This window comes from Cibotium barometz, chromosome 42 (genome assembly GCF_041138505.1).
Source record: "Cibotium barometz isolate CiBa-2024 chromosome 42, ASM4113850v1, whole genome shotgun sequence".
NCBI lineage: Eukaryota > Viridiplantae > Streptophyta > Polypodiopsida > Cyatheales > Cibotiaceae > Cibotium > Cibotium barometz.
The window spans coordinates 47,187,331-47,259,419 of NC_141087.1; the positions used below are offsets into that span (position 1 = coordinate 47,187,331).

Below are 72,089 nucleotides of genomic sequence, written 5' to 3' on the forward strand. Positions count from 1 at the left end.
TCACTTGGAGACACATGATTTAGAGGATAGTCCAACCACCAAGGACATCTCTTATATTCCCAATCAGAAACCCCTCTCTCAACCCATTCCTTTGGGTACATTGTTTCCGAGGAATTTGGATCTACCCATTCTTTGATTGCTTCCGTCTCTTCGTCCAACCATTAGACCTTGGCCAATGAGTAGTTGCACCCACCTACGTTTCCAAAATAAAACAAACAGCACTAGAATATTTTTTTTAATGCGTATATGTATTTTCTGCAAAAATAGAATGGCATTAGAAGATATATACTTGTAGACAACCCTCTTTGCGGCATTCTCCACCTCAGGTTGCTTTTGGCCTTCCTTCACTTTTCCAATCTTTGCCCACACCTATGGAAGGCCCATGGTATGTGTTTCGATCGCTCCTCTTGCACCCATTGCATAAATGGTGGGATGTAGATAACATCATCATATACCCAAAATAGAGTCCGCCTCCCCTATTAGCTCTTCCCAATACAACTCTTTCTTCATATACAGCAACGTCTTTTTGTTATCCCCAAACATCTTCGAAATTACCTTGTCCTTTGCCCTCCCGGTCAAATAATCATTTGAAGCAATTCTGTCTTCCTATTTCAGCATCATACCAAAGCCATAAGAGATTAGATGTTAAGGTTAGTTTATGTTAAGGGAGGTTTATTGACATGTGACATACCTTTGAGTTGAAATCCGAGATATGGCAACAATGTAGAGCTTTTCTTTGGTCAGAGCAACCAATCCCTTCTTAGACCAATCATAGTTATATACGAGTTGAAAGAATGCATCACCACATTAGATGGGTTTGCAATTATGAGCATCTTGTACGCTTTATCTCAAAATGTTTGCTCTACACCACGTCTGGCTTTCTCACATTTTGTCTTATATTCTTACAACCCCATGGCATGTCTATCAATGCATGATATAGCTTGCTTCACCGCATTTTCAAACGATGTCTATGTATAACAAAAAGGACTCATTATCACTCACTCGATTAAAAAACATTGATAATCCGTTTATTAATAAAAATTAGAAAATGCAAACACTACCTTCTACACAAGCTGTGCCAAGATTGTAGCTGGAGCATTGTACCATTGCTCTCCACTTCGTCGCTCCAAACTAAGCTCCATTAAAGCCCACCTCCTTACGTCTTCACCAAGGTAGTCCAATATGGATGATTTGTCCGCCATTCCAAATCGTTGAAACATGATCTCATGTGACAATGTGGACCGTGTAACACTAGTGTGCACCAATCTGTTGTAAAGAGTCACAATGAGCCAAGAACTTAACAATGACTTCACAATGTCTGTAATTAAGTAGAGAGAGATCACTTACTCATTTTGAGATCGCAAAGCCAATAGCAATTCTCCTTCTTGCTTCTTGTCCACAACCAAAAATTGACATTTGACCCGAACATGGCTTGAGGGGCTATGAGACCAAGCTAGAGAAAACAAAATAAAGATATTACAATATATTACTTTTAATGTTGCATAAAATCACTCTATGGCATTCAAAAGAACATACCTTCATGCACTTGAGACATCCATGCCTTCACATGATGATTGCCATCCCAAACAAGAAACTTCTTACCACTGAGATCCTCCCACTCAGTTCCTCTGATTTCATCCTCAAATCTGTCATGTTGTACCACCCAATTTGGTCCCCATTCTTGCAAGTCTATTTGTGTGACCGCAAAATACATAGAGCTTCTAGGACGTGTAAGTGAAAATAAAAAAGGAGGAGATGCTTCGACATAACCATGGCAGTCAAACAAATCATGAAACACCTCAAGTTGGCTAGAAACTGTACGGATGGCTTCATTTGGAATCAGCCTGCATAAAGGGACCAATGGGGTAGAGAAATTGCGTTGCACAAAAAACTTAGTGAATGCATCACCAAGCAATCCCAATTCAATAGATTTTCCAAGAAGCCTTCTATGGGTCTCCCCTTGACCAGTACTAGATTCAGGCATCTCCGTGTGAGTTGGAGGAGGTGAGCTCATTTCGTTCTCCAACACAAGCACTTCTTCCTCATCATGAACAAGAGAATTATGCGCTTCTGTTTCCTCTCTAACAGGAGATACATGTGAGGACACAGGTGTCCGTGATTGATCTTCCGCGCTAAGAGTCAAACAAACACGCCCAGATCTAAGTGAGTATCCCCTGTTGTCTGTAAGACCCACACACCAAGCCTAAGTAAGCATATCTAAAAACATTAAAACACAATCTCAGTAGAATCTTGGCTATTCACATCATATACCTTTCTTAGTCTTTGCCTGTTGTTTTCTTGCTTTTCTTGGAGCCATATCTCTCTCTTTTTCCCTGAATATGAGTAGCAAAAAGTTTGAGCTGAATGACAGATAGAGATGATCAACCTCACACATAAACCCTACTTCATGTCCATAGGAAAACATCAACCTCACACACAAACCTTACTACATGTCTAAGAAAACATTCAGGATGGTGAAAGCTCTAGAGGCTAGCACACAACTTCAAAGAGTAGATCAGTAAGCTCACAAAAGCCAGATACCAAAACCAAGATCGGGCTGTAACTATAGGCCCTATTCAAAGAAACCTCTAGGAAAGAAACATTCACCCATCATCAACTAATGGGCCCCACTGTGTTGGATCCACCATGCCCAAACCAGCCCCAATAGTGCCAGGCCCATCTAGTTTTTTTGGAAACCATAGAATTGGACTGGATGTAGGGAGTATTAGATTACTTGAATAAATGCATGACAAATGTCCCCAAATAAATGTCCAAACTACAAACAATCATAAGGAAAAAAGATGTGGCATGTTCTTAGAGCACAAAGTCACAGAAGAATTGAGGAGCTAGCAAGAACCACTATAGGAAGAACTGCACAATCTTGAGGAGAGCATAAGCCAATCAAGTGGAAAACCTACAAAGGCAGCTATAACAGAGATCCAAGAGGCCAATAAAGGGCTAGGACAAGAGGCCTCCTCCCCCGAGTCACCATCGCCTCATCTCCATCCTCCACCTATAGTAGCCGAGGGATACTACCAAGGGAAGAGTCAAATATGGGTACCAAGGAAGGGGGTGACATTCATTTTTAAAGGTATCCTTATAAGCTTAAATAGGGGCCTGTTAGTGAATCCCTCGGGATCTCATCAGATCAGTCTTGAGTGAAATTGTCCAAGAGTAGGATTGTTAAGCTGAATGGAATCACTGAGTTGAGTGGGATTGTCATGATTTGAGTTCACAGAGTGCTACGATCCTAGAAAATAGAATCTTTATAGAGCACATGATTTAAGAGGGTGCTCAACGCAAGTTGAAAAAGGCACGACACTTATAATGCATGGCTATGATTATTGGATATATCAGACACTTATAATGGCTATGATTATTGGATATATCAGACACTAATGCTGAATTAAAAAACAATACCTATCTCTGTACATGTGCCATAACAACAAACTTAAAATCATAATAGAACTGAGCATTGTGCAATACGCCCCTTTCAATATTTTGTTTGCAGTGCAAGACTATGCCCGAATAAGGTTGAAACATGTTTTACATACATTGACAAGAGGTTAAGCTTCAATGTTAAAATAAAAGCCACACAAATAAACAAAACATTTCAAGTATGTTCAGCTTATAGTAAGAGCACACATAATATCAACGTTGGCTTGCAGCATATTTGATCAAACTATCAACCACATTAACATTGAACAGCAGATGTAAATAGCCGTGAAGTGCTTGACCAGTTTTCCATGCAAATAGCAAAGGCATATATCTTATATGTCCACCTCTTTAATCTCAACCATCCTCTCCAAGCACCACTTCATTTCTTGAAATGGGAGAGCCTTTGGAAAAGTGAAAATTGAATAAAATTCATAAAATCCTCCAGCGCCACCGCCTTCCGCCGTGGGCGGCGGGCTCTCAAAGTGCCACCTCAATGCCTTTCTACCCCCGTTGCTCTAGCCTCTCCAAGCCCTCGATAGAGGCTGGAGCAACAAGGGCAAGGCATGCTCTACACCGGGGCCATCTTTAAAGCAGCAGAGGGGGCCTAGAGAGGCTGGAGCAACAAGGGCAAGGCATGCTCTACACCGGGGCCATCTTTAAAGCAGCAGATTGATTGCAAGGCAAACACTGCATCTTTCAAGCTTTGAAGCTCCCACATTGAATAAAATTCATAAAGTCCTCCAGTGCCACCGCCTTTTGCCTCCAGCTCTGCCGCCCCGCGGGCTCTCAAAGTGCCACCTCCATGCCTCCCTTGACCCCGTTGCTTCAGCCTCTCTAGGCCCCCGGCTGCCGGGGGCCTGGAGAGGCCGGAGCAACGGGGCCAAGGGAGGCATGGATGACCGGGGCCATCTTCTCCAATGCCGCCACCTCCAACACCTCCTCCATCTTCATAAGCACACTCCACCTCCAACACCTTCTCCAGCGCCACCTCCAACACCTCTGCCGCTCCGCCGCCACCTCCAACACCTCCTCCAGCGACACCCGACGGGCCATCTTCTCCACCACCGCCACCTCCAGCATAGCTGCCGCCGGCTCTAAATTTAACAAAAAAGAACAACAAAGAGAAATGAAATGAAAAAGAACATACCTCTTTTCACAGATGCGTTCACCTGCTGAGTTGAGAGTATCCACACCCTAACCTCTTTTCCTTCACAGCAAAATACAAAAATGAAATGAAATACATGTATCCTAAAATATGTGTACCATATATGTGTGTGTGTGGCCTAAACTATATATAGCCTAAAGATAGATACATACATACACACATATATATGGCTAAAAATGTATTAAGCTATATGTATTTTATTACACACACACACACACACACACACACACACACAATTTCAATAACATAAATAATAGAAAAGTTTTAAAAAAGTATGCCACACATATTGAACCATTGAAAAATGTGTGTGTGTGTGTGTAGCCTAATAGATATATAGTCTAATATATCTATATATCCTAAAATAGATAAAAGGCTAGTCTCTTTGTAAATACACACACACACACACTAAAATACATATATCCTAATAGATTCTTAGCCTAAAATATATACAATATAATATATAAATATAGACATGTGTGTGTGTGTGTATTTACAAAGAGACTAGCCTTTATATAAAAATAATACTTAGAACCAATAAATGTATATATTTGTATATTTTTATATATATTTGTAGATACATATATATTTGTATATTTTTTATTAAAAAAAATTTGTCGTCCATTCTCAAACGTGATTGCTCCACCTTGTTTTATCATTTCAACCGCCTTCATTCTCAATCATAATTGCTCCACCTTGTTTTATCATTTCAACCGCCTTCATTCTCAATCGTGATTGCTCCACCTGTTCCTTCGTTTTTATATTTTCATTTTACATTTTCGTCTCTCCTATCCTTTCTGCATCTTCGTATTGCCTTCCCTATGGAGCACATCGTCACCTTTGAGTGGGAGCTTGATGGCTACAACAAAAAATCTCAAACTTTAATACTTCTCCACCAGACCATGCTTGTCAGTCCATGGATATCTACAAGGGTTTTTGCCTTCATCACACGCCCTTTTGGAGTGAAAGCTACTAGGACCAATGGAAGCCTACAGGAAATCATCGCTCATTATGATATGGAGGGCAATACTACCTCGTAGATATTACTCAAAGTAAAACATATATGCTACAATGTAGCCCTCTCTGTGCTGCTGATAGTCTTGATTCTAGTGCTAATGACATTGCCCAAGATGTCCGACATTTGGAGTTTTCAGTGGAGAAAGAATTAGGAACACAAAACACCCATGTTCATATCTCGAGCTCCTCCTCTGAGAGTGACTTGAATGGCTCAGCAACTGTTTTGCAACCAGGTGAAGGCACAAGCAATCCAAAAGGTTCAAAGCACAATATCTCTAAAGATGAATGTATTGCTTCAGAGAGTATACTTTCAGTTCTTCGGAAGGAGCAACCTTCTCTTCTACGTTTAGTGTTGGAAAAAGTTACTCGAGTCATCCAAGTCCAGGAGGTGCCAAGACATTATGATGGTGATTCCATCCTAGAGTTTCCACCAACATATGGCAAAATAGGAAATATGGATGGAATGGAGCAAAAATATGATGGTCACCTATGGACACGTCCAGTAACATCAAACATGTCTGTAAGTTATACCGTGCATATTAGCTATTGTGTTGGTACTTTGGAGTGCCATAGGCTCAGCTGTCCTTTTTACTTGAACAATAAAAGGTATAACAGCACCTTCTTTCATGGACATCTAACAAAAAAGATTGCAGTTGGACTTCTGATGACAGAGGATGAGAAAACTAAAATAGTTTGTCACTTTTGTTGCAAAACTACACACTATGTGCAAGTGTGTAGATGTGTTGTGTATTACGTAATGCCTTGTGACATAACTATTATAAGAATGATGCTCCACACTGGGCTGCATGAACATCCAATTCAGCCTAGGAACTTCAAGGTCAATGTTGGAGCGCGTGAAAAGGTTTGTTTCTTTCTTAAGTGTTGAAAGCCCAGAGAAGTGCAGGTCCTCAAAAAATACAGATGGATATTGTGAACGATATGTTGTTTTCCTCCATGATGAATCAAAATGATGAGCTACCTATAAGTATTGGGGATCATGAGCTCTGCAATTTTTTGGAGGAGTTGAGTCCTCTTGTGGAAAACCAGAGGTGAGTATTCATTCTGTAACTTAATTATATTTGGATGTATTTTTCTACATTCGGTCCTCTCTTTATTGTGAAATTATGTTTTTTAGGTTTAGACGCATTGTATCCCAGGAGAAAAGAAAATTGATGCCGGCAGGAGAGGGCTTTGATAGCATCCTTCTTATACAGAGAATATCTCGCTATTCATTTATACAAGGTAGCCGTTTCCCATGACAAGGTGGCCCTGATGACAAATGTTATGTCTTTAAGTTGTCTTTGAGATGAGGACCAGCATCAGTGTGATAGTGGAGGTGACTTGTCAAAGTCCTGGGTTTCATTTGATCACCCTCATAGAGTTTTTGGTTGGTCAACAATGGCTTGTCATGTTTACGACCCAAGGTGAGACTACGTACTTCAATTTTTTCCTTTCTTTCATTTACCTTGAATGATAGGTTGATTGAAAAAAATTCTCTCCAAAATCCTATAGTGTTCAAGAGCTGTTGACAATTGCCACATGCGAAATGAAGGAGGAGGATACAAAAAGCCAAGTACTATTTTGGGAAATGCTAAATAGCACAATGGAGCAATGCGGTTATGCACCTGCACACTTCTATGGGTTTATGGCTGATGAAGCAGGGTCAAATTGGTGTGCAATTAGGACCATTTTCAGTGGGGGTCCGCACAACATTATGGAGGATAGGGAGCGAACGTGCTTATTCCATTGGAAACAAAGTTTAATGAAGCATGCTAAACAATGCATGAAGGCAAAAAGTCGACAACACCATATTGACTTGTGTGAAGAATGGATATTGGCAACCAATAAGGAGTCATCTTTCTTAAAAAGTAAAGAGATTCGTGAGTGGTGGAGAAATGGACATGTTCATGAGGGAAAACTATCAGTGAGTGATGGATACATGGATGAGTTGGTGGGAAGTACGAATAGCACATTGGGGCAACCTCATGTCAAGGGTGAGAAATTTTATGGAGAAATGATATGTTGTATGGATGTATTTGCATTAGAGTCAATTTTCTGAATTCATGTATGAAACCTCTTATGTGCAGGTGGTCTTAAACTCGGCGGATTTAGTACAAACCCCTCGAACAAACTTATCTGAAAGTGTACATGGGAGTTGGCTTGCTGGTGAAGGATACAAGGAAAAGCTTAGCTTGTATGATGCGTGCATTTCAGATATGGCAAACGCTTTACTACAAAGTGAAAAACAATATGCATATCACATGGAGAAGCACAAAGGTGAGGGACCAAGCTTGAGCAAGTTGCTGGACAGGGTGGCAACAAGGTCAAGACCGACACCACCACAAGTGGCTCTCATGGTCCATGAAACAGTAGCTAATACTCCTATGTATGAGGAATCAAGGCCTCTACATGGAGATAAGGAGACTATTCAACGGAAGAGGGTGAGGACAACGGAAGTAGACCAATGCTCACATCGTCCAGGTTATGTCATGCAGAGCAGACATCGCCAAAACCGGGGAACAGCAAGAAGAGTAAGTTTTGGAGATAGTTCAAGGGGAGGAACAAAAAGTCCAATGAGTGGAGGAAACAAAGATGTCGGACATGAAGAGCCTAAACGGATTACATAAGAATGAGGATATGGTAATGCATCAACCGATACTATCACCAAAGGAAGTGGGCAATATACTATCACGTCCTCGAAGCAAGGATGTTTGTGCCGATACTTAAGCTTTAATCAAGCCTCTCATGTTTGTGCCTACTTAAGCTTGTAAGGAAATGTGAAGTCAATCTTTTTGTAAGAAAATTTGAACCAATATTTTTGTCTTGCTTTGGGATGGAGTATACTGTCACATACTCTAAGTCTTATTGTAGTAGGTAGCTTGCGACGCTATGGTAAAGGAGTTGTACCAACCATATATCTTCTTGTAAGGAAATGTGAACTCAATCTTTTTGTAAGAAAATATGAGCTGGGTATACTTGTTTTTACTTGTGTTGAAATAAATATTGGAAGAAAGGTACATAGATAGGTATGTTTATGCCTATATTTAAGTTTCTTTGACATAAAATGTGTGTTTATATGTAGGAAGGTAGGTATGTAGGTATGTAGGTATGTAGGTATGTATGTATGCATGCATGTATATGTTTGGGAGTATGCATGCATGTATGTATGTATGTATTGTACAAATGTGTGTATATATGTATGCATATATGTAGGAAGGTAGGTAGGTAGGTAGGTAGGAAGGTAGGTAGGTAGGTAGGTAGGTAGGTGTGTTTGAGAATATACATGTATATATGTATGTATGTATGTGAATGTATTTATTTCTCTTTCATAAATACTTACTATATAAAAGCTCACCAAAATGTATCATTTTTCTTTTACAAGCTCACATAAAACTATCTTATCTCCAAAAAGCTCGCCAAATAAAGCTCGCAAAAAAATCAAACCCTCTATCCACTAGCTTTAGGACCTAAAGTAGGGGTATTTATTAATATACTTTAGGCTTGTCCCCCTAGTATCCCCAATCACATCACCTTTTTTATCTAGTAGCGCCACTAGTGTCACTTCACCTTTCTTGGGCCCCACCAAATCTGCTCGGTCAAAAAGTAACCCTAAAAATTGAAAATTTTTGTTTCCCTCCAAAAATGTGATTTTATCCCTTAAAAAGTGCTTCGATATTATTCTAGTGAAAAAAGGAATCTCCAAGCTTCGTAGCCCCTTTCTATGCTCTTAAACTAATTACACTTGTAAACCAGTAGTCCTAGAGCTCTCTAATTCCACTCTAATCTTTCCTACAATCTTCTAATCTCTTTCTAATCTTTGATGTAAGCTTGTAATCTCTCTCCAATTCTCTTGTGTGTCTTTAATCTGTCCTTAATCTTGCAGCAAGTTTCTAACCCTCTTGTAAGCTTGTAATATCTTTCCAATCCTCTTGTGTGTCTTTAATCTCTTTTCAATCTTGCAGCAAATTTCTAACCCTCTTACAAGCTTCCATATCTCTACTAATTTTGCTATAACCTCTCTAATCTTGCATGGAACCTTCTATTCTATTTCTAATCTTTGTTGTAAGCTTGTAATCTCTCTCCAATACTCTTGTGTGTCTTTAATATCTCCTTAATCTTGCAACACTTTTCTAACCCTCTTGTAAGCTTCCATATCTCTACTAATCTTTTTATAACCTCTTTAATCCCTCTCTAACTCTCTAAATCTTCCTGCAAGGTTTAATGGCTCTTGTCTAATCCTCTAATAGCCTTCTAACCTCCCTATTCTTCCTCTAATCCCACTTAAGTGACTTTATCCTCTTGTAAGCAAGTTCTTAGCCATGGAAACATCGAATAGGAGACCTAGTGATTCCAGCTCTTAGTATGTTCTTAAAACAACTCTAGGAATGAGAAAGGTATGTGGGTTGTTGGAGAGAGATGCAGGATTAATGATTGAGTTTACTTATAACCACTCTCAAGAGGGCCACACAAAGTCAAAGCTTGTGGTGTTTTGGAACATCATTGGAAGGGTTTCAAGAAAACTCAAAATCAAGGCATGGTGGCAGTGGTTCAACATGTCTACATGGATTTAGACATTCATCTTCCTCCTTAAATGGAAAAAACCAAGTTTCCTTGTAATTGTAAATATTTTGTTTCTAATGTGGTTCTATTCAAATAATTTTGTTATACCCTTTTTCTTTTGGTGGTTTTAAGTATGGAGACATATTCCCATTAAGTTACATAGAGGAACAACCATTGAAGAGCATAACAGGGACCTTCAATGCTTTCCATTCCACCATAGGTGAGCTTTTACTTCTTAACAAGAATCGTAGGACACTTCTTGGAAGTAGAATATTCTTTTTCACACACTCTTACATAGTTCCCTTTGGGCCTAAAGACTATAGAAGACTTGAAAAGCTTCCATTTTCTTCATTAGGCAATATTGAGTGGCCAATCCAAGACAAATGGAGTGTAGATGCCTTCAAACAAAAGATGATTATTAGTTTTATCCAATCCTCTTTAAAATTTACAAAGCCCTCTCAATCAATAGGTCTTAGTTGGTATGCTCCCATTTATCTTTTTGTGGACATGTTTTATAAGCTCTTGCCCCCCACAAGCCACTCCAGTAATGTTCATTTGTTGATTGCAAGAAATTGCAATCTGAGCAGATGAATGATTTATTTGGAAATGCATGGGATATAGTGGAAGGGGTGCTCAAAGGAGATGTATATTCTTACAAAGTTGTGATTTCAAGTATCACACTTCCATACTTGAAGAACGCTCAAATTTATACATCCTATTCTTTTACAAGCAATGGGGATGAAGAAAAAAGGGGGGTGAATACCATTGCAGTCATGTGAGGGTGTTGATTCACCCATAGAACTACCGGGCAAACTACCCAATGGCACCATTGACCTTGTCACAATGTTAGCAAATAATGGAGCTTAGCAGACATTTGAGAACACCTAATAATCATTGGATTTGAGGAAGTACAAGATGCAAGCTTCAAGATAGAACATTGAAAAATATTACCTTTTTTCTCATTAATTTTTGAGTTGATTTTTTTAACCATCCATGCGCTAATGATATTTGTTCATATGTGTTTGTGTAGATTGGGAGATGTATGGTGAAGTCTTTCATGGTTCGTGATTCTTGGAGGAACGAGGGTGTGGAATTGCAATTAGGAGTGTAATTGGGTAATGTCATTGTAAATTTTTTTCATTGTAAGCCAACTTTTCCCTTTTTGGTTGATATGTAATGAATGGCACGGACTATTTGGATCAATCTTGAATGATCAAAATAAGTTCAAATAAGTTTGTACAAAATTACTATTTGGATATGTTTGATTAAATATATTACTTGGATTAAAATGACTACGTTTAATAAAGTATTTTGGGCGGTCGGCCCTTTTTTTTATAAGTGTGAAACTAATGACTCCAAACCCTAATTTTTTCTATAAATAGGGAACCTCCCTCATTTCTGTCATTTGTATCACTAGCACTCACGTGCACTTGCTAGCATACATTTCCTACAGCTTGGCTTGCACTCTCATCGTGATCCTAAATGGAGCATTCCATGGTGTATGAGAATTTTCTTTCATTCCTAGAGAGGACTGAGTGGGCTGGCCAGTAAGAGCTATTTCACATTTTCTCTCTCACCATTGACTTCAAAGAAACTATCCTCTTCACGATGAATAGGACTACAAGGAGACCTTGGAGTACATGGAAACATACGTAAATCCCTTTGCTGTGATCATCCCTTACAGTAACACCCTATGGGTCCCTTGCGGGCTTCTATGCTACATCAACAAAACTGATGCAAACTATCCTAAGAGATTGCGTAGGTACCAACAAGCCATGCAAGAAGATGGGCACTTTAAGGTGCTCTCCACTCAGAAAATCACTGCCCTTGGTAAGGGAAACATCGACACCAATTTTTTGTCATGGATCTTAACATTCATTCTCATGTTGAATGAACAAGTGTCCGATGCTGAGGTTGAGGTTGGTAACATTGCCCTCACTGATTTAGTTAAGGGTAAGGAGGTAGATCCAAAGCTCGAGCTCCTTGATCAAGTGGCGGAGTAAGATCTAGCCTTGGTTCTTCTTCAAGAACACGAAGAGGCAGAAAATGTTGAAGGTAGAACCGCACGGGCCAATGGAGAAGGATCATTAGCAGAGGGAGGAATTTCGGCTGTGGATGCACCCGCACGGATGAGGCTGATGAGATAGGGGCAGCACCAGATATGCCCGAGTTAGGACTAAGTATGCTTAGCTCCATAGTGTTAGGTGGAGAGGAGTTTCTCTTCTTGCAAGACTTAGAAAAAATGTTTAAAGTAAAGCAAGATGAGTGCTTGTCTCTCCTTCCAATTGGGTTAGATTTTCCACTTGATAATAGATCCTCTCAATACATGACGGAGCAAATTGTACCAATTGATGGTACGGTATTAGAGAGTGTCCAATTTTTTCAAGGTAAAATACAAGAGGCAGAGCAGGATCAAGTGCCTAAGGAGGAATTTAAAGAAGTATAAGCTAGTTCAAGTCAACTTGGTGTATTCGCCTCCTCAACAATTAGAGGAGCACAAGTCCTCAATTAACATTGAGCAGCCAGATGTGAGAGCATCTAATGAACTACACTTGGTAAGTTAATAATCCCTAGTTTTTTACTGCTATTTATGGCATGATTGATTACTAAAATGTGGTTTGTATGTAGCATGTCATGGAGCTGAATGCCTGGGCACATCATAAGGGTAGCACAAGGGATTCCTTTAAAACTAATTCAGCACATTGGCCCATTACATGGGATGTATTCCAACTAAAGACATTGTGGTTGTCCACAATGCTTTTATCCCTACTATGGGAGGATTCTAACTTTTTTCTCTCAAGGCCTTATCTAAAGTGTTGTCCTTGTTTAGCGCCTCCAAGAATGCAGAGAAAATTATCCTCATCTCAGCAAGTCAGCCATTTTTGCAACCTTTCAAGGAGGCTACACTCCTAAGGTCCTTATGAATACAGCCATTGCCACCAAAGGGTAGGAGAGAGAGATGCCAAGTGTATTGTAGATTCCATCATGTCGGGCACTCTTCCCCTCAACAAGAGATTCAGGTGCAAGGCCTCAAAAGAAGCAATTAAAAGACTAAAAAAACTGGGATGTAAATTGTAATGCTTCTCATGTAATCCTTTTTTTTTGGTAAAAAAAAATACACTTGTTTTTAAGTCATCTACATCAGAGCCAATTTAAATTTTTGTAGTTGAATTTTACATGAAGTAAATTTTTTAACTGTGTAATTGATTATGAATTTGCAGTTAAATGGAGTGAGTTCAATTTTGTAGTTGAGTTTATACTAATTTACTAAATTTTTGTAATTATTTTTTAAATCAATTCCCAAAAAAACAATTTAAAACATTGTTTTCAAGTCTATCGAGGCCTTCCATGCCCTCCCCTAGGCCTCGGGGGGGGGGGGGGGGGGGGGGGGGAGGGGGGGGGGCTGGTTGGGGATGGGCCCAAAAGGCCCCCGTGTTGGGGCCGGCTTGGAAGGCCTACAGAGACTTAAAAAAATGTTTAGGATTCTTTGAAAAAACAAATTTCTCATTTTTTGGAGAGACTTAAAAAAATGTTTTGGATTCTTTGAAAGAAAAAATTTCTCATTTTTCTAAAAAACATTTGTTACAAATTTGAAATTCAATTGAACAAATTTTTTCTGTAAATATTTTTAAACTCTCTAAAAGAATTTTTACAAAAAAAATTATACTTACGTGTTTTATAACCTGTTGTGAGAAAATTGGTGCAGTCTAGTTTAATTTTGCACATGATACATTAATAAAATGTATTTCAACTTATATATTTCAAAATGTGTCCCAAAACAAAAATCCATGATTATACATACAAGGTTAAAATGAGACAACACAAAAAAACTTAGGCTTTCTATTGATATAAAGATAAATTCTTATATAGCACCACTACTGATTACAAGTCTTGCCGACACAAAAGTCTAGCTAATTTAAGAGCCTTCGTCATTATAGTAACCCTCTGTGCATAGATAGCACAAAGGTTTGCATCATTAAGAAAGGTCACCAAAAAAGCTTCCGTAGCTTCTTGTAAAGCTCCCAAGGCAAGGCTTTACACATGATAGTCTTGAGAGTAACTATGTAAGACTCCTCCCTCTAGCTTTTGCGGTGTAAAGGTGTAAGAACCTCCCCTTTTGTTCTTGTAATTATTCCCCTCTCTAAAATAGAAGAAAGATCTTGTTTTACCCTGTTTTGGACTAGAGAGAGAAAATGTCTAGAGAGAGAATCCAAAATTGAGATATCTTTGGATATAAAAATCCTCCTAATGTCTAAATTGGATTCCCTTGAAATAGAAGTTCAAAATGATCTTTCCAATGTGCATTAGGAATTAATTAAAAATGGTATAAGGGACCTTAGCCTAAGAGTCTACATTTTTAGAAATTTTTGGATTATGGTCCAATTAAGGTTCCAATGGGCCAATTGGATGAATCCAAGTGTTGGGATGAGATCAATCCAAAAGAATAAAAGAAAATACCCAAAAATGAGTAAATGCTCATGTAAGATGAAGAGTTGACTGAGTACAAGGTTTATTAGTTAAAAGTTATGAGATATTACTAAAAAAAATGAGATATTTTGGAATAATGATGCATTTTTGACACCTTGGTAAGGAAAGGGGGACTCTTAAGGTAGGTGCCTCTTTCACATGTATGGAAGGGTTTTTAATTCAAAAAAATTGTGATATTTTTATCTCTCCTCTCTCCTGGATCAAACCAAATAAAAAAGGGAGCCAAACTGGTCCAAATCTTGTCCAAATTGAGTCAAACTAAACCTAGAAAATTATAGAACCTAGTTGGACTTGTTTAATGGCCTCCCTCACCTATAAAAAGACCCTGAGTCATTTGTAATGGGATATGGGAGCTATGCAATGCCAGTATTATATTAAAATAATCATATTTTCTATTATCCTTTAAATTTTCCTCTCTCCTGGGAGCTTGGAGCTCTCTCTCTCTCTCTACAACAACTCTTGGAGTTGCTCTTATCCTATTGGTGGACCAATTGATTGGTCAGGGGCTTCATTGCAATTAGAGAATCAAGCCAAACTTGGAGGTAAAATCAATTTTTATGGTTTTTTTGAATTTTCTCAATAACTTTCTTCTTCTCAACCAATCTCAAGCTTGAGAATCTTTCTAAATGATTGTTTTAATTCAAATCAAGCTTTCCCTTAAAGTCTTAATGTTTAATTAAGAGAAAGTTAATCTTTATGCTTATTTGTAATGCTTTCTTTAAGTAAATCTCTCTCTCTAAAAGAATAGCCATCTTTATGGCTAAATCCCTTGAAAAAGGATGCTTCTCAATGATAGTCTCTTAATTCAAAGCTAAACTCTAGGCTTGATAAGCTAGAGATTAAGAAAATTATATTTTTCATGATTTTGTGCTATGAAAATAATGGTAAATTCTTTTAGATTGTTTATGAGTAGTTGAAAACTACTCTAATTCGTTCTAAATGAGAAATGGATTATCCTAACAATTTGGGAAAAGAGGAATGTTGAAATTAGCTTAATGTAGTGGGATAATCATAGTTATGTTTAATTTTATGGTTCAGATTATGATTTAAATTCATAGTTTGATTTTAAGAATAAAAGAGAAACTACCATCATATTTTCATTAGAAGCTTTTATTCTTTTAGAAAAAAATAAATTGAGAATTATCAATAATACAGCAAAGCCATGGTAAAATTTTTAAAAAATAATACCTATCTTATTTTTATGCATAATGCTAAAAGAGGACTTCCTACCATATTCTAGGATTAGGCATCCTATGCAAAAAGAATGATTTTCATCATATTCATGAGAAATAATTCTTGTAATTATATATAATTAATTGATTATGAGAAAAAGAGTAATTTTTGGTAAATTTATTTTTATGCAAAAAGAGGAATTCCCATGATAATTAAGATCCAAGTAATTAAATGGTAAAAGAAGAATTTTTGGTAAATTTGTTTTATGCAAAAAGAGGAATTCCCATGATAATTGGGATCCAAGTAATTAAATGGTAAAAGAGGAATTTTGGTAAATTTATTTTTATGCAAAAAGAGGAATTCCCATGATATTTAAGATCCAAATAATTAAATGGTAAAAGAGGATTTTTTGGCATAATTCAAATTATGAGTATTTATCAAAAGTTGAATTTTGAGTATTATTATTTTTATTGGAAAATAGGGGTAGAATTGATTTTTGTAAATTCCATGAATCTTTTACTCAAAAAGAAGAATATTGAATATATCTTACTTGAGAAATTTGAGAAAGAATATGAAAATATCCATCAAGAAAACTTGGATAATTCTTATTCAAAAAAACGGAATCTAGAATCCTTGGGAGGATCGAGGATCCAATGAGTAAATGGAAGTTTAGAATTAATTCTCATTAATGAAGCTTAAGGAATGAAAATACAATACTTAAATGCTCTTTCTGAGTTTTTACTATTCAATTCTGATAAGGTTTATTTTTCCTTTTTAAACCTTCAGCATCACTCTATTACGTAGATTCAATGGGATCGAGAAAAAATACCTTCAACTAGGCCAAGCAATTGGCAGAAACTTAGAAAAGTCCTATCGGTATTGAAAGTAGAAAACAGTACTAAAAGTAGATGTGATAAGATGTGAAGGTAATGTGAGGAGATGTGAGTGGATGTGATGAGATGTGAATGTGATGTAAATGGATGTGAATGTGAATGCGATGAGATGTGAATGAGATGTGATGATATGTGAAAGGATGTGATGTGATGTAAATGGATGAGAATGAGATGTAATGTGATAGATGTGCACGTAAATGAATGGATGGATGTGGATAGATGTGAATGTGAATGAATGGATGGATGTGGATAGATGTAATGTGATAGATGTGCATGTAAATGAATGGATGGATGTGGATATATGTGAATGTGAATGAATGAATAAATGTGGATGAATGTGATGAGCTATGAATGGATGTAGTGTGATATGGATAGATGTGGATGTGATGTGGATGGAATGGATGTGATGTGATGTGGATGGATGTGAACGAGATGTGATAAGATGATGATGGATGTGACGAGATGTGAATGAATGTGGGATGTGAATGGGTGTGATGGATGTGATGAGATGTGATGAGATGTAAATGGATATGAATGTATGTGATGAGATATGATGAGATGTAAATGGATGTGATGAGATGTGATGAGATGTAAAGGGATGTGAATGGGTGTGATGGATGTGATGAGATATAAATGGATGTGATGAGATGTAAAGGGATGTGAATGGGTGTGATGGATGTGATGAGATGTAAATGGATGTGAATGTGAATGTGATGAGATGTAAATGGATGTGAATGTGAATGTGATATGGATTTGCTTAGATATGAATGGATGACATATGATGTGGATAGATGAGATGTGATGCGATGTGGACATGGGCAGATGTGAATGGATGTGAATTGATGTAAATATATGTGAACGTAATGTGATGATATGTGGATGTGATGTGGATCTGAATGAATGTAGATGGATGTAATGTAATATGAATGGATGAGATGTGATGTGGATATGTTGTGATGTGATGTGATGAGGATAGATGTGGATAGATGTGATGAGATTAATATGATGTGATTAGATGAGAATGGATGAAGACGATGGGAATACATATAACTGGATGTGGAATAAACAATGTGAATTGATGTAGAAGAATGTGGAATAACGAAAAAGGTTGTGGAACAATGTGGAAAGATGAGAGTTCGTTATAGAAACTGTATTTATGAAACCTTTTTGTAAATGAATGTTTTATGTCAAGAATGCTGGGGAAGCATTTTGACCATCTTGTGAATGAGGTTGTGGGGACCTAAGTGATAAAGTTACAAACAGCTGACGGAGAGTCTATGGAGGACATCTCGCGTAGCAAGGTCCGCCGAGGTCTTGACCAGCCTCGGTTTTTTATTTTAAATGGAGAGCTTCCGGTATGGTGGATGAGGGACCAAGGAAGCGGCCTATGAGTGAAATGCTAGGTGACCTACGAAGAAGGAGCCTAGAGGGTGCTGACCATATGGTGCTCGGGCTCTGGGTTGTCAAAGATACCCACACGTGCATCGAGGAAGATAATGGAATAAGGAGTTAGAGTTGTTTTCTGAACTCGGGCATGGATCTTGTTGATTGGCCTTGCTGTTCCTCAATGGATGAGTCCATGGCTCTTTTATATGGATTTGTTGTTGGTTGATCTTGCTAATCTTCAATGGAGAGTCCATCTGGATTTTCTTATGTGATTATACTTCTGGGTACTATGAGCTAGGAACTATTGAAAAGGCCCCTGAGTGAACAGGTGGTGAGCATTCTGGTTTACCAATGATGCCATAGGTACACCGATGAAGGAATGTTTGGAAATTAGAATTCAAGCTAGATATTTTGGAGGATTATGATCAGTGATACTATGGTTTCATTAAAAGATTGTTTTAAAGATAACTAAATTTGTCAAACAGGCAATTTCATATCGGGTGTGTAAGTGGTGTGACTATCTTGAAGTTTGCTTTGAAGCACCGGCTAGGGGGCCTGGGAACTCTTTTCCCTGGTACCCAAGGCAAAACATAACCAAATTTCTAAATGGCTCCTATCACTATAGTGGTTGGGAGGTTGGCTAACCCATGGCTCTTTTCCCTAGTACCTAGGGCAAAACATAACCTAATTTCTAAATGGCTCTTTTTCCTGGTACCCACCTAGGGCAAAACATAACCAAATTTCTGAATGGCTCCTATCACTACAGTTGTTGGGAGGTTGGCTAACCCATGGGATTGGCTGGAGTGATGGATCCCTAAAATGAGACTCATGGGAAGTTGGCTAACCCATGGGATTGGATGGGGTTAGGCTGGAGTGATGGATCCCTAAAATGAGACTCAACACTCTTAAGTTATGATAGTTGAAGTAAATCCCGGATAACCCTTGTTCTATGGCTGTGCCTCTTGATGAGAAAAAAAGAGTTGGACTCTATGATCCAAGTGCAAGTCTGTTCCTTGATCTGACCACCTGAGACTTACCGGTTCAGTCGGATCAATTTGGCTAGTTAAGGCTCTTGACTACGTTAGAATAAATTTTCCAAGAGGAATCGCTCGTGCTTCCTAGGCGAGGGAAGTTTTTCCAGGTTCGGTTTTGAAAGAACCGAGGGATTAGTCTCCTGTCCGAATATCCGTGGGCGAGGCCCTGAGAGAGAGGCTCTACCCTACACAAGAAGTGCTACTTCCGCTCTGCTGCTAGCACCCCAGTTTTTGTTGCACGGAGGGGGAAGGGATCTTTCAAACTAGATACAATTTATCTTACAAGATGTGTGAAAGGTGCCTTGGGAGTAAGGAGATTCACAGATTTTTAAATTCTACGTATCTCTTGGAGTGCCTTGACTCCATATTTCCTCCTCCTTCTTGGTGCACATGGAGGCACATTTGGGTTCCTAGGTGTAATGATAAAAAGGGTGGTGAGGGTGAGGTTGGTGAGGGGGGTGGCATGGGAAAATGAATGGGAGGAGAAGAATTTTGGGAAGGGAAGAGTGATAGGGTGGATAGGGGGGGTGGGAATGGTGGTGGTTGGATGCTGGTACTTGGGGAAGAAGTACCAGCTAGTGGAGGGGGAGGTGGGGGAGATGAGGATTGTGGGGGTGGTGATGGGAGGTTGTTGTGGCCTTCGTTGCCACCATCTTGGTCTTCAAGGGTAGGAGCACCATCTATTGCATTAGCTAGGCCGTGGGATCGAAAAAAGGTTTCAACGGCTTTTGCTTCCTTGAAGGTGAATTCCATGGGGAAGTCGACATGGGAATCACCAAACTTATAGATTTTGGTGGTGGCCATGACCTCCATTTGCTCGTGACACCTCTGGTATAGGATGAGGAGGCCAACAATAGAGTAAGGCAGAAGGGCATCAGTGTTGACAGAGAGGTAAGATTCGTTCACCACATGCCATCCCCTACCATAGTGCAAAGCATCATCCGTCCTTTGGGAGGGGTAGGGGTATGTGCACATACCTCTCAGAATAGATAGGTCTATAACCTCAGCTGGGTCAAATGGGAAGCCAAAACAGAGACGGTGATCCAACTAATCAAGACAGCTTGTAGAGGGTGGGGAGGGAGCTCATAGAAGTCATGGGGGTGGTTGAAGGAGATAAGGCCCTAAAAATATAAGTGGGGGATGAGGATGATGCTAGCAATAGGAAGATTGGTGAGGAGATATGTGTAAGTCTGGTGGGAGAGGGGCTCATCCAAATAGATGTTATGTTGGAGGAGGTTGAGCCAGATTCTCCTGTAATGAAGGTCACTGAGTTGGAATGGGCTTTGTGGGGGGAGGGCAAGGATGGGTAGCTCCGTGGCTATTGCGTCAACCTTCCGATCCATGGTGCTAGAGGAGGGAGAAGAGGGAGTGGAGGGTGGTTGTGATGCTCTGGCTTTGGCTTGTCCTAGGTGCTCCTCCATTTGGTGGATCATATCTTTTGAGATCTCCCAATATCTCTGGCAAACCACCTTGGTTTTTGCAAGGGCCTCCTCCGTAGCTTTTGCTCAATCTTGGGATTCATGGGCGAGGGTCTCCATGACAAAAAGTTTGTGGTGTGCCCATTGAGAAGCTTCATAGGCATGTTGGAACTGCTGCTATTGGAGTTCGGTGATCCGGGCAAGGGCATGCCCGAGCTGCTGTGTATGTTCTCATCAAACTTGCCATGTAGCTGGAGGTTAGTAGAGAGCTTCAGATATCTATCTCTCATGTTCCATGGCCCTGGTAACATCTCTCGCTATACTGCGAAGTTGCAATGACCTCCTATTAACAGTAGTGACAATCTTTCATTTGTGTGATCAATTCTTTGGCCATGTGGGAAAATCCTAAGGCAAATTTGGGCACATCGCCATGGGCTGCATGCTCTTGGAATAGGCTTAGCTGGATCAAAAACTGCCTCACTGTGGGCCCAACAAAGAGTGTGTAATGTATTTTACTGCGATGCATCAGGGGAGGAGGGACCAGCCTCTATGAAATATGGGAAATATGTAAAGTGGTGTGGGAGTGGTGTCTCATAGAGGTTCTATTGGAAGAAATCTTGCTTTTGTTTATCCTCCTCCTCTATGGCCTTTCTTCTCATTTCCTCAACTGCCTGCCAACTCCTCCTGTGTAGGGCCTAGACTCGGTGGGGCGATACCAGCTCTTTGTCCTTGAGTTCCTGGGGTGGTGCCTCTTTTTTGGTGGGGAGTGGGGAGTGGGGAGAGGACTGATGGTGCCTCTTTTCTGGTGGGGAGTGGGGAGTGGGGAGAGGACTGGGGCGAGGGCAGAGATGTGATCATCGTGTCAGGGCCACTTTGCTGAATGGTGCGAGGTAACTCCTGCCACCCGGTTGCATGATAAAGCACTTTTGTGAGTAAGGTGGCTGCTGCTAGTTTTCCCTGTGGGGTAGAAAAAGACTACATTTGTAAAGATACTCTGCCCAGTTAACCATCTATCCTTGGTGCACACGGGCCAAGGAAGTCATGCTACACCTGCTGAATCTATCAGTCCAGCGTGTATTGAGTAGAAACTGGAGGACACGGTGATGTTTGCCCACTCTACCTTATCTTTGTTCGGTTTGCCTTTGTATAAGCCCCTGGTCAGCTTGGGGGCATTGGTCAGCCTACTGGTCCAGGTTGGGAAACTGTAAGGCATCACAGATAAGCTCCATACTGAGGTGTATTCTGTGTGGATGGCCGGGCCAATAGGATTAGGATTGGTCCAAGTGTTGGGATGAGATAAATCCAAAGAATAAAAGAAAATATCCAAAAAATAGTAAATGCTCACATAAGATGAAGAGTTGACTGAGTACAAGGTTTATTAGTTAAAAATTAAGAGATATTCCTTTAAAAAATGAGATATTTTAGAGAAATGATGAATTTTTGACACCTTGGTAATAAAGGAAAGGGAGACCTTTGAGGTACGCGCCTCCTTCACATGTGTGGGAGGGTTTTTTAATTCAAAAAAAATTGTGATATTTTTATCTCTCCTCTCTCCTAGATCAAAGTGGATCAAAAAGGGACCCAAACTGGTCCAAATCTTGTCCAAATTCAATCAAACTAAAGCTAGAAAGTTCTAGAACCTAGTTGGACTCAGTTAGTGGCTTCCCTCAACTAGAAATTTCTAGAACCTAGTTGGACTCAGTTAGTGGCCTCACTCAACTAGAAAGTTCTAGAACCCAGTTGGACTCAATTAGTGGTCTCCCTCACCTATAAAAAGACCCTCATTCTTTTGTATTCTCATTTGTGAACTATATCATGCCAGTATTACATTAAAATAATCATATTTTCTATTCTCTTAAAAATCCTCTACTTTTGGGGAGTTTGGAGCTTCTCTCTCTCTTCAACAACTCTTGTAGCTCTCTTCTCCGCTTGCTAAACCAATTGATTGGTTAGGGGCTTCACTTCTAGATAAAGAAGCAAGCTAATCCTTGAGGTAAGAATGAATTTTATGGTTTTTTTGTTAATATTCTCAAATGACTTCTCTTCTCAACCCCTCTCAAGCTTGAGAAGTTTCTAATTGTTTGTTTTAAATTCAAATCAAGTTTTCCCCAAGAATTTTAATGTGTAATCAAGAAAAATTAATCTTTATGCTTATTTGGAATGCTTTCTTATGTATATCTCTCTCTCCCAAAAAGAATAGTCATTCCTATGGCTAATTCTTTAGCAAAAGAAAGCTTCTCATTGATAAATTCTTATTTCAAAACCAAACTCTAAGCTTGTTAAGCTAGAGGATAAGAAAATGGTATTTTTATGCTTTTATGTTAACAAAATAATGGTCAATTCTTTTAGATTATTTATAAGTAGTTAAAAAACTACTTTAATTGATTCTAAATGGGAAAGAGATAATTCTATCAATTTGGAAAAAGAGAAAAAATGAAAATAGCTTAATCTAGTAGAATAATCATAATTAAGTTTACGATTAAGGTTAAAATTAAGATTCAAATTCATAGTTTAGATTTAAGTTTAAGAATAGATCTTCTATCATATTTGCATTACAATGTTTTATTCTTTTGAGAAAAAAATTAAAAATTATCACTAAAATGAAAAAAGAGGAATTCCCATGACATTTGGAATTCAATCATTTAAATAGAAAAAGAGGAATTCAATCATTTAAATAGAAAAAGAGAAATTTTTGATATATTTGAAATAATGGGTATTTTATTTAGTTTAAAAAAGAGAAATTTTAGATAAATTTTTTCTATGTATAAGAATTTTTAAATGATAAAATAAGATTTCCCATGATATTTGGAATTCAATCATTTCAATGCAAAAAGAAGAATTTTTAGCATATTCAAAAAAATGGATATTTGTATTCAATTTAAAAGAAGAATTTTTATGCTATTTTAAGTAGAGAAAGGTTTAAATTAAATTTTGGTGACAAAAGAGGAATTTTCACCATAATTCTACCTAGAAACTTAGGATTGATAATTAAATTGGTAGAAAAAATATTATTAGATATTTTAGGTGGATAAATCACCAAATTGATATTTAACCAAATCAGATTATTAGAAGAAGAGTATTTTTATAAAGATCCGATATTCTCATATAGAACCAATTATTGATCTATTATGGAATGAAATTCATAAAGTTGGAATTTTCCTTACAATTAGAAGTTCATTAGATTTTTATCTAAAGGAAATCCTTATTAGGAATCAAAGTTAGAAATAAACCGAATAATTTTGGTTAGACCACGACTGCGACGAGAGGGGTGGCCCAGTAAAATACTTGCCCATCTCTCAAATCTGAATCAAGCAAAAACCTTGTGAGACCAATTCCAATTCTTGACACAAAGAGTAGACTACCGTTGAATTAGCATAGTTTTCCCTTACCGAAATCATCAAGAATCTAGTTGAAAATTCAGTCAAATGATGGGTAGATTACCCTATTGAGAGATCAATGATTGTCATTTTAAGAAAAATTGGATTAAGGGAAAAGGGTTTTGTGAAACCAATCTCAAACCAAGAATTTTACTTGCGTAGAATCTCTGTTTTCTTTGAAGGACTGTTTTATGCCAGAACACCAGAATGCTATGGAGGAAGCATTTGGTATGTGTTTAACTAAGGGGAGACTTGTTGTGCAATAGCTTGCGGGGAGTCGAGGGACCTCGCTCGCGTAGCAAAGCCTGTTGAGGTCTTGACCAGCCTCAGTATGGTAAAAATGGTACACTTCCTATGTACGATGGGTGAAGACCGACAAAGCGGTCCTTGAGTGAAGTGCTAGAACATCTAAGTAGGATCGCAGTAGAGGATTCTGACTAGGTGATGCATGGGCTCGCGGTTGCTAGGACACCCATGCGTACGTCGAGGAAGATACGGATGAACCAAAATAATGACTTTTGTGAATGGAATTTTGATATTGGATCTCGTTGGTTGACCAACTGGTCTTCAACGGAGAGTTCAGATGATATATTTTATAAAACAATGGACTCAATATTTTGGAGGATTATGATCAGTAATACTATGATTTCATTAAAAGATTGTTTGAAAGACAGTTGAATCTGTTAAAATGGCAATTTCATATTGGGGTGTGTAAGTGGTATGACTACCTTGAATTTTGCTTGAAACATCGGCTAGGGGACCTGGGAACTCTTTTTCGTACCCGGGCAAAACATAACCAAAGTTTTATAAAGGAATCCCACTGATACAGTGCTTGGGCGATTGGCTAACCCATGGACCGATTGGGGCTGGATCAGGGGATTTCTGCGATACAAATAGTTACAATCAAGTTACATTAGTTAGAATAAGTCCTAGGAAGGCCCTTGTTCTGTGGGAGGGAATCATCGGTTGTGCCTCGCAAAGGAGGAAAAAAGCGGTGATTCTATGGACCTAGTGCAAGTCTCTTCCTTGATCTAGCCATGTGACTTTCGGGTTTGGTCAGATCAGTTTAGTTGGTTAAGACTTTGACTTGTTAGATCATTTCTCCTGTTAGATGATTTTCTTGGTGGAATCGCCCGTGCATTCCGGGTGAGGGAAGTTTTTTCGGGTTCGGTTTCGGAGGAACCGCCGAGCTAGTCTCTTGTCTGGATATCTGCAGCGCGGCGAACGAGGCCCCGAGTGTGGATCCCTACCCCGAGTTGTCGAGACGTGGGCGGTATCACTGGGCAAGTGCGAGACTTCTGGCTGTGAGAGTCGTTTCAAATCCCAACAAGGAAACAGAATATATATCTCTTCAAGGGACATAAGACATCTCCATTTTGGATGGCATGTACATGTACCAATTCACTTCAAGACATCCCCAAATTCAACTTGATGATTGCCCATAAGTTATGTGTCAAGAGCATGACCAGTTCCAAGCGTAGATCTTCTGACCCTTTATCCAAGTGCCTCATACATAACACATGTAGGCACAACACAATCTTCAAAAGATTTCCACATACATGTGACCATTCACATCACATATTTCATATATTGCCAACACCACCATTTCAAGATGACTCTTAATCTCATGAAAACCTGCTTTCAGATTCCAACAACTCACAAAAGCAAAAATAACATATGGCGTATATACATCATCATGTAATTTCCAAAGCTTCATGTTCACAAAACTAAAATCCAATCAAGCATTCTCTTACAAGGTTCCAGAATCAAAACCACCTTGAACTTTGGAACATTCAAACTCCAAAACTCTCAAATTCAAGAAAAACTCTCCAATCTCCAAGGCCATAAGCATTAAGGTTTTTACCAAGAGTTTTTATTTTTGAGGTAATTAAAGCCTTAAAACTAAAACCTTTACCACTCTAAGGAATTACGATTTTTGAAATCGAATTCATAAAAAGCTTATCTCTGTTTCATTTAAAAAAAAACGAATTTCATGTCATCTCCATGAGCTTCTACGTCGAATTCTCTCCTTGCATAAAATCGGGCAGCAGTTTGCTTCATATTTGAAAAATTTTAAAATGCATATCACTAAATAAAGCTTCTATTACTCTCCAATTCTAACCCCTACAAGGCTTGAACAGAAGCTATAATTCCAAAGCAAGATAATCTGCAAAAAGCGAGCTCTGGTTCTCTCCCCTCCCTTTTCTGCACACTTCTCCCCCTTCATCTCTCCGCCGTCTGGTTATTTCTAATTTTTTCCGCAAGGAATTCGGGCAGAATTCCCTTTTGCAGCCAAAAACTTGCGTTTCCCAAAATGAAAATACGCTACGCCCCCTTTTTTTTGCTTAAAATTTGGATATTCCTTTTTTTTTTAAAATGCCTTCGTATTTTCGCCATGCAAGACGCCACCTTCCCAACCTGCAGGCTATACTACAAACCAGCTACCTCTTAAGAGGTTCAATTAGTCCACTTCCTCCATCTTACTGTCCTCTGCATCAGCATCGTCTTCAAGAGGCGGCATGTCTGCATCAAAATCTGCCGAGGCAGAAGCATCATCATCTATACTCAAGCCCAGCTTTAACATCCTGTGAATCCTTCCTCCAAAGGTGTTGGGGTCCTGAGGGCTGAACCCAGAGGTAAGAAGCGCAGTTTCGTGCAGTAGTAGGACCAAATCTTTCACAGACTTATCATTCTTATCAGCTTCAGACTTCTTTCTAAGCTCTTCCATTATTGAATTATCAGGATTGATCTCCACATTGTCTTCTTGCTGGCCGGACATGCTACTATCGCGCAAGGCCTGTGCCTTCATAATTCGCTCCATGTTGGCTGTCCAACCGCATATTCATCAATTACATCAACCAAAAAGAGTACCTCATAGCCCTTTTTCTTCAGACACTCAAGGAAAGGAGAATTTTCCACAGCCTTCTTACTTTCACCAGTGATGTAATAGATGTCACTCTGCCCATCCTTCATACGTGTAACATAGTCTTTAATACTAGTCATATCGTCACCACTTTTAGTAGAATGATAACGTAGTAGGTCGGCAAGCTTTGCCCTGTTGGAACTATCCTCATGGATTCCAAGTTTAATGTTCTTTCCAAAAGACATAAAACTTGTCAAAATCCTCCTTGTTCTCTGCAATCTCTGTAAACAGCTCGAGGCACTTCTTAACAAGATTTTTCCTTATAACCTTAAGGATCTTGTTTTGCTGCAGCATCTCACGGGAGATGTTCAGGGACAAATTTCTGAATCAACCACACCTTTGACAAAGCCAAGGTACTCGGGAATCAACTCCTCACTCACTTCCCCCAGTAACTGCTCTTGCCATCTTTGCAGCTGTTGATGTTCTCAAAGCCTCTTTTTGAAGCTCTTCTTTTAAGCTCTTAATACTTAGAAGATCTGCCTCATACTCTGCAAGGACAAGCTCACAAGCCTTCAGCTCTACCTCAGCTGCCCTTAGTCCTTCTTCCTTCAGCAATGTAAATGTTTCCTCTGGTGATGTAACCTTGGCATTCTCTGCATTGCTAGCATCTTTTAAAGCTTCTACCATCATCCCAGAAGAAACGTTCATAATGCCATTTTGCATGGATGCATCTTCAACCATATTATCTACTTCCTCTCTAGAAGTGATCAGTTTGCTGGTCCTTTAGTCTTTCTTGTGCCTCCATCAAGATCAAAAACTGCAACTAATCCCTCTTTCTTGTCAGCCCCATAAGAAAGTGATGCTGCTTTTGGTTCATTGATAATTTGTGCTACCTCAAGGTTCACCATAAGCATAAAAACTTCATGATTCACACCACACTTATGTACAGAGGCTTCGAGACCTGGCTCAGCCTCAGCTCGTCTTATTGAACCTCATTTACAATATGAACATATGTACATAGGCATCATAAAATGACTCAAGTCATGGCACTTAATCCCATGCATCTAGATTTATATTTAATGGCCTCACATGCATGGTTTCACACCATAGACGTGCCATGGCACGACATCCGCCCCCTCTAAACCTACACATCCTCTGGTATATGCGAAATCATCATCAAGATCCACATATATCTGGATGTCGTCTTCATCTTCTACATTACCAGGAAGATCATCCTCTTCCTCTTCAACCATATCCATGCTATCACTATCAAGCCTTTCATCTTGAGTCTCCTGCAAATCAAAAGGATCCCTGTCATGCCTTCTTTTAAACATCTTGATCCTTTTGCCTGCTACAAGATTCTTTATCTCTGTTCCATCAAGCTCACACAGGGTATACGTGGCATTTCCATGCTTGACAATGTAAGGGCCAAACCATCTTTTTGCAAACTTCCTTTGCACAGTGAACTGGTCAAGACTACTATCATACATTAGGACCCAATCACCTTCTTCAATGGTTTTTGGACGGAGTCTGTGTCTTCTATCAAATCTTTCTTTATTTTTCAACCTTGCATCTTTCAAACGAGCTTTAGCAAGCTCTACATCTTCAGGTCTTCTCTCCAACTGCCTCATTCGCAATGCAAGGAGGTCTTCCCTGTTCAATTCTTCCACCCAGGGTAATAGATTCCAAGTTGGGACTCCTTCTTCAACTGGCATTACCGGCTTCTGACCATACATTAATTCTGCAGGCATGTATTCTGTCACTGAGCTATGAGTTGTACGGTCGGCCCATAAAGCATATGGTAGCAGCCTTGGCCACTCCCACATTCTTCCTCTGCATGCCTTAGCCAAAGCTTTAATGATTGGAGGATGTCCTCGCTCCCTTTTACCATTGCCCTCAGGGTTGTAAGCACATGTTAGGGCCAATCTGATGCCAATTCTAGAAAAGAATTCCCTTGCTTCTTCAGCATCTAGCTCACCCCTGTCAGCTGTTATTTTTCCAACACAACCATACCGACAAATCACATCTTCCAAGAGAAATTTGCATACTGTTTCCGTGCTCTTTGTTCTAAGAGCACGCTCTTCTACCTGATTTGTCAGGTCTTCTCTTGCAAGTACTACGTACCGCATCTGCCAGATTCCCAAGGGCATTGTAACTAGATCCACTACCCATTTGTAGTGCATGGCAGGTGGGTAGGTTGGTTTCAGGCCATCACGATGTCGCACATTCGAGTACATTTGACATACCATGCATGTTTCCACATATTGGGATACATCCTTGTACATTCCTTTCCACCAATATCTTTCCTATATTTTGGTAAAGGTGTGTTGAGAGGTAGCAATTGTGTTTGTGCAATGCTACATTGATATGGGTAATGGATGATGGGTGAGTTGTGGAACACCTCGATTAAGAGGGGGTGTTGAGAGATGTAATCGTGGTGTTGTGTGTATGTGGGAAAGCACCCTAGAGGTGCAAGATATTGTGGTGAGATAGGAATGCCACATGTAATATTGCATGGTGTGTGGAGAGTTGACCAAAAGAGTGGAAAAGGAGTTGCCACATGGATGATGATGTGTAAAGTGGGATAAGGCTAGAGAGTCTATATCATTGTATGGTTCATTGTGATATGCAATACAAGGGAATAGTGTTGAGTGTGCAATCTCTCTCTCTCATGGAGTTTTTAGTGTGGTTTAATCCACCTTAATCTTATGCTTAATCTATGTCCTTCACCATGATCAATCCCATTTCTAGATTGTTAACATGGTATCAGAGCCAAATGGGCTCTTGGTCATGGTGTTTATTATGTATATTAGCTTGGTTTATGAGTTTCTTTGATTAAGCATTATTTTTCAACTTATTATGAAAAAAAATTTGTGAGGATTTAAGAGGAGATTTGCAACAAGGAGGTTGCATAGAAGCTGCCCAAGAGAGTTGCAAATGGAGTTTTGCAACACGAAGAGCTTGCTCATCATCAAGGAAGCTGAAAATGGAGATTTCAGCATTATGAAGGCTATGGAGTCTTCATCATCATCAAGGAGAAGCTACCAAGAGAAGATATGCTGCTGATTATGCCTCAAGAAGGTTGGTTTTGTAAAGTTTTGCCTCAAAGTTTTGTGTTTGAGCATGGAAAAATGCTCAATGTATAAGGGTTGCTTCTTTGCTTCCAAGCAAAGAGTGGAGGAGGTGCATGCTTGTCAAGATGATGGAAAGTGAGATGGTGAACTCAATGGAGTTCACATGTGTGTGCATCAAGAAGAGGATGCACTTGTGAATAGTTGCTCAATGAAAGAGAGCAAAGAAGGGGATGGAAACCTTGGCAGTTTCCACATGGTTATGCACCTATGGTTTCATTTTAGAGACCATGTGAAGAAGCACCCTTACAGTTTGTATGCAAGGAAGTAGCATGCAAGTAGTGAAGCTTAGTCTAAAGCTTACAATGGCCATGTCAATGGCTGTTGGAACCTTGGAAAGAAAGGCTGGGCACATAGAGCTTCACCAAAACATGTAAAAGAAGCTCTTGAACATGAAGAAAAAGGAGCAGCAGCACCTTAGAGAAGATGGTGCTTTGGAAATGTAAAGATTAGCAATATGATGGCTGTAAGACGAATTGTGCAGCATTGCAGAAAGGCAACATCAATATGGCATGGTAGAGGAAGAATTCTTGTGAGCTAGTAGAGCAATGAAGTTCAAGGTCCCACACAACAGTCATGGGAGCTTAGATAAAGCAAGCAAAGGAGACAAGCATCGGCGGGGGGCTGGTCCGACGCACACCACAAAGTAGAGACGAAGGCATAACAGTGTTTTGCATAAGAGTACTAAGCAAAGCAACATAGCAGCAGTTTGAAAGACAGCAAGACCGGTAGCATTACCGAGTTGTAGAAAAAAACAAGCAGTAGGCGGTGCAAAGAAAAATGTCAGTATTGACGAGGCTGAGAGCAATAGATCATCAAGGTGTAACAGGCGATAGCACTAAAGATAGCCAGTCACACAAGTGGCATTCTGATAGCCATGTCCATTGTGCAGGGAACTCCGTCAGCATCGTTGTGGCACACAAAGCCAGAGAGAGTAGGGCACAGCATTGAAGCTACTGCAGCTACTGAAGACAGCGGAAGGAGACCACCATAGCTACTGTGCAGAAGCAGAACAGAGGCTGACGATGGAGCAGGTAAGGTATTTAGAGAGCAGCCTTGAGGCAGAGAACAAGTTGGAGCCGGAGAGGAAGGCAAGAAAGCCGACCTTGTGTGTGTCAGGGAATCTGACACACACTGTTAGGGAATCTGACGCGTGCAGCCGAATCGACTCCACAGCCTGCATTCAACGTAGAGAGGAGGAGATAGCCAAAATGATAGTTTTTTTTGTGGCTATTTAAAAAAAACCCTATGGATATTAGGGTAAGTATTGGCTTTCCAAAAGCCATGGTGTTTTTTTTAAAACCATAGCGGATGGGTGTCCTGCCCTTGCCTTGATGCATAAAAAGGATTGTATTCTCTCACATAGATTTTATGAGGGTCCATTACGTGGATTTGGTCAAAGGCATTGTATTTTTCACCCATGTATGAAAAGGGTAACTGTACCTAAGCTTGAAGCTCAAAACGAGATATGTATTCACCCATGGTATGAGGGTAACCATGCCCGAGCTCACCGAGAAGCTCAAAATGGTTGTTGTGATGTGTGCAAGAGCGATGCACGTGTGAGGTGCATGCGCATGGGTTGGTTCCCACCCGAACTTCCATGTTCAAATCGGACTTAGTGATTCCGCTGTGAGCGAGTTGGCTCAAAATGGACTAGGTGTCTAAGATGATAGACACGGGCACACATGCTTGGTTGATGGACACTCCAATGTATCATTGAGGGGGAGTGTTGATAGGTAGCGATTGTGTTTGTGCAATGCTACATTGATATGGGTGATGGATGATGGGTGAGTTGTGGAACACCTCGATTAAGAGGGGGTGTTGAGAGATGTAATCGCGGTGTTGTGTGTATGTGGGAAAGCACCCTAGAGGTGCAAGATATTGTGGTGAGAAAGGAATGCCACATGTAATATTGCATGGTGTGTGAGAGTTGACCAAAAGAGTGGAAAAGGAGTTGCCACATGGATGATGATGTGTAAAGTGGGATAAGGCTAGAGAGTCTATATCATTGTATGGTTCATTGTGATATGCAATACAAGGGAATAGTGTTGAGTGTGCAATCTCTCTCTCTCTCATGGAGTTTTTAGTCTGGTTTAATCCACCTTAATCTTATGCTTAATCTATGTCCTTCACCATGATCAATCCCATTTCTAGATTGTTAACAAGGTGGCCCACACACTTCGATGTCCAGCCCAGAGACTCATGGAATTCTTTCATGAGCTTCCCTTGAGTCTCTTTATCACATATAACTCTCTGTGGCATAGCATTTCTCTGCTTAGGATGCTTCCACAGGTATCCATTCTTTAGAAAATACCCATATGCCTTTCTGCGGATCCTCCTGAATTCTAAGTCAGACCAATTTTCCTGCCTTGTCAAGGTACTCAAGTATTGGCCAATAAGCAACCAATCTCCTTCATACATTTCCTCAGTAAAAGACTCAAGTGCATTTGATAAGCAAGCATGGTCCCCTTTTGCATGTGCAGTAGTATAGAACTTTGTGCCTACATCATCAATGTTGTTAATCATCCCTTCTTCATCTTCATACCTGGCTCTTGATAGCATATCTGCAATTGGGTTATCCTTTCCTGCAATATGCTCAAACTCGGGATTTAGTGACTTGATATAGGCAATCCACCTGAGCATAGCAATATTTGGAGTGGTGCAGCTTGCAATCATCCCAAGGAGTGGCAAGTAGTCAATTTCCACAAGCACGGATGCCCCAATGAGATATTCTTTTTCACTTTTTAAGGCAGTGACTACTCCCCATAACTCCCTCTTGATCTGCGGATAATTTCATTGGCGAATGCTTAGTACCTTTGCTGATTATATACCTATGATCATCCTCATCATCTTGCCCTACTGCCCATCCTATCCCAGTAGGACTAGTATCAACTGTTACAATCATAGGCCTGCCACACTCATAATCTACCTTCCTTAGAGTAGGTGATGTTTGGAGCAGACATTTCAGCTTTCGCATAGCTTTAATATGTGTAGCATTCCATAAAAATCTCTGATTTTTCCTCAAAAGTTGGTAGAGAGGATCTGCTACATGTGCATAATGTGGGATCCATATAACATTAAAGACACATGCACCAAGAAATCTCCTCACCTCTGTAACATTAATGCATATCTCTTTCATTCTTTGTATTGCATCTATCTTGGCTGGACAAGGTCGGCGTCCATTAGTATTACAAAGATGCCCCACGATTAGTACTTCACCAACTCCAAACACTGATTTCATTCCAGAGAAAGTAAGATTCACCTCTTCAAGCCTGGATAGGATTTTGTCACAATCTTTTATATGATTTGCCACAAATTTGCGGCACCCCCTCAAATCCAAATCCCCATCTTTATCTTTCTCATCACAGCCTTTTATGGGCACATCATCCAAAAAAGGCATAGTTATTTGTGTAATGAAGTCTTGCAAGACTTTATTCATACCATTCATCATATGTGCCATTGAGTTGGTGGCTCCCTATGGTAAGGTGCACATCCTTACCAAACCCAAAGGAGTTTTCATTGTGGTCAAGTCCCTGCTTTGTATATCCAGCTGGAACTGATCATATCCCGAATACAGATCACCCATAGAGTATATAGCTTTCCCTGCAAATGCTTCTGCAAACTCATCCACAATCGGACCTGCTCCCACATTTCTGATTGTGACCTTGTTTACAGGTTGCATGTCTTGAATGAAGCGCAATGCTCCATTTTTCTTTGGCACGGTAAACCATCTGTTGGAGTATGGAGCGCATGATGGCTCCAAAATTCCCATCCTGATGTTTTCTTTTAGTAATTCCATCAGCTTTGGCAAGAGAATTTTTGGTACTGGAATCGGCCCCGCAGGTTCCAGGGCACATGTGGAACAGTGAAGATCACCATTGGCACTATTACGCTTGGATCAACACAGCCTATCTCATGCGACTGAAAAGCAAAGGCCTTCCCATGTTTTACAAGCATCTCCTCAAAGCATTCCTTTTCAACTGGTAACAGGAAATCCTTGTCACCGATCTTCAGCTCTTTTAGGGTTTCCTGTGTAAACTTATGCCCAATTTTCTTCGGATCTCTGAGATTCAGTTGCATAGAGGCTTCATCTATCTTCTCCTTGCTTTCTAGTGGTAGGGGCAAGGCAACTGGTTTCACCTTCTTTGCAACCGTTTTATACTTTGTATCAACACGAGCATCTATCTCACAATACTTGTTTTTACATTCCATTCCCTCAAATTCCCGGATTATATCATACATCCCCACAGATGACACTTTTACCATCTCATTCCCACCCTGTAAGCATGAGCTTTCCATGGCAAAAAGCTCACCCATAGTATCCACAAATGACACCTTGTCAAGCACACCTAAAATAAACTCATTTTTCTCCAAAAGACCACACTGCTCAAGACTTTTTTGTACATTTTGTACATATCGATGCATACTACGCTTCAAATCCTTGGTTTTTACAAAGACTATTGACCCATAGCTAGAGAATCTCTGAAAGTTTGCTGAAAAGTTATTTACATTGATTGAGTCCTGCGAGAACTCATTGCCCCTTGTACCATTGCAATCCCGCTTTACAATGGCACCTGGCCAAAATCCCTCATCTCCTTGTAGTTCATGAATTCTCTGTTTATCTTTGGGAGTGATTGTTCTCGAAGAGACTCGCGGTTCCTTTCATGGTTGATGCAAATTGTCAAGAACTGAACAGCTTTCTTGCCATCTTTGCTCCTTATTCTTGCATACGCCGAGCCATCGTCCAAGACTTTTGTCTCCATCCTCACAGCAGCTGTAATATAGGGTTGCCCAAGGATGAGGGGATATGATGACATCTCCTGGACGAAGAAGTTCTGATCATCTTTCACATCCCCTATAGTTATCCTTACATTTGGATAGGCTGCATAGAGCTCTCCAGATGAGTTGTTAGCCACCTTAATCATCCACCCGTGATCTACATCCATTGGCCACTTACATTTGTTGTAGAGGTTTTTAGCCATAAGATTTATTTCAGACCCATGGTCGATTAGAGCGACATACGGCTCTTCCAAGTCTCCTATCTTGACAAGGGTCTCAGTAGTGGCCCTTGCCCAATGGTTCCTGGAGTAATGACTTTTTGCAAGAACTTCTTTTTCATCACCCTCATCCACAAAGCGCACTTGTCGTGCTCCTCCAGTAGAGTGACTCCATTCCACCACATTCTCTCTCTCTTCCTTTTGCTATACCTGTACTCCATGAGTCTTGGAAGTGCTTGTCTCCCCCTATGATGGAATAGATTCAATTATGGACTACCTTTTCCTTCGTATAATATCAATTATCTCATCATGGAATTCTTTCTTTGCAATCCCCAAGACTTCCCCTAATGTAAATTCCACCCTACTATTTAGAATCCTTTCTTCTAGCACCTTTTTGAGATCCGTTGTGGCTTTAATATCAGATTGGAGCTTGTAGAGCGGACTTTTCCCTTTACCCTTCTCCTTCTCATGCTTCATCTTTGCTGGCGCTTCTTCCATTGATACTTCCTGTGGAGGCTGGTTATGTGGTGGAGGCACATGTGATGGCCCAGGGTCCTTCTTTCCACTACCATGAGTGACCCTTTTTGATGACCCTCCTTCCTCATTTTCCCTCTTATGCTTTTCCTCTACCTGTGCCTCATTATTCTGGCATTTTGCAATGTAGGCATGAACAGATAAAGAATCCACAGGCTCTTCCCATCCAGTCTCAAGACGTATACAGTCTCCTTCCTCATGCAAAGCCTTCTTAGACACCTTCTTTGCGCAATTACCTCCATTGTTGATGGGCAAAAATCTTCACTCTCATAGTCTTCATCCTTCTCAGATTCCTACTTTGATAGTCTAGATTTTAACCCATAGGTTGCTGCCTCAACCATAGAGATGGCATGGCTAGCAGCCATATCCTCAACCAGCTTTTTCATCCCTCCTTTCCCAAAGTTTGTGCGCTTAACGGAAGACCAGTCTCTGTAAGGTGGATTTTTCCATCTTTGAAAAATACAAGTTGGTTTTTGAGAGCTTCCTTATAGCTGGCACAGTCTTTCTTCGCATGTTCTGGGTCATCACACTGTATACATCTGAATGTAAACCCTTCTTTGGTTTGAGGCTTTTGCATAGAAGCCTGCCCTAATGGTAGCCCTTTTTCCTCAATCTTGGACATCTTTAGTTTTAGGTCTCGCATACCCTTAATAAGCTCATCCATCGGCCCTTCTACCTTTGGGATTGCAGCAGCAGGTTTTGGTAGGTTCTCAAGGGTAACAGTTATAGGAGTTACCGAGCTCATCACCATTTTATCCCTCCTTCGCTGCCGCTTTGCTAGCATGGTGACTGCATCCTCGACATCATTCCAATCATTCTTTAACCCCTGCTCTGTATCCTTATCCTCAAGAAGAATTTCCAGTTTTTCTTGGAGAACTTTTCCAGCTGCTTGTAAGAAGAGCTCTGTTTTTTCCCTGTCTAAGGTTGTGCGCTCTATCCTTGACAGCTGGGCATAGCGCTTTTCAAACTCTCTTAGCAACTCTATGGTAGAAATTCCAATTTTGGGTTTTGTAACCCACTCCAAGAAAGTTCGCTTGGTCACCCGCTCAGAATCCTCCACGAAATAATCATCCTTCAAAGCAAGCTTGAACTCCTCCCAATTTCTGCTTGCCTGTAATCCTCTTATGCACTCTCTTATTTCAGGAACACATACCAGCTCAAAGCTTCGAACCATATCCTCCTCAGTCACCCTGTTTAGCTCCATTTCCTTTGTGTAATTGCGCAGGTACTTTGTAATGTCTTTACCATCAAATTGATCCACCTTCTTCACGATTGACTGCAGTGCTTTAGTCGTGGAAATTTGCCCCCTCTCAGCCGCTTGCTGCTGTTGCATATACATAATAAACATCTGAAACATTTGCATAACCCTGGGTTCAAAATGAACCCCCTGTCCCTCAGGATTCTCAGCCATAGCTTGCACTGTGTATTTCACCACTAACTCTCACCCCAGCAGTTTCACGTCGGGTTCACCAAAGCTGTCGTGACGTGGGCGGTATTGCTGGGCAAGTGTGAGACTTCTGGCTATGAGAGTCGTTTCAAATCCCAGCAAGGAAATAGAATATATATCTCTTCAAGGGGCATAAGACATCTCCATTTTGGATAACATGTACATGTACCAATTCACTTCAAAACATCCCCGAATTCAACTTGATGATTGCACATAAGTTATGTGTCAAGAGCATGACCAGTTCCAAGCATAGATCTCTTGACCCTTTATCCAAGTGCCTCATACATAACACATGTAGGCACAACACAATCTTCAAAAGATTTCCACATACATGTGACCATTCACATCACATATTTCATATATTGCCAACATCACCATTTCAAGATGACTCTTGATCTCATGAAAACCTGCTTTCAGATTCCAACAACTCACAAAAGCAAAAATAACATATGGCATATATACATCATCATGTAATTTCCAAAGCTTCATGTTCACAAAAATAAAATCCAATCAAGCATTCTCTTACAAGGTTCCAGAATCAAAACCACCTTGAACTTTGGAACATTCAAACTCCAAAACTCTCAAATTCAAGAAAAACTCTCCAATCTCTAAGGCCATAAGCATTAAGGCTTTTACCAAGAGTTTTTATTTTTGAGGTAATTAAAGCCTTAAAACTAAAACCTTTACCACTCTAAGGAATTACGATTTTTGAAATCGAATTCATAAAAAGCTTATCTCTGTTTCATTAAAAAACGAATTTCATGTCATCTCCATGAGCTTCTACGTCGAATTCTCTCCTTGCATAAAATCGGGCAGCAGTTCACTTCATATTTGAAAAATTTTGGAATGCATATCACTAAATAAAGCTTCTATTACTCTCCAATTCTAACCCCTACAAGGCTCGAATAGAAGCTATAATTCTAAAGCAAGATAATATGCAAAAAGCGAGCTCTGGTTCTCTCTCCTCCCTTTTCTACACACTTCTCCCCCTTCATCTCTGCGCCGTCTGGTTATTTCTGATTTTTTCCGCAAGGAATTCGGGCAGAATTCCCTTTTGCAGCCAAAAACTCGCGTTTCCCAAAATGAAAATACGCTACGCCCCCTTTTTTGCTTAAAATTCAAATATTCCTTTTTTTTAAATGCCTTCCTATTTTTGCCATGCAAGATGCCACCTTCCTGACCTGCGGGCTATACTGCAAACCAGCTACCTCTTAAGAGGTTCAATTAGTCCACTTCCTCCATCTTACTACCCTCTGCATCAGCATCGTCTTCAAGAGGCGGCATGTCTACATCAAAATCTGCCGAGGCAGAAGCATCATCATCTATACTCAAGCCCAGCTTTAACATCCTGTGAATCCTTCCTCCAAAGGTGTTGGGGTCCTCAGGGCTGAACCCAGAGGTAAGAAGCGCAATTTCATGCAGTAGTAGGACCAAATCTTTCACAGACTTATCATTCTTATCAGCTTCAGACTTCTTTCTAAGCTCTTCCATTATTGAATTATCAGGATTGATCTCCACATTGTCTTCTTGCTGGACATATAGCCGGACATGCTACTATTGCGCAAGGCCTGCGCCTTCATAATTCGCTCCATGTTGGCTGTCCAGTCACATATTCATCAATTGCATCAACCAAAAAGAGTACCTCATAGCCCTTTTTCTTCAGACGCTCAAGGAAAGGAGAATTTTCCAGAGCCTTCTTACTTTCGCCAGTGATGTAATAGATGTCACTCTGCCCATCCTTCATACATGTAACATAGTTCTTTAAAACTAGTCATATCGTCACCACTTTTAGTAGAATGATAACGTAGTAGGTCGCCAAGCTTTGCCCTGTTGGAACTATCCTCATGGATTCCAAGTTTAATGTTCTTTCCAAAAGACTCATAAAACTTGTCAAAATCCTCCTTGTTCTCTGCAATCTCTGTAAACAGCTCGAGGCACTTCTTAACAAGATTTTTCCTTATAACCTTCAGGATCTTGTTTTGCTGCAGCATCTCACGGGAGATGTTCAGGGGCAAATCTTCTGAATCAACCACACCTTTGACAAAGCCAAGGTACTCGGGAATCAACTCCTCACTCGCTTCCCCCAGTAACTGCTCTTGCTATCTTTGCAGCTGTTGATGTTCTCAAAGCCTCTTTTTGAACTCTTCTTTTAAGCTCTTAATACTTAGAAGATCTGCCTCATACTGTGCAAGGACGAGCTCACAAGCCTTCAGCTCTGCCTCAACTGCCCTTAGTCCTTCTTCCTTCAGCAATGTAAATGTTTCCTCTGGTGATGTAACCTTGGCATTCTCTGCATTGCTAGCATCTTTTAAATCTTCTACCATCCCAGAAGAAACGTTCATAATGCCATTTTGCATGGATGCATCTTCAATCATATTATCTACTCCCTCTCTAGAAGTGATCAGTTATGGTCCTTCAGTCTTTCTTGTGCCTCCATCAAGATCAAAAACTACAACTAATCCCTCTTTCTTGTCAGCCCCATAAGAAAGTGATGCTGCTTTTGGTTCATTGATAATTCGTGCTACCTCAAGGTTCACCATAAGCATAAAAACTTCATGATTCACACCACACTTATGTACAGAGGCTTCGAGACCTGGCTCAGCCTCAGCTCGTCTTATTGAACCTCAATATGAACATATGTACATAGGCATCATAAAATGACTCAAGTCATGGCACTTAATCCCATGCATCTAGATTTATATTTAATGGCCTCACATGCATGGTTTCACACCATAGACGTGCCATGGCATGACAGCGCGAGAGGCTGATGCCGCTTCTGCCACCAGCACCGTTGAAGGGGGCGGGGGTCTTAGAGCTGGTATCAGCGACTTTGTTGAAAGCTAATAAGGAAAAATGAATTCTTATCAGAAATTTATAATAAAAACTCAGAAAGAGTATTGTATTTTCATTCCTTAAGCTTCATTAATTAAGATTTTAATCAACAAGAATTTGGTTTTATAGATGGAAGTTCCACACTTATCCGGTATTCCCGATCTCACCCAATCACAAGATTGACTGCTTTCGCCTTCGAGGATCTCATCTCTTCTACTACAACTTGAACAAGCCAAGCCATTTCAAGGATTTATATTTCCCATACCTACTAGTAGAGAGACGGCAGCAGAAGTGGTTTGCAGGGCAGCAGTATGTCCACACCTCTTGTGACCAGCGTGTGATGCTAAGGGAAAATATCTCGTTGGCCATGATTCTGATGAGGCTAAAAGTGATTCATGGTGTTATTTCATATCACCCTACTCTTCGAGATTTCAGACTTTCCTGCCATATGCCATATCTACACACTTCTTAGCCCTTTATTCCTCCAAAAAGGAGAAGATAGTAGCTCCCTTGGCAGTGAGGGAAAATTTGTATCAGGGCATGTCTGTAGCCCAGTATCGCCGTCTTATGCATTTCTCAAGGAGATTTTGACTTTCTGGAGCCGAGATGCTCTATGTACATATTGCAACCTTTATATAAATAAAGAAATGTTTTGTGGAAAAATTCTGTGTTGTATAAGTGATTGTTTAGTATATGAAGAATTGATGAAGCAAAATCTACTACTCTCTCGAACATATGTCATAGATCTCCAATAACATAGTTTATCTTGTTTAAGGAATTATTTTCCAAACCTCTTAAGTCTTAGGATCTCGTTGATGACGAAATCAAAATAAAAATTTAATAATGTATCATTTTTGGCAGAATCATGAGGCGAGTGATGACCATGGCCGCGTCAACTAGATCCTCTCACTGAGATGAGGAAGAGCTTGACCTCGACGTTTGCAAGGCTCTTCACAGAACTCAGCTAGGACCCTTCAAAGGTGAAGGGGAGAACTTGGGCGAGGCTGTGGTGGTGGAGAAGTGGGTTGTTGAAGCCATGGAGGAATATTTTGATGTCACCGGATACAACGAGAGGAGAAAAATGGCTCTCGCTAGGCTGAAGATTGTGGAAACAGCCAGGGTGGCATGGAGAAATCATTGTGATACTAACCATCTAGATAGGAATACCCAGTCTTAGAATGATCTCAAAGCCTATCTAAGGAAGAGATTTTGTCCCCTCAGATTTTTAGAAAGAAACCAAGATGAATGAATTCTTAGAGCTAAACCAGGGGAGAAAAAACTATTGGAGAATATCACCAGGCATTTGCTCTTTTCCTCAAGTAACCACCGCTAGACGAAGAGCAACTTATGGCCAAGTTTGAACCTTTAGACACCTTGATCAAGAATGCCAAGCCAGTTTCCATGGCTAAAGCTATAAGAATGGTGAAGGACTTTGCCAAAGCCAATTCCCTCATCCTTCAAGAGATTCCAGACACCCGAGAAGTTCTTCCAACCTTTCGCCTCGAAAGAGACATTAAGGTCCCAACCAGAATCTAGAATCACAAAATTTCAGGAATGAAGAAAGACCTTTTCCTTGAAGCTCTTTCTCAGGAACTCTGGCTCTTTCCAAAGTGCGGAGGGAAGAGCTTCGAAGTGAGAACAGGTGCTTTGAATATCAGGGGTTTGGGCACCAGCTCAAGGATTGCCCATCTCCTTCTATGGGCCAAGGAATCCAGGGTCCCACAATTCAAAGACAGACTCCTTCGTATTAGTCCAATCAGGGTCCCCCACGCCAAAATCAAGGCAACCCCAGAAGAGTGCCACCTTTCCACTTTTCTCATTTAAATGATTGAATTCCAAATATGGTGAAAATTTCTCTTTCATCATTTAAATTTATTTATGCATAAGAATAAATTTAACTAAAATTCTTCTTTAATTTTAAATAAAATATCCATTAGTTTAATATTCTAATTTTTCTCTTTCTCCATTGGAATACCTGGATCTCAATTATCATGGGAATTCCTCTTTTATCATAAAAATAAAATTACTAAAAATTTCTCTTTTTCTCTAATTAACTAGTTATGCATAAATATTAAAAATTAATTTTCCATGAATATGATGAGAACTATTCATTTAACCTACGATGACTAATCCTAGAATATGGCAGGAAGTCCTCTTTTCACATTATGCATTAAAATGATTTATTTGTTAATTTTTAAAAATTTTACCATAGCTCCATTGTTGCTATTACTGATAATTTTAATAATTTTGAAAAGCATAAGGTTTAGTAATACAATATGATAGAATAACTATCATTTGGAACAATATCCAATTTATAGACTTGATTCCTAAGTTTATCATAATTTAAGTAACATAAAATCATTAAAAATCCACCTCTTCAGCCTCTAACTTGATTAGCATAGAGTTTACTTTTAGAATTAAGAATTGCTCCATGAGAAGCATCATTTGAATATAGAATTGGTCATAGGAATGACCATTCTTTGGGGGAGAGAGAGATATACATAAAAAACATCCTAAATTAAGCATAAATGTAAACTTTATATGATTAATCATTAAAATTCATTAGAGAGCTTCATTTACATTGAAAAACCATTCAATTGAATACTTCTCAAGATTGAGAGGGGTTGAGAAGTGAAAAACATTTAGAAGATTAAGAAAAAACCATAAAGTCACCCCTTACCTCTTGTTTTGCTTGATTCTCTATTCTTAGGAGAGGCCCCCAACCAATGAAATGGTTAGTATGTCAAGGAAAGCTCCAAGGAAGGTTGAAGAGAGAGAGAAACTCCAATCTTTCCAAATTGTAGAGGATTTTTAGGGGATAACAGAAAATATGCTTATTCTAATGTAATATTGGCATGGTCTAGTTCACAGATGAGAATACAAAAGAATGAGGGTTTATTTATAGGTGAGGGAGGCCACTAACTGAGTCCAACTAAGTTCTAGAATTTTCCAGCTTCAGTTTGGCTGAAGGGACAAGATTTGGACAAGTTTGGCTCCCTTTTTGATTTGGTTTGATCAAGGAGAGAGGAGAGATAAAAATATCTTAATATTTTTTAGTTTAAAACTCCTTCACATGTGTGAAATAGGTGCCTCCTTGAAGGCTCCCCCTTTCCTTTACCAAGGTGTCAAAATTATATGATTACTCCAAAATATCTCTTTTTTTTAGTAATATTTTATAATTTTTAACTAATAAACCTTGTACTCAGCAACTCTTCATCTTATGTGGGCATTTACTCATTTTTGGGTATTTTCTTTTATTCATTGGATTTATCTCATCCCAACACTTGGATTAATCTTATTGGTCGATATCGGAACCTTAATTGGACCAAAATCCAAAAATTTTAAAAAATCTTGACCCTTAGGAAATAAGGTCTTTTAGATCATTTTTAATTAATTCCAACTGCACCTTGGAAAATTTATTTTGATTTTTTGTTTCAAGGAAACATATTTTTTATATTTGTAGAATTTATATATCCAAAAAATATCTCAATATTGAATTACCTCTTTCTAGAAATTTTTATCTCACTAGGCAAAAAAAAGGAAAAATAATACTTTCTTGTATTCAAAAACAGGGTATTGAGGTAAAGGTTTATTTATTATTCAGGCTTAGGAGGAATCTTACATCCTCTCCCACTTGAAAAACACGAGATGTCCTCATCTCGCAATCCTCATCTCGCAAAGTGGGGGTAATCTCTCGCCAACTCTTCTTCTTTCTTCGCAGGTGGCATCTTCTAGAGGGAAGAACTTCCACTTTACTAAAAATTCTCTGAGGACTCTGCTTCTGAGAATCTTCTCCCGAACATCAAGGACTTCTTCAAGTTGTTGGAGTACCATCTAGCCTTGAGTTGGAGAGATCAATTGTTCATCATCAACACGTGACTCGGGCTAGGTACATATTTCTTAAGTAAACTGACATGGAATACATTATGTACCTTGAGATGGGGAGGTAGGAGAAGTTTATAAGCTAGATCACCTACTTTCTTTATAATAGCATACGGTACACAGTATCTGGGAGAGAGCTTCTTCTACTTCCCTAAAGATAGAGAACTTCTTTTTGGTCGTACTCGAATGAAGACCATATCTAATTCTTCAAAATCTCTCTCTAATCTCTTTTTATCTGCATAATGCTTTTGCCTATCTTGGGCTGTCTTAATATCTTTACGGATTGATTGCATTTGCTGGTCCATTATGTCATGACTCATCAAGCATTTGTCTGGACATTTCGACTCTAATTGATGGGCCGGACCAAGTCAATGGTGTAAGGCAATCTTGTCCATACAGAGCTTTAAAAGGGCTCATCCCAATGCTTTGATGATAAGAAGCATTGTAAGTAAATTCAACCAGATGCAAATGTCTTAACCACTTCTTGGGTTCTCTACTGCAGCATGACCGAAGGATATGTTCTATTACCTGGTTCACTCTTTCAGTCTGGCCATCTGTTTCAGGGTGATAGGTTGTGCTGAGATCCAAGAAAGTTCCTACTGCTTCAAAGAATGCAGTCCAGAATTTTGATGTGATTTTGGGATCTCTGTCACTTACTATCCTCCTGGGTAAGCCATGCAATCTAAAGATTTCTTTAAGGAAAACTCTGGCAATATCCACTGCAGTGTATGTTTCTTTCACTAGAATCAGATGGAAAACTTTGGTTAGTCTGTCAAACTACCACAAAAATGGAGTTGTAACCTGATTGCACTGAAGGTAATCCAGTGACAAAGCCCATACTGATACATTCCCACTTCATTTGAGGAACGTCTAGAGGCTGAAGTTTCCCTGGCATCTTGACTCTCTCTGCCTTGACTCTTTGACACATTAAGCATTTTTGCACATGATCAAGTACATCCTCTTTGAGTCCTGAGCGAGAAGAAGCTTTTCTTCATAGACATATAGGTTTTTATAAACCCTAGATGTCCAGCTATAAGGCTATCATGGGCTTCTCTCAGAATTCTTCCCTTTATTCCCTCATCATTGGGAATACATAGCCGATTATTATAATACATGCATCCTTCATCCAATTTGTACCCAAGAACTTGACTCATTTCCTAAGGAGTCTTGCTTTCTTGCATCAGAAGGGTAGTAGCAATAGGGGCAAAGAATTTGTCCTGCATGATTTTCTCCTTTGCTTCACTGATCAATGGATTTGACACCACTGTGATTGCAAGCAAGGAGGCTTTTCTCCTGAGCACATCTGCAACCACATTTTCTTTCCCCAATCAATACTTAATTTCAAAATTGAATTCCTGCAGGGTCTGCATCCATCTCCTTTGATGCATGTTGAGATCCCTTTAGGTGAAGATCCACTTCAGACTTTGATGATCTGTCAATGAAGGTGAACCTTTGTCGCAAAAGATAATATCTCCATAACTTCAAAGCATAAACTACTGAGAGTAACTCCAAGTCATGGACGGCATGATTTCTCTCATGTGTTCTGAGTTTTCTGGATTCATAGGCCACTGCATGACCATCCTACATAAGAGCACCGCCTAAGGCTATCTTCAGCTTGTCAAAGGCATTGCAATCCACTAAAAAAGTGTACTCTTCTTGAGAAGGTTAGTTAAAGGGGATGCTATCTGAGCACACCTAGATATAAAGATCCTATACCATCCGGTTAATCCTAGAAATCCTCTGACTTCCTTTGTCATCTTGGGTTCTGGCCATTCTACGACTGCTTGGATCTTTGCGGGGTTAGGAGAAATCCCATCTTTTGACACTATGAATCCCAAGTATTCCACCTAGTCAACAGAGAAAGAACACTTGCTCTTCTTTGCAAAGAGTTGTTGTTTCCTTAGGATTTCCAGGACCTTGTGTACATGATCTTCATGATCTGTAGTATTCTTTGAGTATACCAAGATATCGTCAAAGAAGACAAGAACAAAATCATCCAAGTATTCTTTGAGAATATCCTACATAAGAAGATTACATGTCACCAAGGCATTAGTCAATCCAAATGGCATGACTATGAACTCATAATGCCCATAGCGAGTATTGAATGATGTCCTACTCCTTGATTCTGATCTGGTAGTACGTGGATTTGAGATCTATCTTTGTGAACATTTGGGTCCCACTTAATCAATCCAGAAGTTTATCAATCCTAGGAATAGGATACTTATTCTTAATTGTTAATTGATTCAATCCTCTGTAGTCAATACAGAGTCTTAACGTTCCATCTTTCTTTTTTTGAAAGAGAACGGGTGCACCCCTAGGTGAGACACTGGTGGGTCTGACGAATCCCTGCTCTAACAGTTGTCTTAACTGCTCCTTAAGTTCTATGGCTTTAGGGGTTGGCATTTTGTATGCACGTTGGGCCACTGGCCGAGCTCCAGGGTTTAATTCGATCTCATGATCTACTTCACGACACTGAGGCATCTCAGTCAACTCTTCAGGGAACACATCTATATACTCACTTAACCACTTTGGTTCTTTAGCCTTGCATTTTATGTCTATTGGATTCATCTTAACAACATAAACAACTTGCCTCTTTCTAAGCCCTTTTAATAATTTAGAATCCTTGACTAATTGTGCAGCACTGGGGATCCGAAAATTCCAGTTCCTTGAACTTTATTCCCGTGAAGGTCAAGGAAAGAGATGGTTCCTTTGTGACAATGAATGTCAACCTGATTATTTTAGAGCCAATCCATTCCAAGGATTCCATCATAGACTCCTAAGGGTGCGACTCTAAACTGGCACTCTGTTACGTTCCCATCTAGGTTAAATTGAATAAGGTCTGTCTCAAGGTGTGTGAAAAGAATCTTTCCACTAGGGCCAATTCCACTTGCATAGGTTTCCCTGATTTTTGATTTAAGACTAATTTACGTAGACATCCTGGGGAAATAAAAGAATGAGTACTGCCTGAATCAATCAAAAGCTTGAATTTCTTACCCTGGTACTCTGCTAGAGTCTGGAGGACTTAAAATTGATGGGGTTATTCCCCTGATGCTCTATCACAGCAGCATAGATCTTACCTTTTTCTTCCTCCACTTCATCAGCTATAGTGACAGCTCTAGTGTTGAGATATCGAGCTCATCTAGTGAGGCGGTGGACATTGATGACCCGCCTGGGAGATAGGTCCCACACTTACACCACACTGGCATGGTTGGTGAGATCATGGGTGATATGCGGCCAGTGGGATGATAGGCTGTGTGACAGTCATTCTAGAGACTGGCATAGTTATAGCACCAGCTCATTTAGTTGGGTTCACACTATAGAGAACCCTAGTATGTATTTGGTTGAGTACCTTTTCATATGTGTGTACTCTTATCTTTGTATATGGTGTGTTGAGTGTTGAGTGAAGAAGAAGAAGATTTTCAGCCTCTCACCTTGTGTGTTCTCTATTAGGGTTTTGTGAGTGTGTGTGTACTTGCAAGAGCTCAATCTCTCGTCTCCCCTGTATCTTTTCATGGTATCAAAGCCTGGTTCATGCTAATGGCTGAGCTGCAAGCAAGAGAACCACAGGAAGTGGTACGAGGGTAAGAGCTCCAACTACTCTTCCCTATTTGTGTTAGCGACTAGGGTAAGAGCTCCAACTACTCTTCCCTATTTGTGTTGGCGACTACACCCTTGTCGGGAGCTCTACGAGAGGCACCAGCAAACAATCTCTGATTGAGGAGCTTTCTTCGCAGGAGTAAAGCCATACGGCAACTATACTGTCCTATCGGACACTATAGTTGTTTGGACCGAAAACGCGTTTCGGGCGCGTCATGGCCTCCGTTTTTCAGAAAGCAGGCGATTCTGGCAAGATGTCAAATGATGGCATAAACCAGATTGTTGCTGAGAAGCTTGATAAGAACAACTTCCATGCTTGGAGGTTCAGGTTGACGAATTTCTTAATGGGAAAGGGTTACTCGGACTATATAGAATGTGAGCATGAAGAGGCACCGGAGATACCGGAGATCAATCTGACTGCTGCAGATGTGAAAGAGTTCAAGGATTGGAACCAAGGAGCCAGAAAAGTTATGTATTGGCTCTCCATCATCTCAGTATACAGGACACCATGATTGGGCACATTCAGGATGCCAAGTCTCCCAAGGAGGCATGGGACACTCAGAACACATGAGGTAGTTATACTGATGCCAGTGGGTTTGCCTTAGGCAGTGCTCTTATGTAGGAAGGTCATGCAGGGCCTATGAATCTAGAAAACTCAAAACATATGAGAGAAATTGTGTTGTCCATGACTTGGAGTTACTCTCAATAGTGTATGCTCTAAAGTTGTGGAGACATTATCTTTTGGGACAAAGGTTCACCTTGATGACAGATCATCAAAGTCTAAAGTGGATCTTCACCCAAAGGGATCTCAACATGCGTCAAAGGAGATGTATGTAGAACCTACAGGAATTCGATTTTGAAATTAAGTATCAACTAGGGAAAGAAAATGTGGTGGTAGAGGCGCTCAGCAGAAAAACCTCCTTGCTTGCAATATAATGGTGTCAAATCCATTGATCACTGAAGCAAAGGAGAAAATCATGTAGGACAAATTCTTTGCCCCTATTGCTACCCTTCTGATGCAAGAAAGCAAGACTCCTCACGAAATGAGTCGAGTTCTTGGGTATGAAACAAATACCAAGGCACGTAAGATACAATTGAAGAATGAACTTCATACTGTGGAGAAAAAGAGTATGTCTGTGAATGACTATGCATTGAAGATAAAGGGTATTGTGGAATCCCTTGCATCTATTGGTGTGTCAGTAGATGATGAGGATAAGGTGGAAGTCTGTCTATGTGGTCTTGGGCCACAATACAAGGCATTTAAAACGTTTATTCAGACTCGGAAAAACATTTCTAATTTTACAGACTTGGTGTCTATGTTGATTATAGAAGAGAAGAGCATGGGTGAAGACCAACAGTCTTCACAAAACAAAAATAGTTCAGAGCAACAGGCCTTCTACACAAGTTCAAGAAGAGGACGAGGTAGAGGAGGCCGTGGACGTGGTCAAGGAGGTGGCCGGACAGGTAATTAGAATTATGGCCAGCAGTAGCAACAACAACAGTCCCAGAATTCACAACAACAACAACAACAACACGCAGGTGGAAGAGGCCAATTGAGAGGAGGTAGGGGGAGTCAAAGAGGTCATGGAAATTGGCAAAGGCAGTATAATGATACACATGGATGCTTTTATTGTGGGGTAAGCCTGGACATGTGCAGGCAGATTGTTATAAGAAGCAAGCTGACATGCAAAATGGGAAATTGCAGCAAAACAACTATGCATCCTCGAGCAGAAACAATGTGAGGATAATAAAAGGTTGTTTGTTATGCAGCATGTCGTTAATGCCATGTCTAAAAATGTTGAGGCAGCACATAAAGATGATGTATGGTACGTTGATTCAGGTGCTTTGAACCACATGACAAGTCATGGAGAGTGGAAGGTATGCAGAGAATATGTGAAGCATGCCAATTTGGAAAGCAAACAAAGCATGTATTTCCATGTAACAGATATGTGAGCAGAAATGCACTAGATGTTGTGCATTCAGATGTATGAGGTCCTACGAAGACCATGCCTATGGGAGGCTGCAGGTACTTTGTGACATTTATTGATGACCACACAAGGAAAGTGTGGGTATACTTCATGAAAGAGAAGGGTGAGGTGTTCACTCACTTTCAAAATTTCAGAGTTATGGTTGAAAAGCAAACAGGGAAATATGTAAAGTGCCTAAGGTCAGATAGAGGGGAGAGTACTTCTCCAATGAGTTCTCTGAATTTTTGAAGAAGATGTATACTTTGCTCACAGCCAAACAGTTTTTTCACAGGAAATTGTCACATAGGAACTGTCATTTTAGATGACTCCTACTCTTGTTAGACCAAGAAAATCCTCACACACACAGAGCTTTAGTTTCAAAACACACACATTCCTCTCAGATCACTACTACATTGTATCTACACCCACCAAGACACTGAATATGCAAAGTACAGGAAACATGAATAAGACAGATAGACTGACAAACCGCATCTTGCATTCAAAAATCTGCCATAGCTACACAGAAAATCCGCCTAGTATCAAGAACGTCCATAACTGAAAAGCCTTCTGCCTTTTCAAGAACCAAATGACTTTTTTAACTTCTAAGATATGAAAAGTCCCCAAAATAGACTAAGGATTCATACATATGATAAAAGTAATTCCTCCTAAGGTCTAGCCTAAACACCTAGCACCATCGGTGGCTTGAGCTGCAGGCTGACATCGGACCCACAATCCCTTGATCCGTAAACTAGATAGGCAAGAAATCTTGCAAAGATAAAACAAAATCAGCATAAATGTCATCAAAACATCCTCCTCTTTGAAATTTTGCATATCTATTGACTTTCCATTTGCAACATAATCCTCCACTGCTGATTTTGACTAATTTGCTGCACTGTCGACTGTCTATTGATCTAACTTCCTTCCTTGTCATTGAAAACATGCTTCCTCCACATTTTGAAAATCGGACCATATTCCCTTGTTAAACAGAATGAAAGAAACATGACTATCAAATTAGACAACACTTCTAGAATACTTGAAAATTCCGCATCATAACTCTGCCTTGAATCTGATCTAATCTTCCACACCCGTTGTGACATAGTCAGATTTGTAAAACTATCTGCACTTGACATCCTCCAAGTTGAATGCAATCAAAACAACCTTTGTCAAATAAATCTGAACCCAAATCTGCCAAATAGTCAATTTGATCACCAACTTTCTTCACAATGAAAACATATTTAAGATTAGATTGAACCTTTGACAGCAAAATCAGAGATTGAGACACTTCAAAACCAAAACTTGGACCCTCAACAACTTTTGCAACTTCCCATTGATGAATTTGGCATTCCGCTTGAATCCTCCAACCATCAAAATCAGCCTCAACATTTGAGCTCCTGTAGATTTATTTGGCCATCTGCTATGAAAATGTGACACCAATATGCAAGAAATCTACTGAGACGTATACAAACCAAGTTTGCTCTGAAATCTGCAAATTCCATAAAAATCAGGCACAATCCGCATATAATCCTCTGGAATCCTCTGAACCTGTTTAGATGTGATCTGATCCACAAACCATAAAAATTGATCACTATGCATCCTATAATGCATTCTTCTTTGACCAATTTGCAACTCCACAAACTGCAACACATGAATATCTGAATTTTGGCAATCTGCCATCATCTGTATTTTAGAATTTGTCATCCACATCTGACAACCCATTCTATAAGAATCCACTTCTATTGGCTCATCAGCTTTAAAACACACATCCTCTGACAAAAGTATGTTTGGGTTGACAACAACCTGTCCCACATCTCGTTCAGAATGCACATCCATCGAGCTAAAGCTTGAAATTGCATCATCCTTCATGTAAAACATCATATGCTGATCCTCCAAACTTGTCAAACCTACTTTATACTCTTCAATGACTTGCTCTTGACAATCCCCCTGCTCAATCTAATCGATAAGACCTTTATCTGATTCAACCCAATTTAGTCCAAAACAAAAAGCAATCCGCTTGTTCAAATTCTCTGCAATTGAAACATCTCCTTGGTGAATATCAACCTGTGACATCAAAATATGTCCTTCAAAACATTCAAAATCAAAAATCTGATTTCTGTGATCATCGGCAACATTAGACACAATGGTCTGACTTTTTGCTTGAATTCGCAAACCATCACAATCAGCATGTGTAAACTCCTGTAAGGTTTGTTCAGCACATTGGGTTTCTAAGTTCAAAATCTGTTTATGGGATTCATGTATCAATCCCGCAACATCTTCCAACTGCAAATTCTCTTATGTAGATATGTTTGACAGAAATTCCACAGTCACTGCATGAGCATACTCTAGTGGTAGATTAGGGGTATCTAAGGGCTCTTTGAGGCTCTCTTGGCCAAGCTCCTTTTGCACCTCCTTCTCCACCATCTTTGGTACTTCCACTTGATGACTTTCAAACTCCATCCCAATCCAAATGTCATCATCATCACTTGACTCCCCTTCAAACTCATCCGCATATGCATCTCTCAATGTCTCACATGCTCATTGTAACTTCCCAATGCTTCTCCTATTGGAACATGACTTTTGCCTGCCTCCTTTGTAATCAACTAACCATTCATATGCATTCTCTAAGTCATCCTCAAAATCATCTAACCTTCCCAATGCATTCTTCATTTCCTCCCAAGCTGATGTTGTATGCACTTTATGGATAATTTTATGAAACTTTGTGCATAGGTCAACCATACACCATTTCCTACATGCATCTCCCTTTGAGCACTCATCAATTGCACACGGACAATCCTCTGCCCTCATGCTTCTGGCTCATGCAAACCTCACATTTTTTCTTCTTCTTCTTACCCCCCATGACACACTCACATAATTAAAATACAACAATCATATTCAGCCCTCAAGAAAGATGCACCACACCAATCCGAGACCCATTATATTTGCTAAACGGAGAGCCACGGATGCTGTACCGAGATCCGCAAAGTTCATTTAATTGGCTACTTGAAATTGATTGAAATATTTTAAATTGATAATATTATGAGTTCTCCTTGAAAAAATTACCATAAAAAGTTACCTTCTAGCTGCAAATAAAGCAAATTCAATCTGCAAATCAAATTTGTCGACCCTTTGACTCCAATTTTGTCACCTCGTTCTTGATTCCAATCATCTTCTGCTTGCTGCAAACCTTGCCGCCTCGCTGCCCACTGTGTGAAATATGAATGAAGAAATTACTACGAATTCTCTAGCCCGAACTACCGCCTAGCATTTGACTTCCAAGAAAACATAACTGCCAGTGTAACTGCCATCGTAATTGCTGCTCGGCGTCTTCTTGGCACTCATCCCCCTTACAGACGAAAGCAAACTCGACCTTGACATTGCATCACAACACCGTGAACGCTCATAAATTTGACTACTGCTGAGATTTGCATTGACAAATTAGAATCCATCTTCAAATCAAAATCTGCCTTTAAATCAGAATGTTTTTAGCACTCGCCATCAAAAGAAGAAAATGATTTCGACCATGACGACATGCCACAATCACCGTGATCGCCAGTGTATACTTTGCTCACAGCCAAACAGTTTTCTCACAGGAAATTGTCACACAGGAACTAACATTTTAGATGACTCCTACTCTTGTTAGACCAAGAAAATCCTCACACAGAGAACTTCAGTTTCAAAACACACACATTCCTCTCAGATCACTACTACATTGTATCTACACCCAAGACACTGAATATGCAAAGTACAGGAAATAGGAATAAGAGAGATAGACTGACAAACTGCATCTTGCATTCAGAAATTTGCCATAGCTACATAAAAAATCTGCCTAGTATCAAGAACGTCCATAACTGAAAAGCCTTCTGCCTTTTCAAGAACCAAATGACTTTTTTAACTTCTAAGATATGAAAAGTCCCCAAAATAGACTAAGGATTCATACATATGATAAAAGTAATTCCTCCTGAGGTCTAGCCAAAACAAAAGAATGGTATTTGGAGACAGTTTACATGCAGAAACACTCTGCAGCAAAATGGAGTTGCTGAGTGGAAAAACAGGCACATTGCTGAGATTGCGCAAGCATTGATGGAAGAGAAGAATATGCCGCATAGCTATTGGGCTGAGGCTGTTTCTACAGCAGTTTACATCATGAACAGGACTCCAACTGTAGCCACACATGATGTAACTCCCCAGAGGAGAGGTTTACTAGGGAGCAGAAAACCTGATTTGTCTCATCTGAAAGTCTTTGGATGCATTGCATATGTGCATGTGCCAGATGAGCTGAGAACTAAGCTTGATCCAAAAGCTGAAAAATGTGTGTTTATTGGATATTCCCTTGACCAAAAGGGATACAGGTGTTATAACCCTACAGGTGAGTTGAGGGTAAGCAGGGATGTTGTTTTTTATGAGATGAGCAGCTCGTATGCTACTAGAAAAGAAGCTGTTGGGGCTGATGTGAGTGGAAGTGTGGTTGCACAGATTGCAAGTCAGCATCATGGGTGATATGCGGCCAGTGGGATGACAGGCTGTGTGATAGCCATTCTAGAGACTGGCATAGTTATAGCACCAGCTCATTTAGTTGGGTTCACACTATAGAGATCCCTAGTATTTGAGTACCTTTTCATATGTGTGTACTCTTATCTTTGTATATGGTGTGTTGAGTGTTGAGTGAAGAAGAAGAAGATTTTCAGCCTCTCACCTTGTGTGTTCTCTATTAGGGTTTTGTGAGTGTGGGTGCTTGCAAGAGCTCAAGCTCTCTTCTCCCTTGCATCTTTTCATCTAGCTGCTACAGTAGTCTGAGGTGGAATTATCTCTCTTTGGCTACCCCAATTCTGGGAGGGAGTTTGGAGACTGCTTAGGCTGCAGGAGGCTGAGCTAGCACTCTTCTGGGGTTACCCTGATTTTGGCATGGGGAAACTTGATTGGGTTGATATGAAGGAGTCTGTCTCTAAATTCTAGGAGCCTAGCTTCCTTGGCCCACAGAAGGAAATGGGCAATCCTTGAGCGAGTGCCCAAATCCTTGACATCCGAAGCATCTGTTCTCAATTCGAAGCTCTTCTCTTTGTATTCTTGAGAGAGCCGAAGTTCCTGAGAAAGTACTATGAGGGAAAGAACTTCCTTCATTCCTGAAGCTTCCCGTCTCCAGATTCTGGTTGGGACCTTAGTGCCTTTTTGGAAGCGAAAGGTTGGAAGAACTTCCCGGTGTCTGAAATCTTTGAAGGATGAGGGAGTTGGCTTTGGCGGGACTTTCACGATGAAGGCTTTGGTGAATTCCTTCATCATTATGAGAGCTTTAGCCATGGACACTGGTTTGGCATTCTTGACCAGTGTGTCTAAGGGTTCGTTCATTCCCCGATGAATGAACCTAGCCATGAGTTGCTCTTCATCTAGAGGTGGTGAATTGTAAGATTCCTCCCCAGCCCCTCAAGATGTCCAGTTTCTTCCCTTGTGATCAATCCCCTTTTCAGAATAATAAAAGATCTTGTTTCTACTTGTTTGGCCTAGAGAGAGAAAATATTCTAGAGAGAGATTATTCAATTTTTAGATATCTTTGGATGGAAAAATATCCCTTCTTATTAAAATAAATTTTCCCAAAACATAAATTTTAAAAAAAAATCCTAAGGTACATTAGAAATAAATTATAATGTGCACAAAAAAGACCTTAGCCTAAGGGTTAAGATTTTCTGAAAATTTTAGATTATGGTCCAATTATGGTTCCTATGGACCAATAAGATTAATCCAAATGTAGGGAGGAGAAAAATTGAAGAATAAAAGAAAAACCCCCCAAAAATGAGTAAATGTTTACATAAGATGAAGAGTGGACCAAAGAAAAGAATTAAAAAACTGAATTTTGATAACTCCAGAGTGGGGATATCCCCTCATGAAGTAGGCACCTTTTTCTCATCATTACCCCCAATTTTTAATCAATAAAATGAGATATTTTCATCTCTCCTCTCTCCTGTTTCAAAACTAGATTCAAAAAGTAAGCTGATCTGACCCAAAAATGGTCAAAAATTGACTAAACTAATCTGGAAAATTCTAGAATTAGTTAGCTTGGTTAGAGGCTCACTTTTTCCTATAAATAGAAGCCTCCACCTTTGTAAAAGCTTAATGGTGTTTATGCACTGTTACTCTATTCCTATCCCGAGCCATCTACATTGAATTTTTTAATAGTTCAATTGTTTTTGGCCTAATCCTCTCCAAAGTGAATTGGTGGCCATTATTGCTTCAAACAATAGTAGAACCCTCAATCCGTCAAGCCAATGGAGAGCTTACAAGCTCCATGTAAGCTAATTTTCTTACTTTGTTTACAAATTTTAATGAAAAATCTATGGTTTTCTTGATTTTTATGTTTTACAAATGTTTGAATTAAATTCAAATGCTATGCCTTTGATAAAAAGGCCACCCCCTTCTCTTCTTTACATTCTAACCTTTCTTAATCCTAGAAATATTAACTAAGTGATTAATTAAACTCTTCTTATTGTTTACTTTATTGAATTTAAAAAATTATGAAGATTAGAGTTTTATAATTCTAAATTGGGTTAATTAAGTTAAATTAAGAAAGATAAAAATGAGAAATGGTTAGCCATACAAAGGAGGTTATGGTAAAATTTTCTAGAATTTTGTGAAAAAGAAAAATTATTTTTATGTTATTCCAAAAGAGTAATTCCCACCATTTTTGCATCTAAAAGAAATATTCTAATTACTCCATGTACATATTCACCTATGAATATGCATGGATATCACTGATATTAATTATTAAACTTGATTTCTATGCATAGAAAGATGCATAAAGGAATTTTTTTATTATAAAAGTGTTATTCTTATGAAATTTAATTTCTATGCATAGAAAGATGCATAAAGGAATTTTTTTATTATAAAAGTGTTATTCTTATTAAATTTGATTTCTATGCATAGAAAGATGCATAAAGGAATTTTTTTATTATAAAAGTGTTATTCTTATTAAATTTGATTTTTATGCATAGAAAGATGCATAAAGGAATTTTTTATTACCAAAGTGTTATTCTTATTAAATTTGATTTTCATGCATAGAAAGATGCATAAAGGAATTTTTTTTATTACAAAAGTGTTGTTCTTATTAAATTTGATTTCTATGCATAGAAAGATGCATAAAGGAATTTTTTATTATAAAAGTGTTATTCTTATTAAATTTGATTTCTATGGATAGAAAGATGCATAAAGGAATTTTTTTATTTTAAAAGTGTTATTCCTATTAAATTTGATTTTATGCATAAATAGATGCATAAAAGGATTTTTTTTAAAAGTGTTAATCCCGTTGAAGTTGATTTTCATGCATAAATAGATGCATAAAGAATTTTTATATCAAAATTAGAATTCTTTTAAATTCTATGTTTAAATTCTATGATTATTTGATAAATAAATAATTAAATACTCTAAGAGAGAAATTTCTATCATTTTATCTTCACACGGATTGTAAAAAGAAAATTCAAGAAATCTATCGAGATTGAAACATTCAGATAAATGATTAATTTATTCCTTATTGGAATTTGTAACTAATTTAGAAATCAATTAAGTGAAAGAAATTTAGTAAAATAGTAACTGAATTATCAAACCTTTCGAGAAAGATAGTTCAGGAAAAATCTTATCCGACTCAAACCTTGAAAGACTATGACCAAGACCAAACTCTTTCGTGAGTTTAGAGGAAAGAAGGTGTGACCAATTTAGAAAAATACACTCAAAACTCTTGCCAAATCTGAAACTAAGTTTGAGACCCTTCGAATTGATTTGTGGATTAAGGTTATAGAATTCGAGGAACCGGTATGAAATTCAGAATTCTGATCAAGAAGTTTTGGGGATACTGATTCAAGAAATACCTCTTGTATTCAAAAGAAAATCAAACTAAAAACTTGCATCGAAACCTTGTCACCCCGACACAGACTGAAAGAGTGAATCGGGTATAGAAGATATTCTTCGGTCATGTTGTGGTGGTAGCAGGGAACCCAAGTATGCAGATTAAAAGAGATCAGAGAGAGAGTTTGAAGAATTAGATATGGTCTTCATTCGAGTACGACCAAAAAGAAGTTCTTTATCTTTAGGGAAGTAGAAGAAGCTCTCTCTCAGATACTGTGGACCGTTTGCTGTTATAAAGAAAGTAGGCAATCTAGCTTATAAACTTCTCCTACCTCCCCGTACATAATGTATTCCATGTCAGTTTGCTTAAGAAATATGTACCCACTAGCCCGAGTCACGTGCTTGTAATGAACAATTGATTTCTTTGACTCAAGGCCAGATGGTACTCTAACCTGAAGAAATCCTTGACATTCAGGAGAAAGTTCTCAGGAGATGAGTCTTCAGAGAGTTTTTAGTCAACTGGAAGTTCTCCCCTCTAGAAGATGCCACTAGGAGAAAGAAGAAGAGTTGGCAAAAGATTACCCCCACTTTGCGAGATGAGGACACCTTGCGTTTTTTAAGTGGGAGAGGATGTAAGATTCCTCCTTGGCCTAAATAATGAAAAAGCTTTTACCTCAATCCCTATAATCATTCCCTATTTTAGAATGCAAGAAAATATTATTTTTCCTTGTTTTTACCTAGAGAGAGAAAAAATTCTAGAGAGAGAGATAATTCAATATTGAGATATTTATAGATATAAAAATTCTCCTAATATCTAAAATATATTTCCCTGAAATAGAACTTCAAAATAAATTCTCTAAGGTGCATTAGGAATCAATTAAAATTGTTATAAGGGACCTAAGCCTAAGGGTCTAGATTTTGAGAAATTTATGGATTATGGTCCAATTAAGGTTCCTACGTGCCAATAGGATTAATCCAAGTGTTGGGATGAGATAAATCCAAAGAATAAAAGAAAATATCCAAAAATGAGTAAATTCTCACATAAGATGAAGAATTGACTAAGTACAAGGTTTATTAGTTAAAAATTAAGAGATATTACTAAAAAAATGAGATATTTTGGAGAAATGATGAACTTTTGACACCTTGGTAAGGAAGGGGAGACCTTTGAGGTAGGTGCCTCCTTCACATGTGTGGGAGGGTTTTTTAATTCAAAAAATTGTAATATTTTTATCTCTCCTCTCTCCCGGATCAAACTGGATCAAAAAGGGACCCAAACTGATCCAAATCTTGTCCAAATTCAGTCAAACTGACGCTAGAAAATTTTAGAACCCAATTGGACTCAATTAGTGACCTCCCTCACCCTCATTCTTTTGTATTCTCATCTCTGAACTATGCCATGCTAGTATTACATTAAAATAATCATATTTTCTATTATCCCTTAAAAATCCTCTACTTTTGGGGAGCTTGGAGATACTCTCTCTCTTCAACAACACTTGGAGCTCTCTTCTCCACTTGCTAAACCAATTGATTGGTTGGGGGCTTCACTTCTAGATAAAGAAGCAAGCTAATCCTTGAGATAAGAATGAATTTTATGGTTTTTTTGTTAATATTCTCAAATGACTTCTCTTCTCAACCCCTCTCAAGCTTGAGAAGTTTCTAATTGTTTGTTTTAAATTGAAATCAAGCTTTCCCTAAAAATTTCTCAAATGACTTCTCTTCTCAACCCCTCTCAAGCTTGAGAAGTTTCTAATTGTTTGTTTTAAATTGAAATCAAGCTTTCCCTAAAAAATTTAATGTGTAATCAAGAAAAAGTTCATCTTTATGCTTATTTAGAATGCTTTCTTATGTATATCTCTCTCTCCCAAAAAGAATAGTCATTTCTATGGCTAATTCTTTAGCAAAAGAATGCTTCTCATTGATAAATTCTTATTTCAAAACCAAAATCTAAGCTTGTTAAGCTAGAGGATAAGAAAATGGTATTTTTATGCTTTTATGTTAACAAAATAATGGTCAATTCTTTTAGATTATTTATAAGTAGTTTAAAAACTACTTTAATTGATTCTAAATGGGAAAGAGATAATCCTATCAATGTGGGAAAAGAGGAAAAATGGAAATAGCTTAATCTAGTAGAATAATCATATTTAAGTTTATGATTAAGGTTAAAATTAAGATTCAAATTCATAGTTTAGATTTAAGTTTAAGAATAGATCTTCTATCATATTTGCATTACAATGCTTTATTCTTTTGAGAAAAAAATTAAAAATTATCACTAATAGCAGCAAAGCTATGGCAAAAGTTTTAAAAAATAATACATATCTTATTTTTATGCATAATGCTAAAAGAGGACTTCCTACCATATTCTAGGATTGGACATCCTATGCAAAAAGAATGATTTTCATCATATTCATGTGAAATTAATTTTTAGTATTTATGCATAAATATTTAATTTAAAAAAAGAGAAATTTTAGATAAATTTATTTCATGTATAAGAAATTTTTAAATGATAAAAGAGGAATTACCATGAAATTTGGAGTTTAATAATTTAAATAGAAAAAAAACAATTTTTGTATATTTGAAATAATGGGTATTTTATTTAATTTTAAAAAAAGAAAATTTAGATAAATTTACTTTATGCATAAGAAATTTTTACATGATAAAAGAGAAATTCCCATGAAATTTGGAATTCAATCATTTAAATAAAGAAAGAGGAATTTTTGGCATATTTGAAATAATGTGGGTATTTTATTTGATTTAAAAAAGAAAAATTTTAGATAAATTTTTTCTATGTATAAGAATTTTTAAATGATAAAAGAAGATTTTCCATGATATTTGGAATTCAATCATTTAAATGCAAAAAGAAGAATTTTTAGCATATTCAAAAAAATGGATACTTGTATTCAATTTAAAAGAAGAATTTTTATGGTATTTTAAGTAGAGAAAGGTTTAAATTAAATTTTGGTGACAAAAGAGGAATTTTCACCATAATTCTACCTAGAAACTTAGGGTTGATAATTAAATTGGTAGAAAAAATACTATTAGATATTTTAGGTGGATAAATCACCAAATTGATATTTAACCAAATCAGATTATTGAAAGAAGAGTATTTTTATAAAAATTCGATATTCTCATATAGAACCAATTATCAATCTATTATGGAATGAAATTCATAAAGTTGGAATTTTCCTTACGGTTAGAAGTTCAGTAGATTTTTATCTAAAGGAAATCATTAGGAATCAAAGTTAGAAATAAACCGAATAATTTTGGTTAGACCAAGACTGCGAGAGGGACGGCCAGTAAACTACTTGCCCATCTCTTGAATCTGAATCAAGCAAAAACCTCATGTTGACCAATTTCAATTCTTGACACAAAGAATAGACTACCGTTGAATTAGCATAGTCTTCCCTTAACCAAAATCATCAAGAATCTAGTTCAGTCAAGTGATGGGTAGATTACCCTATTGAGAGATCAATGATTCTCATTAAGAAAATCTAGATTGAGAAAAGGATTTTGTGGAACCAATCTCAAACCGGGAATTTTACTTGCATAGAACCTCTATTTTCTTTAAAGGACTATTTTATACCAGAATGCTAGAGGAAGCATTTGGTAACTAAGGAAAGACTCATTGCAACAACTGGCAGGGAGTCATCGAGGGACGTCGCTTGCGGGCAAAGCTCTGCCAAGGTCTTGATGACCAACATCGGTATGGTTAAAATAGTGCGCTTCCGGTACGATGGGCGAGGACCGACAAAGCGGCTACTGAGTGAAGTTCTAGGATACCTAAGTAGGATCCTAGAGGGTTCTAACCAGGTGATGCACGAGCTCGCGGTTGCTAGAACACCCATGCATACGTTGAAGAAGATATGGATGAACCGAAAGAATGACTTTTGTGAATGGAATTTTGATATTGGATCTCGTTGGTTAACAAGCAGGTCTTCAAAACGAAGAGTCCAGATATGATATATTTTGTAAAACAATGGACTCAATATTTTGGAGGATTATGATCAATAATACTATGATTTCATTGAAACATTGTTTTAAAGATAGCCGAATCTGTTAAAACGGCAATTTCATATTGGGTGTGTAAGTGGTATGACTACCTTGAATTTTGCTTGAAACTGTAAGATTCCTCCCCAGCCCCTCAAGATGTCCAGTTTCTTCCCCTGTAACCAATCCACTTTTCAAAATAATAAAAGATCTTGTTTCTACCTGTTTTGGCCTAGAGAGAGAAAATGTTCTAGAGAGAGATAATTCAATTTTTAGATATCTTTGGATGGAAAAATATCTGTTCTTATTAAAAAAAATTTTCCCGAAACAAAAGTCTAAAAAGACATTCCTAAGGTGCATTAGAAATAAAATATAATCTGCTCAAAAGACCTTAGCCTAAGGGTCCAGATTTTTTAAAAATTTTGGATTAAGGTTCTAAGGGACCAATAAGATTAATCCAAATGTAGGGAGGAGATAAATTGAAGAAAAAAAGAAAAACCCCCCAAAAATGAGTACATGCTCACATAAGAAGAAGAGTGGACTAAGGACCAAAGGAAACTCAAATCTATGGTTTTTTTATTTTCTTATTTTTTATGGTTGATTAAAGTAAATTCTGATGTTATGCCTTGATGAAAAGGCCATCCCCTTCTCTTCTTTACAATTCAGCCTTTCTTTATCCTAGAATGATTAACAAATAGAGTGATTAAACTTTTCTTATTGTTTACTCTCTTGGAAATTGAAAATTATGTAGATTAGAGTCCTTTATATCTAATTGGGGTTAATTTAAATTCAAAATAGAATGTTAAAAATTGAGAAACGGTCAGCCATACAAAGGAGGTTATGGTAAAATTTTCTTGAATTTTGTGGAAAAGAAAGTTTATTTTTATGTTATTCTAAAAGAGTAATTCCCACCATTTGTGCATTCTAAAAGAAATATTCTAATTTACTCCATGTACATATTTACCTATGAATATGCATGGATATCACACTGATATTAATTATTAAAATTAATCTCTATGCATAGAAAGAGGCATAATGAAACTTTTTTTATTATAAAAGTGTTATTTTCATTAAATTTAATTTCTATGCATAGAAAGATGCATATTGGAAAAAAAAATTATAAAAGTTTTATTTTCATTGAATTTAATTTCTATGCATAGAAAGATGCATAATAGAAAAAAAATTATTATAAAAGTGTTGTTTTCATTGAATTTAATTTCTATGCGTAGAAAGATGCATAATGGGAATTTTTTATTATAAAAGTGTTATTTTCATTGAATTTGATTTCTATGCATAGAAAGATGCATAATGGAAAATTTTATTATAAAAGTGTTATTTTCATTGAATTTAATTTCTATGCATGAAAGATGCATAGAAATTTAATTTCTATGCATGAAAGATGCATAGTGGAAATTTTTTTATTATAAAAGTGTTGTTTTCATTGAATTTAATTTCTATGCATAGAAAGATGTATAATTAAAAAATTATTATAAAAGTGTTATTTTCATTGAATTTAATTTCTATGTATAGAAAGATGCATAATGAACATTTTTTATTATAAAAGTGTTATTTTCATTGAATTTAATTTCTATGCATAGAAAGATGCATGATGGAAATTTTTATTATAAAAGTGTTATTTTCATTGAATTTAAGATGCATAGAAAGATGCATAAAGAAAATTTTATTATAAAAACGTTATTCTTGTAAAAATTGATTTTTATGCATAAATAGATGCATAAAGAAATTCTTTTTATTTTAAAAGTATTATTCCTATTAAAATTAATTTTATGCATAAATAGATGCATAAAAGGATTTTCGCTTATATAAAAGTGTTATTCCCATTGACGTTGATTTTTATACATAAATAGATGCACTCGGATTGTAAAGAGAAAATTCAAGAAATCTATCAAAGGTCGAAATATTCAGATAAATGATTAATTTATTCCTCATGAGAATTCGTGATTAATTTATAAATCAGTTAAGTGAATATTCATCAATGAACGAAATTCACTAAAATAGTAACTGAAATATCACCCCTTTTCCAGAAAGATAGTTCAGAAAAAATCTTATCAGACTCGAATCCTGAATCAGACTAAGACCAAACTCTTCGTCAATTTCAAGGAAAGAAGATGTGACCAGTTCAGGAAAATACACTCAAAACTCCTGCCAAACCTAAAATTAAGTTTGAGACCAATCAAATTGATCTTTGGATCAAGGTTACAGAATTCGAGAAATTCTGTTATGGAATTCAGAATTACAGTCATGAAGTTTTGGGGATACTGATTTAAGATATACTCATTGTATTCAAAAGAAAATCAAACTGAAAACTTGCCGCTAAAAACCCTGTTTTCTTAAAGGACTGCCTTACGCCAGAATACTGGAGGGAGAATTTGGTATGTGTTTTTCTAAAGGAAGTTCGGTTGCAAACAGCTCGCCCTGGGGAGTGTTCAAAGGACACCTCACACGGCAAAGCCTACCTAGGTCTTGACCAGCCTCGGTACAATTAAAACGGTGCGCTTCCGCCGGTGGTACGATGGACGAGGGCCGACAAAGCGATCCCTGAGTGAAGTGCCAAGACACCTAAGGAGGATTCTGGGGAGGGTTCTAACCAGGCGATGCACGGGCTCGCGGTGCTTAGGACATGCGTATGTCATGGAAGATTGCATGATGGACAAATGATTATTGTAATTTGTTATTACTAGATATTATTGTAGACCAGCTGGTCTACAATAATATTGTTATTACTAGATATTATTGTAGACCAGCTGGTCTCAACGGAGAGTCCAGAGCATGAAGCTCACGTCCAAAAAGTTCTTGAGATTCTAAGGAAGCACCAACTCTTTGCAAAAAAGAGCAAATTCATTTTCTCTGCTAACCATGTTGAATACTTGGGCTTCCTGGTATCCAAAGACGAAATGATAGCCTTATAGCAAGACATCCAGGTTTCATCAAGACCTACATGTCTGTAAATAAAGAAAAGCTTCTTTTGGCCTGGTATAAAAAAGGATGTACTTAATCATGGACGTCAATGCCTGGTCTAAAAAAGGATGTACTTAATCATGTACGTCAATGCCTGATATGTTAGAAAGTCAAAGCAGAGAGAGTAAAAATGACTAGGAAGTTACATCCATTAGACATCCCCCAAATGAAGTGGGAATGTATCAATATGGATTTTATTACTGGACTACCTTTAGTGTAATCAGGTTACAACTCCATCTTTGTGGTAGTTGACAGACTAACCAAAGTTGCCCATCTGATCCCAGTAAAAGAAACCCACACTGCAGTGGATGTGGCTGGAGTGTTCCTCAAGAAAATCTTCAGATTGCATGGCCTACCTAGGAGAATAGTAAGTGATCGAGATTCCAAGTTCACATCAAGATTCTGGACTGCATTTTTCGAAGCAGTAGGAACTTTCTTGGATCTCAGCACAGCTTACCACCCCGAGACCGATGGTCAAACAGAAAGTGTGAACCAAGTAATCGAAGATATACTTCGGTCATGCTGAACCCAAGAAGTGGCTAAGCTATCTGCACTTAGTCGAATTTGCCTATAATGCCTCTTATCACCGAAGTATCGGAATGAGCCCTTTCAAAGCTCTGTATGGATAAGACTTCCTAACACCATTAACTTGGTCCCCGACCCATTGATTAGGGTCAAGATGTCCAGAGAGATGTTTGACGACATGGAGTAGCAGATGCTGTCAATCTGCAAAGATATAAAAGCTACCCAGTATAGACAGAAGCAGCATGTAGATAAGAAGAGGTCAGACAGAAAATTCGAAGAAGCAGATATAGTCTTCAAAACAGACAATTCGAAGAAGTTCTCTATCTCTTGGGAAGTACAAGAAGTTATCCCCCAGATACTGTGGGCCATATCTGATTACAAAGAAAGTAGGTGACTTAGCCTATGAACTTCTTCTGCCTCCTCATCTCAAAGTACATAATGTATTTCATGTCAGCCTACTTAAGAAGTATGTACCAAGCCCGAATCATATGCTTAATGATGAACTCTTAACTTCTTCAACCCAAGGGCTGATGGAACTCCAACCTGAAGAAATCCTTGATGTTCAAGGGAAGGTTCTCAGGAACAGAATTCTAAGAGAATTATTAGTCAAATGGAAGTTCTATCCTTTTGAAGATGCCCCCACCTGGGAGAAAGAAGCCGAACTGATGCGCGATTACCCCCAGTTTGTGAGATGAGGACATCTCGCATTTTTCACGTGGGAGAGAATGTAAGATTCCTCCCCACCCCTCAAGATGTCCAGTTTTTCCCCTATAATCAATCCCCTTTTCACAATAATAAAAGATCTTGTTTCTACCTATTTTGGCCTAGAGAGAGATAATTTAGTTTTTAGATATCTTTGGATGGAAAAGTATCCTTTCTTATTAAAATAAATTTCCCCGAAATAGAAGTTTAAAATAAAGTCCCCCAAAATAGAAGTTTAAAAAGAAATTCCTAAGGTGCATTAGAAATAAATTATAATCTGCTCCAAAAGACCTTAGCCTAAGAGTCCAGATTTTTTGAAAATTTTGGATTAAGGTTCTAAGGGACTAATAAGATTAATCCAAATGTAGGGAGGAGATAAATTGAAGAAATAAAGAAAAAACCCCCAAAAGTGATTAAATGCTCACATAAGATAAAGAGTGGACTAAGGACCAAAGGAAACTTTTAAAAAATGAACTTTTGACACCTTAGAGTGGGGATTCCCCCTCATGAAGGAGGTGCCTTTTTTACATCATTACTCCCCCAAAATTTTAAATCAATTAAGTGAGATATTTCATCTCTCCTCTCTCCTATTTCAAGTCTAGTTCCAAAAAGTAAGCTGAACTAACCCAAAAATGGTCAAAAATTGACCAAACTGATCTGGGAAATTCTAGAATCAATTTGCTTGGTTTGAGGCTCACTTTTTCCTATAAATAGAAGCCTCCCCCTTTGTAAAAGCTTAATAGTGTTTATGCACTGTTACTCTACTCCTATACCCACAGCCAATTACATTGAATTTTCTTGATAATTCAATTGTTTTTTACTTAATCCTCTTCAAAGTAATTGGTGGCCACTCTTGATCCAAACAAGAGTAGAACCCTCAATCCCTCAACCCAAAGGAAAGCTTACAAACTCCATGTAAGCTAAAATTTCTACTTCTTAATTTCAAATCTATGGTTTTCTAATTTTCTTGTTTTTTATAGTTGATTAAAGTAAATTGTGATATTATGCCTTGATGAAAAGGCCATCCCCTTCTCTTATTTATAATTGAGCTTTTCTTTATCCTAGAATGATTAACAAATAGAGTGATTAAACTTTTCTTATTGTTTACTCTCTTGGAAATTGAAAATTGTGTAGATTTGAGTCCTTTATATATTGGAATTAATTTAAATTCAAAATAAAAATTGAGAAATGGTCAGCCATACAAAGGAGGTTATGGCTAAATTTTCTTGAATTTTATGAAAAAGAAAGTTTATTTTTATGTTATTGTAAAAGAGTAATTCCCACCATTTGTGCATTCTAAAAGCAATATTCTAATTTACTCCATGTACATATTCACCTATAAATATACATGGATATCATTGATATTAATTATTAAATTTAATTTCTATGCAAAGAAAGATGCATAAGAGAAATTTTTTCATTATAAAAGTGTTATTTTCATTGAATTTAATTTCTATGCATAGAAAGATGCATATTGGAATTTTTTTATTTATAAAAGTGTTATTTTCATTGAATTTATTTTCTATGCATAGAAAGATGCATATTGGAAAAAAACATTTATTATAAAAGTGTTGTTTTCATTGAATTTAATTTCTATGCATAGAAAGATGCATAATAAAAAATATTTTATTATAAAAGTGTTGTTTTCATTGAACTTAATTTCTATGCATAGAAACATGCATAATGGAAATTTTTTCATTATAAAAGTAATATTTTCATTGAATTTAATTTCTATGCATAGAAAGATACATAATGAAAATTTTTATTATAAAAATGTTATTTTCATTGAATTTAATTTCTATGCATAGAAAGATGCATAATGGGAATTTTTTATTATAAAAGTGTTGTTTTTATTGAATTTAATTTCTATGCATAGAAAGATGCATAGTGAAATTTTTTATTATAAAAGTGTTGTTTTTATTGAATTTAATTTCTATGCATAGAAAGATGCATAGTGAAATTTTTTTATTATAAAAGTGTTGTTTTCATTGAATTTAATTTCTATGCATAGAAAGATCCATAATGGAAATTTTTTATTATAAAAGTGTTATTTTCATTGAATTTAATTTCTATGCATAGATGCATAATGAAAATTTTTATTATAAAAGTGTTATTTTTCATTGAATTTAAATTTTAAGCATAGAAAGATGCATAAAGGAAATTTTATGAAAGCATTACTCTTGTAAAATTTGATTTTTTATGCATAAATAGATATATAAAGAAATTCTTTTTTATTTTAAAAGTGTTATTCCTATTAAAATTGATTTTATGCATAAATAGATGCATAAAAGTATTTTCGTTTATATAAAAGTGTTGACGTTGATTTTTATACATAAATAGATGTATAAAGAATTTTTATATCAAAATTAGAATTCTATTTAATTCTATGTTTAATTTCTATGAGTAATTGATAAATGAATAAGTAAATACTCTGAGAGAGAAATTTCTATCGTTTTATATTCACTCGGATTGTAAAGAGAAAATTCAGGAAATCTATCGAAGTCAAAATATTCAGATAAATGATTAATTTATTCCTCATCAAAATTTGTGATCAATTTATAAATCAGTTAAGTGAATATTGAATGAACAAAATTTAGTAAAATAGTAACTAAAATATCACCCCTTTTTGAGAAAGATAGTTCAGGAAAAATCTTATCAGACTCGAACCCTGAATCAGACTATGACGACCAAGACCAAACTCTTTGTCAGTTTTTCGAGGAAAGAAGATGTGACTATTTCAGGAAAATACACTCAAAACTTCCACCAAACCTAAAATTATAGGAAAATACACTCAAAACTTCCACCAAACCTAAAATTAAGTTTGAGACCAATCATTGATCTGTGGATCAAGGTTACAAAATTTGAGAAATTTGTTATGGAATTCAGAATTACGATCATGAAGTTTTGGGGATACTGATTTAAGATATACTCATTGTATTCAAAAAAAATCAAAGTAAAAACTTGCATAGAAACCCTGTTTTCCTAAAGGACTGCCTTCCACTAGAATGCTGGAGGGAGCATTTGGTATGTGTTTTTCTAAGGGAAGTTCGGTTGCAACAGCTGGCGGGGGAGTGTTCAAAGGACAGCTCACGCGGCAAAGCCTGACCAGTAGCCTCGTACGATTAAAATGGTGCGGTTCCAGTACGATGGACAAGGGCCAATGAAGCGGTCCCTGAGTGAAGTGCCAGGACACCTAAGAAGGATCCTGGAGGATTCTGACCAGGCGGTGCACGGGCTCGCGGTGCCTAGGACACCCATGCGTATGTCATGGAAGATTGTACGATGGACAAATTATTATTGTAATCTGTTATTACTGGATCTCGTTTTGCTAACCAGCTGATCTCAACGGAGAGTCCAAAGTGATACTGTTTTTTTTTAGAAACAAGGAGTGGATGGAAATTTTGAGTTATGACATCTATAACCAATAACTATTTGTCAATGGATTGTAACCCTTGTGGTTGTTGCATATAAATATCCTCATGCAAGTCCCCATGCAAGAAAGCTATCTTGACATCCATCTGTATAAGCTCCATATCCTAATTGGCAACCAAAGCAAATGCCATACGAAGGGTGGTCATCTTGACTACTGGTAAGAAGATCTCATCAAAGTCTATGCCCTTCTCCTACTTAAAGCCCTTTGCCACCAATCTTGCCTTGTACTTAGGCAATGCATCAGATGGGGACATTTTCAGCTTGTAGACCCATTTGCATGGTAATTCATGCTTACCCTTAGGCAAAGAAACCAACTCCCAAAGTAGCATTTTTAACCAAAGAGTCCATCTCTGACTGCATAGCCTTCTTCCACTTATGACTATCATCCCTGGTCGTCATAGCATCAGCATAACATGAAGGCTCCCCACAATCTGTCACCATGACATAATCAAGAGACGGAGGGCCTCTCTGGTGGTCTCATAGAGGTCACATGACTTCTTCTAAACTACATATGCACCACCCTCAGTGTCCTTTACATTAAAATAAACTGATTTTGAGAGATTCAACATAATGGTCGAGTGTGCAAGCTCATCCATCTCATCCCAATCATCTCTGACCATGCCTTCAGGCTTTACCCCTTCGCATTTAATAGGCTTAACTTGCTTCTTTTGCACCAAGACATTGTATATTTGTTCTTTCCAATATGAGAAATTTGTACCATCCAACTTCTCAATATTAAACAAAGCATTTTCTGAAGCAAAAGACGAAGCCATAACCACTACAATATGTGCAAACCAACAAGCAACCAAGATAGTATTAACTGCACAACCAAGATAGTATTAACTGCACAACCAAGAAGATAAGTATAGCTGCAACCCGAGTGCCACCGCAATGGCCAAACAATGGCTAATGCAAAGCCAAAACAGCCCAAATTTTTTATGCCGAAATGATGTCCAGGCACACCTCAATATATAATAATTTTTTAGAATTTTTCGGCTATTTTTCAAGCATAAAACAGCCCCCAAAAAGTTTCATAAAAACAACCCTTTATGTCTTCCAAAGTAATTGGTTTCCTTACTACAGTGTGAATGCAAAACAACTAAACCGGTTCACTGAAAAAACCAGTTCAGATACATCTAGTGTGAAAACAGCTTCACAAATATCCAGTTTGCAGGCTTGCGGTGTGAACACAGCTCACATCCAAGTGGTTTAATCCAAACCAGTTCAATTCTGCAGTGTGAAAGCAGCCTTCTAGAATATGCAGCTCCAGAGTTCCAGTGTGAAAGCAAATTTCTTGAACCAGTTCCATTTCTAGAATATGTTGCCCAGTGTGAAAGGGGTTTGCTCCAAACCAATTCAAGAGATGACCATAGTGTGAAAAGGGATTAATTAATACTAAGGTTTAGAAGCCTTAGTTAAGGCTTAAGGCCTTTTTTTAAAAGAGCCTATCCACACAAAAGTAGGCCCACAGCCATCGCCAGACGGCATCAATTTTGCCAGGATGAATATGTAAGTTTGACGCTGCCTATCCAGACAAAAACCTCCTCTGACAGCACTCAATTCAATTTGGAGGCACCAAGGCTGTACTAAGCCATAGCCAATGCAAAAAAAAAAAACTTTAACTCTTCTTCTCTTCTCTCTGACTATTACAAACTGAAGAGCAGGTCCACAATATGTTCTTGATCCAATCGATTTGCTCCAGAGCACAATTTCCAATCTCTTTCTTCTCTGTCTGTTCTCAAGCCCCCTGCTTATGGGCACAAGCAGACCCTGTGCTTCAGATTTGAGCTGCCCTCTTGCTTTTGGGCGACACAAGTAGGCCCCCTGCTTAAGCAGCCCCCGTGCTTACATATATTGAGTACATGTACCAAAACCTCTTCTCGAGCAATCCAAAGCTATTCTGCCTTATTTCTAGCCATTATTAGATGTCCAAACACTTCCGAATCAGGCTATGGCAGCCCCCAAACTAAGCCTCAATGGCTCCCTTAATCTCGAAGTACTTGTTTGACTTAAACGGAGAGCTTGGTAGTGAGATTTGTACCTCTTTTAAATCCGGATAGCAAGCACGAATGTCACAATAAAGCTTGAATCCTCGAACTCGCAAAACAAAGCTTGACTCCTCGTGCTCCTCACTCCAACCATGAGCTCCCACGGATGTAGCTCGATACCAGTTGAGAGGAAGCAATGGTGGGATGCAGAGTCAATGCAATGAGAGAGAGAGAGAGAGAGAGAGAGAGAGAGAGAGAGAGAGAGAGCAAAGCACACAAGAAGTTTGTGTGGGTACTCAGTTACCCTTATTCTTCATTATCTTCACTTATATATAACAGTACAATGTGTACATGTATAAGGGGTGCCCGCTCGACCTTTGCCCCAACACATGCATGAATATAATTATGGAAATATAACAAAAATTCCTTTTTTTGACATCTAAACATTTATGCAGGTCCACATACTATGAATGTATAAAAATATATTGAAAATCCTTCTTTTAGCATTTAGAATATTTATGCATAGAAATACATAAATATTTATACATAAAAGTATCATGAAACTTCCTCTTTTAGCATTAGAGTATTTATGCATAAAATATCATGAAAATTCTGATTTTAGCATTATAATATTTATGCATAACATACATAAATATTTATACATAAAAATATCATGAAACTTTCTCTTTTAGCATTCTAAAATTTATGCATAAACATAAGCATAAGCATAAACAATAATGCATCTAAACATCTTGTTTATTTAAGAATATTCGAATATAACTTCCCTATGAAAATAGATATATAAATGTTATCATAAGCTCTTTTTCATTCATAAAATGAATAAATATGAGATTTCTTATCATAAAAACAAGCTTAAATGAATTAACCTCATAACATAAAAATATTTAACCTTCATCTCTAGCTTGATAAGCTTAAAGTTTAGGGTAAGAAAATGAGATTAGAATTAAGGTTTAACCTTCCAAGAAGGATTTAACCATAAGAAGTGAGTATTCCTTTATAAAGAGTGAATATAAATCATAAACAATACACTTAAGCATAAGAGATTAACATTACTTCATCTAAACAACAACATAAATCAAGAGGGCCATGGTTTTAAGAAGAAACCATGAGATAAAATGCTTCCCAAGCATGTAGAGAGGTTCTAAAGAAGATTAACATCTAAAGAAGAGAGTAAACATCTATTTTAAACAACAACCATGAAACACTGGTGGTGGAGATTTTGCACAAGAAGCTTGTTCAAGAGGATTCCATGTAGATTGTGTAGACCCAGATGAAGAAGTAGTTAAATTTACTCTAGATGAATTGACTTTGTAGGAGTTTTTACTCAATTGAAATTTGGAAGCATTCAAAAGTTTCATGTTTTTTATTTCATAAGTGAAATTCCTTTTCTTTGTCTTAATCGCTCTCAAATTTAGTGGTATCATAAACACTATCCCTC

The 72,089-nt window shown here is 38.1% G+C and overlaps 2 pseudogenes across 1 annotated transcript; both read right to left on the reverse strand.

Annotated features, from left to right (window-relative positions):
* Window positions 1-26,377: 26,377 nt before the first annotated feature.
* LOC147614553 (heat shock protein 82 pseudogene) lies at window positions 26,378-29,811 on the reverse strand (annotated as a pseudogene).
* LOC147614554 (heat shock protein 82 pseudogene) lies at window positions 26,411-39,293 on the reverse strand (annotated as a pseudogene). The gene is made up of 3 exons (XR_015263046.1): window positions 39,096-39,293; window positions 38,091-39,008; window positions 26,411-26,540 (listed from the first exon to the last, which is right to left on the reverse strand). The product of XR_015263046.1 is annotated as a heat shock protein 82 pseudogene (transcript).
* Between the last annotated feature and the right edge of the window lie 32,796 nt (window positions 39,294-72,089).